Source organism: Haliotis rufescens, unplaced genomic scaffold, assembly GCF_023055435.1.
Source record: "Haliotis rufescens isolate VD_foot unplaced genomic scaffold, xgHalRufe1.0.p SCAF_11, whole genome shotgun sequence".
Taxonomy (NCBI): domain Eukaryota; kingdom Metazoa; phylum Mollusca; class Gastropoda; order Lepetellida; family Haliotidae; genus Haliotis; species Haliotis rufescens.
The window spans coordinates 23,696,730-23,757,423 of NW_025963791.1; the positions used below are offsets into that span (position 1 = coordinate 23,696,730).

Here is a 60,694-nt window from a genome sequence, read left to right on the forward strand (position 1 = left end):
TCCAACTGTAGGTGACAGCCAAAGAAAAGCAAAACCATGAGAAAATAGTAGAGATCTAATATTTGAAGCACCATTTTTATACCCTATATTATCCAAATAAAGTAATATATTGTACCCTTTTTTAGGAAGGCGGTGCTCATGCATTAACAATAATTTACACAAGTATCCAACACTAAGAGAAGTGAGTTGATATACATTGGCGATCGACCACATTCACCATAAACTTTAATGCAAAGGAGTAGTCAAACATCAGTGATGTCATTGATACTCTGCAGATATACATAGCAAGTTACGGACGATTGATTGTAATGAGTTAGCGTGTTGGGGTATTTGCAGCTTAAACATCTTTTAGTTATAGATCAAATTATACCAAGAACTGCGTGGAAAGAACCAACCAGACACATTTGCAAGTGTCTCCGCAGATTAATTGGACATTTATAAATATTTGGGCAATTGTTGTCCTTCGCCTGGCTGAGAGTGTTTCATCGTATTTGATGTTAATCATCAATCGTTTTATGACAATCACTTGTTGCACCTGTCCAGATTCATCTAGTAATACTCCTGATACGTTAAACTGCAAGTAGACTTTCAAATGCTAATATTACATATAATTATAATGGTTTAAGACTTCGTGAAGACTTCGGACGAATAGGTAAGATTTACATACTGCAGACATCTGTAACAAGACCATTCACAAAAAAGTTCAAAAGTCAATCAGGTCTTTGGTACCAAGGGCGAATAACTTCCTGTGAACATCGTCACTACAACAGAAATTTCCCCTTAGATGTATTTTCTTCCACACTACGAGGATTCCTTTGTTGCAGATGTCATCGTGTATTTCGATGTACACGTGTATCTGAAAACCAAGACAGATCATATAAGTATACGTAAATTGAAATTAAAAGAGATATATGGAAGGGTTTTAAATAGTGAGTGTGTATGGTTTAAGGTCGCTCTCAGCAACATTGGGGCAGGGGTCTCGGGTTTCACACGAGCGAACACTTCAGCAACTAGACTCCCAATCTCCCACATTGAGGACGTAAATTTCTTGTCATCTTGTCATTAAATGAATGAGAATATCATTTCAAGAATCTGTCTAGATACATTTACAAGATTTACTGATATTCAACAGTAGTATGTACAAAATTAGGATTATGCTAACATTGGTTACATGCACAATGTTGTTTATAAAAGATACAATACAATTCACTCCTTGGGGTGATACATGTACGGGATAGAATAGGTCTTCAGCGACCCATGCTTGCCGTAAAAGGTGACTATGCTTGTCGTAAAAGGCGACTAACGTTATCGGGTGGTCAGGCTCACTGACTTGGTTGATGCATGTCATCGATCCCAATTGCGTGGATCGATGCTCGTGATTTTAATCACTGGATTGGCTGGTCCAGACTCGATTATTTACAGACCGCCGTCATATAGCTGGAATATTGCTGAGTGCGGCGTTAAACAACAAACAAGCAAACAAGCAAGCAAAACGTCAGCTCCTCATCATAATCGGTTTCGAATAACTGCCTCTCCAGGCTAAAAGGCTAAAACAGTGATGGAAAGCCAATGATGGAACCGGGTGATCATGACATGAGCACAATAAGCAGCCTTACTCAAGAAAAGGATAACAATTGTTGACAATTTCAAAACCTAAAGCTTATGTTACACTTATTTCACACACTTAAAACAATGCATTCAGCAAAGAAGAAAACTTTCAACAACGATAGGATAATATCTTATTGACATTACGCAACATAGAATAATAACGTTTATGCCTTGAACATATTCACATCAAAAACACCTCTAATAAAAGACAGACCAAACTATAAGGAACAGGGACAAATCCGCATACCGGGTGCTTAGATATATCGTTTAAAGTTCACGAATTAGGGCGAAGGAAATTGGGATAAGTCCAAAAACGTCAGGTGTTGCCGCCACCCATCATAGCTGCAACAACCCTGTCAAGTATGAAGAATATTCTGTGAAACGTCAACGCTGAAGAATAATCAGTCTCGATTATCTGCCGAAAGAGATTCCATTGGTCGTAATAAACAATATGGCGGTGAAAGTTATGTGAAGAATGCATATAATTAATATCAAAGACGGTTTTTATATGAACTGCTTTTGGACAGAGACCACGTTTTTTAGACGAGGAAGTGTCTGGCGATAGGCTAGAGATAAGGCATAATGGTGCCAACTTATGAATGATATGTCAACGACATTCAGGTCTACGTTTGTCCATTTATTCAGATGAAGTGGGAACACAAGGGAAGAGGTCATGGGGAAATGACAAGAACATCTGTTCAAGATAATGTCTTATTTCGATTTCACTTATTAATTTCAGATCAAAGTCGACGGTACCTTTGTTGTAACCCACTTAAAGTATTTTCAACTACTCACTATTGCTTCAATGTCGAATGAAAACGGACATGGGTCTATTACTAACCTTTGAGTGTGTCAAGCCTGAAACATATTGATTTGATTGGTCTACTGCCAATGCTGCTGATATATATATATCTTTTATGGTAAAAATGTAAAATGTAAAATTTGTCTATCGTTTTGTATTCCCATTGTCGTCATAAGGTTGAGGCATTTTGTTGATTTGCATTATTTAACTTAATCAACACTACAATTACAATAATTTGTAATAGGACGTATGTTTACATCTGTAGTTTATGAAAGACTAGGCACTGTTTTTAAAAATGCATGAATATTAACCTTCTCATCCGTATTAGTCTGATACGATACATCTCCGCAAACAGATCCAACAAACCCTCAATACATAACTCTCCAAATGAATAATGCGTAGAATCTTGAGAGCCAATAAGATGTCAGCTTTTTACAAAGATTTAGTTTATGTGCCACCTATATTGAGGGAAACGAAATAGACCACACAGAACACAAAAATTACCCCGATAGAGCACCTTTTGGATGCAATGGCGCTTAAAAACAAAAGGGTGTATTCAACACACGTAACACATTTACCACGGGAGAATTTGTTGGTTGTATAAACTTAGTGTAATTTCCGGTTTCACCAAACCACAACCAAAGTTTATTTAAAACCAGTTCGAACAGCTGCCCTTATGTTATTAAGAGGTTTGTTTGCTGTAAGCTGAAACTGGTTTGGCCAAACCATCAAGCAACTTCCAAGAGTGGTTAGATGGTTTCGTTAACGTGCGCAAGAAAAGAATACCATGGCGTCGGCGTGGCTGTTACCTTCACTCCACACTGATGAATATACCCCTGTCATCATGTATCCCTATTTATGCGAAAATGCTGAGGAAATCGTTAGTAAAGAATATGGGAATGACATGTCCATGGTAGTCTTTTAATAGCTTTTAATAAGGTGAGCTTATGCCATACCGTGGCGTCCGTCGTCTGTACGTCAACATTTTTTTTCAAACGACTACCTCTTCTGAACGACTAATTGGAAATTTAACTGGAAGCATTCCCAGGTGGTGGGTATTCAAAACTGTACAAATGGTTGGGCTGACCCCACCCCTACCCCCCAAGGGACTGAGGAGCGGGGCAAAAAGGCCCAAAATAGGGGTAATCTGGCTATATTGCACCAAGCGACTTCTTCTCTGGAACTAAGAGGTAGATATCAACCATATTTGGTTGGAAGCATTCTCAAAAATTGTACAAACGGTGGGGCTTACCCCACCCCCCACCCCACCCCAAAGGAGCTGAGGGGCAGGGCCAAAAAGAGTTTATCATTTTTTTGACGCTGTTAATATCCCCACAGTAAAATCATATTTACAATTACAGAGTATTATGAGAGGAATACGCATACGGTACCAGGACTGGTTCTTCTGTTCATCTGTCCGGCGCTCCCCACCCTTTAATAAACAGATACATTGTATACACTTGTTTGTTATGAAGGGAATAATACATTTATGCCAATAGGATTTGCCCTTGGATTCAGCCTTGACTCTGGAAACTTAAATCCTGGATCATAACATGGAAACGGTTCAGATTTTTATGCTACATTTGTATTTAGAGAAGTACACGTTCATGTGTCATATTTGCCATCCACCCCTTTTAAATACTGACAGAGTCAAAATTACGAAATATATGCAGTATTATAAACATGTACAATGCAAATGTATATATTGGCATGATTGCGTAAATATCCAGGTTAGCGATACAGGCTCTATGGGCCTCTTGTTTAAACTTGCTGACATACATTGCTGGGGTTACAGGGAAAAGATCTTTCATTCGTAATTTGACCACCACTGGCTACTCCTTCGTCAAAGATGTGTCATCATCTTGCTTTCACGGATCTGACAATTACAATTAGTTTGTTGTGTATCACCACGGTAAGCAATATTACAGCAATATGGCGACTGCCTGTAAATAACCGAGTCAGGACCACACGATATCTAGTGACTGATATTATGTGTTGGTTGGTTAAAGCGGAGGTAGATGTCTTTTCCGAAGCAGAACTGAGAGAGCATTTCATCCAAACTTGGTACATGTATTAATCAAGGGCTGAAGAGGTGTCTTTCGCTATTTAGAATTTTTTTCTAAAAAATATTATTTTCTTGTTTCCATGGCAACAAGTTTGACTTTGAATCTTTTCAAAGTGGTTCGTTTGTCCGGACCATGTCTCCAAAACCAACAGGTTTACGTATATGTAAAACATACATGTATGAGTCCTAAACATTGTGTAATGGCTATTCAATGTTGATATATATATACTTGCTTTCAGATATTATCCCTAATATAATCTGATAAAAACATCGCTATTGTTCGATTACGACTACATCATAAGCATATGTTTATGGATCACTTTGAAATAGTGATGATACTAGGTGTTCGCGAAAAGGTTTTTGAATCCTGCCCCACCGGTGGCACCCGTCACAAAAACAGAAAGAGGTAAGGGAACATTACAATTAGGGATGTCCTTCATTAAGGATTTTTTCACTGATGCGTCAAATTAATGAAGACGGCTATGGTCGTAATTAATAATGTTACATATTATATTATTTGAACAAGTCATACATTACTAAGATTATGTGAAACGAACAAGTCGTTATTATAGAAAACAATATGCTTACATAGAATAATGATAACCAAGACAAACCATGCTTATTTCTATATTCTCTCTTAAACAAGAAAACAGCGTCTTCAATATCCCCCGCCATCGGCACATGAGAGTTTTGTCTATTCATACAGTAGTGAATAACATGAAAGTTACTGCTAACTATGAAAGAGTCACATATATCCTTAAGGGGAGACGGGCTCTGGGGTGGTTTTATGTCATGAGAAAAGCTAAATTTACTTTTCATCATATGCACTAAATAGAAAAAAAACCTACATGGATCAAGGGCCGTTACTGATAATGCAGAAAATCTAAATACAAGCAGCAAATCAGGAAAAATATAATTTACGGTAATATTTTTCGAAGTTAGTTTTGACAAGTATCTCTTGTGCAAACGTCCATTCATGTAACGTCAGTAGTTTCTGGGAAAACTTGACCCCATTTCACGCAGTGTGCACAAAGTTGAAAATCACTGAACAAGGACCATAACTCTGTAAAAAAAATTTACGACACCAACGCATTTAAGATCATGACCAGTAAGACTAGTTTGTAAAATTTCACTTCTCTTTCTTAAATAGTTTTTGATGAAGTTTGCCCCATATCGAGAAGGACGGACAGACGGATCGACGAACCGCGTTTCTATATACCCCGACACATTTCGTGGCGGGGTATAATACATATTTCATCTGAACGTTTCGGATTCGTTAAACTTTTAAATACTTGCACTCAGAAACGGTGAAAATATATTTTACCTGACACGTAGACAGGGAATATTACCAAATGACTTACACGTAAACATACTTTCGTATCATGTTATACTTAGTTTATAATGAAAATTATTGGATGATCATCAGCTAGTTATGAGTGGGAAGGATTGAAGTATAATTATTCATAAAGATAAAATATTGGTTATGTATAGTATGTTCCAATATAATAGCTAGTGGTGGAACATACGAACCTGCCAAAGAATGCATGATATAACCTCTAATATTTGAAGACATTAAGACCACCTGTCCTGCTGGTTTGGGAGCTACACGCAAAAGATTCACATATCCAGACCTTAATGTAGCTCTTGGCAATATCTATGACATGGACCCAGTTGTTATCTGTTCGTGAATGTGTTTGCTAATCACACACAGATTTTAATCCCGTAATACACTACACGGCATTCAATAGGCCTTATATATTTCCCTTTCAAGATTAGATACCCAATTGTGGTTCCAAAATATTTTTTTCAACTCGGTTTTATAAGTAACGATTTGAAATTTTAACATGTGACCGCAAACGTCAGGATATAATATGACAGCAGATATCTTGAATAAGTTGACAGCTTTATGTCGGGAACCAGCTACGGAATTAGTCGCAAAGGACTGAAAGATGAATAATGGCAAAAAATGTACAAACGACGCATTCATAACAACCAAAAGAACCTCTCAAATCATGGGAATGTCACTAATGCCACTATCATTTTTTCAACGTCATAGCGTGGTACTGTTCAAGCTGTACGTATCGTGACTACTCACAAAACAGTTCACCCCATAAAACATTTTGAGAGCAGTTCGCAAAATTCCTTGTCCAAGTGACCTGTGAAGATCCGGGGTCTTCAGCAACCCATGCTTGCCATAAAAGGCGACCATGCTTGTCGTAAAAGGCGACTAACGGGATCGGATGGTCAGGCTCGCTGGCTTGGTTGATGCATATCATCGTATCCAAATTGCGTGGGTTGATGCTCATGATATTAATCACTGGATTGTCTGGTCCAGACTCGATTATTTACAGACCGCCGTCATATAGCTGGATATTGCTGTGTGCGGCGTTAAGCAACAAACCAACCAATCAACCAAGTCACGTGGAGATGTAGATATTCCTCGTTCACAATATGACACACATGTTTATGGATTTCCTCGACGGAATGCGACAGGTCTTGGGTACCCACCTAGGCTATAAAGTGAAATGTGACATTGTGTTAGCATCACTAAATTTATATCCGGCAATCACCACTAGAACTATCTTTCAAATAAAGGTTCACTAAAGCATATAGGTTAGCAAATTATATATTAGCCTAATTCCATAAAACATCGAAAGATAGTTGTTCTCTAAACAACTTGTTATAAACTATCAACCATGGAGTCATTATGATTAAATAGCTCTTATTGGCACATGTCGTTTTGATATGAAAACCTTATCAAATCTAACACGTATAATGACCAGGAATCAAAAGTAACACCTTCAATTTTGATAGCAATCGTCAAGTCTTCAGCAACCTATTCCTGTCGTAAAAGGCGACTATGCTTGTCGTAAGAGCCGACTAACGGGATCGGGTGGTCAGGCTCGCTGACTTGGTGTATGCATGACATCGACCCAGATTGCGTGGATTGATGCTCATGATGTCAAACACTGGATTGCCTGGCCCAGACTCGATTATTTACAGACCGTCGTAATATAGCTGAATAGGCGTTAAACAATAAACAAACAAATAAATCCTTAATGATTTGAAGATGAACTTGTCAAATGTCTTTCAGAGTCGCGATGATGTCATTGGTAAAATGCGCAAACTGAATTGTTGTTTGTTGTTTAACGCCGTACTCAGCAATATTCCAGCGATATGACGGCGGTCTGTAAATAATCGAGTATGGACCAGACAATCCAGTGATTAATATCATGAGCATCGATCCACGCAATTGGGATCGATGACATGCATCAACCGAGTCAGCGAGCCTGACCATCCGATCCCGTTCGTCGCCTTTTACGGCAAGCATGGGTTGCTGAAGACCTATTCTACCCCGGATCTTCACGGGTCCGCGCAAACTGAAAAAGAGGAAACGGAATTGAAATTAAGTCTGGCTGCCCCTCATGAAACGTTTGTAGTAGTTCCCAATGGTACGTAAATACGTAACAGATGAAGCGATTTCGTGAGTGAGTATGATTTGACGCCACTTTTAGCAATATTCCAGCAATATCACGGGTCTTCGGCGTGACGAGCGAACGCTTTAACCATCAGGCTTCCCGACAGCCCCTGGAGCGATGTCACCGTCTCATTTTTGTCTAGTTCAGAGGATAAATCCGTGGAAGGGATTTGACATTTTGACCACCTATATACCCGAAGCTTACCGGAAGCATTAATGACATGTAAGTCGAGATGAAAAACTGTAAAAGTCATCAAAGTCAAATATAACAGCGTTTCAGGTATTACCTACTTTATTTTCATCATTTATATTATACTCGACGGGAAGAATATATTAAAAAACAATAAAAAATATACACAAGTTAAAATATTATTACAATATTAAAACTAAACGCCTGTCCACTTGCTTCCTCATATATACTCTTTTCACAGTCGTGTTTATACCGTGACCATATTCTTGACAAGAAGACACAATTATACTGTCGTATTTAGCAGTTAATATGTTGTTAATCTGACGAATGTTGACATTTTCTTCGTTTGAAATCGGAATACAAATCAGCGATATGTTCACCGAAGTCCATATAAGACACAGAACGTGGTTCCCTTTGTTCTATATAGGACGGGTTGCATCGAGTCAAAATGTAAGACTCTCATTTTTATTATTTATGCTTGAGAGGCAAGTGTACCAAGCATGTTTTTTGTGTAATTGAAAACTGAAAGGACTGTTTTTCAATTTGATAATGTATATTTAACCATTACTCATTCCTGCAACAGTTTGTAAAAAAAGTAATCAGTGGCTGGGTAATTTTGTAAAAAATAAATTGGTTCAGTAAAAACTGGGTGAGAAATGAATTTGCAGCCACATTACCCCTACCATGTTTGAAATGTAAATGGGTGACGAACTATTTTATTGTCTGTTTGTTCGTTTGTTGCTTAACGCCGCACTCAGCAATATTCCAGCTATATGACGGCGGAATGTAAATATTCGTGTCTGGGCCAGACAATCCAGTGATTGACATCATGAGCATCGATCTACGCAATTGGGATCGATGCCATGCATCAACCAAGTCAGCGAGCCTGACCACCCGATCCCGTTAGTTGTCTCTTACGACAAGCAAAGTCGCCTTTTACCATAGGCATGGGTTGCTGAAGACCTGTTCTACCCCGGATCTTCACGGGTCTTTTCTATTGATTTTCAAAGATAAGTTGCCAATGATAGTATTACACATAAGCGTGAGGTGAGGGGAAATGGGGTTTAACGTCGCGTTCAAGATTATTGCACTTATATAGCGACGTGCTTGCACGTGTGTGTGTGGCTGCTTGTACTAGTCAGGACTGATGCCGATTTATAGTGCTAGCCCACTGAGATACCATGCCACCGTTTAACATGAATATCCCACTCAGTATACTGACTCCGAGCCGACCAGTCCTTGTTTTAGCCCTAAATGCCGAAGGCCAGACAGGGTAACAACAAGTACCATCTTTTAACGTCTTTTGATATGACGCGTTTTAATTATATCAAATTATATTTAAGGCTCGCTGACTTGGTTGATGCATGTCATCGATCCCAATTGCGTGGATCGATGCTCATGATGTCAATCACTGGATTGTCTGGTCCAGACTCGATTATTTACAGACCGCCGTCATATCGCTGGAATATTGCTGAGTGCGGTGTTAAACAACAAACAAACAAAAATTAGATTTAAAAAATAAAACCATGTAGACTTTCATTGATATGTAAACTGCGTACAGCTTTTTGCTTCTTAGCAGAGTGAAAGAAATTTATTGTCCCGCTAAGAAATCCACGTGCATCCTGTTATCTTCGTCGAGGGGTATAAGGGATATGTTGAAAAATTTAGTTCCATCCCAGGCGGGATACGTAGTATTTTATCAAGATCACGTGAACCAATCAGATGTCAACATTCGGACATGAAAGTAAGATAAATGTAAATATCTCCGTCGTTAAGACGGTATTTCTGTACACTGCGAGGGAAAGAATCGTATAACTTTATGTTGAGTGAGTGAGTATGGTTTTACGCCGCTTTTAGCAATATTCCAGCAATATCACGGCGGGGGACACCAGAAATGGGCTTCACACATTGTAACTATGTCGGGAATCGAACCCGGGTCTTCGGCGTGATGAGCGAACTCTTTAACCACTAGGCTACCCGACCACCCCAACTTTATGTTGAAGACGATCGGGGTGATAAACCGATGGACAGATATGACTTGAAATATGAAACTGCGATCGATATAGAGAAGTAAACCGGTCTTGACTTTGTGGAGTTCAAATGAAAGAAAAACCGCAAAATGGAATGCCGTGCCCGCTACTCTTTTCATAACGTAACGGTTTCTGCAGTAATTCGGACAACCTCTCATTGATAAGATAGCGTACAGCCCGAATATTTGTCTCCCAGATGTTGATATTTATGATTTTGTATTGAGTTTGTGCTCAAGGAGTCGATAATTGATGCTTTGGTTGGGGAGCCATTCTTGCTAACTATTGCTAGTGTCTTTTTCTGTTTGTTTCTTGCTGTTTTTTAGTTTTTTTCTACTTATTTGAAATGTAATTCCGGGGGACCTTTCTCGCAACTCACCTCTTAGATACGCAATCAACCAGGTCACCGAGCCTGCCCTTCTGATCTATTTACGACAAGCAAATACCTTTCGGGACCTTTGTTGACCGGTAATCTCATGGGGCATACTGATCCATGACGTCATGAATATTATTATTAACTCTAAGGCATCACTTTTCTTCCCGGATCTAAAATAAATATTATCCAATCTCCAATGTTTACAAATTAATATTCATTGATCGCCCTTTGTGGCCCACGTGATCTGCTAAATTTAAGAAATGAACGAAACGTTAAGAAATTCTCATCATAGAGTTATCAAATGTGAACTAGACTTTGTTCCTTTTAACACTGGCATGTTTGGGACTAAGCACTAAATGTATACATACGATTGAAATGTTCCGAGATTGGTTTTCAGAAAGCATTTCTAAATATCTCAACATGGGCATGACTTTGACCAAAGCTGTTTCCTCAAATGTATATAAATACAGTAGAAACTCCAAATATTATGTTTAAAAAGTCACATTGCGCCCGTGAAGATCCAGAATAGAATAGGTCTTCAGCAACCCATGCTTGCCGTAAAAGGCGACTATGCTTGTCGTAAGAGATGACTAACGGGATCGGGTGGTCAGGCTGATCTGGCTTGCTGACTTGATTGATACATGTCATCGATCCCAACTGCGTGGATCGATGCTCTTGTTGTCAGTCACTGGATTGTCTGGTCCAGACTCGATTACTTACTTTGATTCCCGGTCGCGTCATACAAAAAGACGCTAAAAGATCGTACTTGCTGTTACCCTACCAAGCACTCGGCCTTAAGGGGGTAAAGCAAGGTATTGACGGTTTGGAGTCAAGTAAACACGCACGCACGCACGCACGCACGCACGCACGCGAGCGAAAGAGACGACGTTTAACCCCATTTTATCCCAGGATGGAGTAAATGTGTTTGTGGATGGGACGGGCGGTCTTCGATCGAAATGTACACAGACACCCGCCGACAAGCAAAGGTCTACTTCTTGACTCTACCTACTTTTTTGTCACGACACTGTCTACCTGATTCTGTCAGGGCGCAACAACAATATTTCAACTTGTCTTTTTGTATACTGTAAAAGTTAAAAACACAAACATTGAATTAAACACTTCATAAGTGCCGTCACAATTAATGAGAGAGATCGTATGGTATGAAATACTTACACATACTTTGAAAACTGGATTAACCTCAACTCTGCCGTTTGTAACCTACAATTGTTCATGTCATGATTTCAAACTCTGTTTTGACGATGATTGAAAAAGAAATAATTTTCATTAAATATCACCCACTGCGGTGCGGTATAACAGTGCGGTAAAATGTAATACTCTTGCAAATTGTAATAACTCAAATTGCGTTGAATTGTAATAAAATAAACTTACTGCCAAAAGAAACTTTACCACAATAAACAAAAAAACTATAAACACAAGTTCAAACTAAATCAATGCAAAACACACCAACCAAAGACAATGATGAACTATGCTGAAAGTGATACAACTCCACAGTACGTCTTTTGTAGAAAATGCGAAAAAGTGAAAAACACAGGTGCAATAAAGGTATATAAATGATACGGACGGAATGCCAGACACTCACATTCATAAAAACACACTACAGAAATGCCAAGACAATGCGAGTGGGCCCCTGGGAAGGATGCAGATGGGAGCCACCCATGCCCACATTGCTAGAACTTTCATTGTGTTTTGAACGTTCGGTTGATCCCGTGTTGCTGTAACTAACCTAATGCAACTTTACAGACAGGCGGGGCAGATAAAACAGGCCAAGAAGAGGCAAACCCAGGGTAACTGCACCCAATGAAGACCGGTACAAGCGTGCTTGGCTTCTCCGGTCAGGTCGTGACATAATTTGGAGGGGGTGTTTTTGTGTGTGGAGGAACTTGTAGGAAGGAGAGAACACCACTGGTCATTGTAAACGAAAACTTGACAGCTCAGTGTAACATGGATGACATTCTTCGCCCGATTGTCCTACCATTTATACAACAGCCACCACGTGGTGTCCTTTATCAGCATGACAACGTCAGACCATTACATCCCAAATCCTACAGAAATTCCCTGCAGCCAACAACGTCAACGTGTTGCCGTGGCCTGCCGCTCCCCAGACATGTCCCCAAGTGAACACCTCTGGGATGTCATGGTCGTCATCAGGCTACTGACTATTTCCGTGCGCCAGCGAGTTTTTGCTTGTAGTGGACGCAGATGATGGTCATACACGCTATTGATGTAACGTGCAATTGAACTTGAGCGACTTAGATGTGTGTGCCCTTTGTCCATTTTGTCTCGTTTTGGCTACCGCACCTCAATTCGGGTAACTGTCATAATATCGGATGCTATATGATTCTCAGTTTAAATGCTGATTTCGATGAGATTTTGATGTTTTCAATACATTTTACTCCATGCATCTATCATTTGTGGTTTTTAAACTAGAGTGATTTAAAACTATGATAACGTTTCTTTTGGCCGTCAGTTTATTATTCATTTGTTTTATATACCAGGAAGCATACATGAAGTTGAACATGTACGTCTAAGTTCGTCTCTATGAGACGTGGGGTCTCTAATCCTGTGATGTATTGATGTATTGGTGATTTTTAACGACCGTTTTACTCCTTAAATGACTGTAGAATGTAGACTGTGTATGCATGATTATCTGTTAGTGGATCGCTAGAACAGCTCACCGCCACAATGTGTTCAACCAAACTGTAACAAAGATGAAATCTTTGTTTGAAATAATATAATAATATATAATTGATATAACACTTTTGTGTTATGACCAGGTTATATTTATGCTAGTCTTATGACAAGCAAAACCGAGCGCATGATCGCCGGTGTAAACCCAGATAGCTCCCGCTTCCGGCGGTGTAATGTGAAATGGTTACCCGTGGTATATGTTCACACAAACTATAAGTGATGATGAAGGTGGAGACGCCAATGTTCCAACACAATTGACAAAATGGCAGAACTAGAAGTCAGCGCCATACGTCGAATGATCCACGTGTCCCAGACATACATCAGGATTTCTTACATGAGAAATTGGACCAGTGTGATCAGAAAAAAAATATATCCAGAGACCGGTTCCCTCACAAAGTAAATAATACTAAGTTTGTGAGGTGATTATTCAAAGAGAGCTATGATATATTTGTAATGTTCATGTACTACAGGCAGCATTGGCATAAAACACAGTAGTTGTATGTTACGTAGGTGAGTACACTAACAGAGAATCACAGGTGCTTAGGGGTAGAATAGGTCTTCAGCAACCCAAGCTTGCCGTAAAAGGCGACTAACAGGATTGGGTGGTCAGGCTCGCTGACTTGGTTGATGCATGTCATCGATCCCAATTGTGTGGATCGATGCTCATGATATCAATCACTGGATTGTCTGGTCCAGACTCGATTATTTACAGACCGCCGTAATATAGATGGAATATTGCTGAGTGCGGCGTTAAACAACAAACAAACCAACCACAGGTGATTAGAAAACGTAAAAGCAGAAAATTGGTAGAAAAAGTCGTGGATGATAGTGATGATGATGATGTATATGACGATGACGTTGACTCGGACGAGAGGTATGTTGAAAACGTATTTCTGTCAATTGAAATGGGGTACATAAATATTGGAACCTGATAGCAATCGTTGTTGTTATTGTGTGTCTGTTTTATGCGATATATTTAATAATTTCCTCCTGGTAATATTCGTTCATATTTCCCTAATTTTCCGGTTTCAGTGACTTTGCAGCGTACAGTCGTATATGAACAGAATGAGATACTATGTATTCCCTATGTTCGTAACGCAGGAGGGTACAAACATGTTTACGTATAACAGAAATTAATGTTGCGGATATTTCACCATCAATATTAAGCTTCTTAACCACATTGATGTGATCACCGTCCTGAATACACATTTTGCCTTTCAGAGATACTTTTTTTCCTGGGACATACTTAAAATAACTTGTAATCAGATGTGTTTCAAAACATTTGGTTCTGAGGCGCATGTGCGACTTGACTGGACTTCTATGCGTAGAAGCTGTCGTCCTCCGACGCCGAATCACAAGATAAAGTATGTCTCGAAGCTGAAGGTTTAACATAGTGCTAAGCAGCACCCGGTTCAGATAAGCCAAATTACGTATACGACTGTTCTAGTCCTCGCCAAGTGAAAAATCTGGTTTCTACCATACAATGATATACATGCAACTTCTTTTCATTTCAGCTGTGCTAAACAGTGTGTAGAGAGCACGTATGAACATGTGTTTACTTTACCCTTGTTGGTATCAAAACTACTCAAACACACCCAGGGCTGGAATAAAGTTGATTTCGTTGGGGAATTTCCTCACTTTGTATAGTTTCCATTTATAAATTGTCTCGTCATGGACCTTTGGGTTTACTTACGAAAAACACACGGTACAATTGCGGACCAAACTACGTTGGACCCACTAAAACAAATGGTTAATGGTTATTGAACTGCGTGGCCGAACATGGCTGTTTCTTGTCATGACTAATTCATGCCAAGGTTAATCATGTTAAACATACCTGTCTTTAAGAAACGGCTCTTCGTGCTTTTGTTTTGTCTTTGACCCGACCCTAACTAACTGAATTATGATATAAGCTGAATAGCACAAGAAGTCTATTTTTCATTGACTTTGATGATAGAACAATGTGAAGAAGAAACGGGTCCCCAGCGGGATTCGAGACAAAAGGTTCAGCCTGAAGACTAAAGCGTGTCGTCTTCTACTTGTGCAACACGTAAATTCAAAATGCCGGCGCCTAAAAGATAATCATTCTCGAATAAATGCCATAATTTCACTGGGAGTAATAGGCAATATGGCGGTGAAAATTCTGTGAATAATGCATGTTATTAAAATCACAGACGGCTATTTATTACATGACACAGACCATGCTTTTTGGATGAGGAAATGCCAGGCGATAGTTTAGAGATAAGTTATCATGGTGTCAACTCATGTATAATATGTCCATGAAATCTGAGGCCCACTTTTTAAAATTTTATTTATACGAATGACAAGGAAGAGAATGGAAAAACATTGAGACAGAAAAGTATATATGAATGCATCATGAGAAAGTCTGTGGAATTAACATGTTAACAATTAAATATTTACTAACATCGAGACTAATAGTTAATCCGTTTAGGAATGGAGATATTTGTGTTTGATTCGGAATGTATGGGATCCTGAATGTTGACCATGGTTTAAACAGGTAAGAGCAGAGGGACGGACCCCCGGTGTATGAATCGTCAAGCACAATTATCCAAAGCGTTAAATGTGTCTGATGGGGATATCCATGTTAAACTGCCGCATAGTATCGCAGTGAGCTAGCACTTTAAAACCGGCATTAGTCAGGACAAGCCCACGCACACACGCACGCACATCGCAATATAAGAGAAATAATAAATACAATAATCTTCAACAGTGACGTTAAACCCTATGTCACCACCTCGCATGTTAGTGGATGAGACGGGATATCTTCCACCCAAAAGTACCCAAACAACCCGCCGACAAATGGAAGCTTTCTTTTTTACCCCGGTTACTTAACCCTTTCCAAAATATTGTTATAACTGTTTTCACGGCGACCCTTTACTTAAATGTATTTTGTACATTGTAAAAGTTAAAAAAATTGAAAACACGTCATGAACGCCGTTACAGTGACTTGGGTAAACCAAAACATATCTAAGTTACAGCTACTCATTAAATCATTAACACAAAAAACATTAACACCACAATACGGAATCAGTGATCTTTCAGCGCCATATTGCAACCCAAGTTCCGCCCACACTGTTATCAGCCAATCGTGAAACAGTTGACTGCTAGTAGGCGTGGTATATTTTTTCCTCGGTTTATAAACGCCAAACAAAATGGTTAACCAATCAGATGCTATGGAATCACCTGCTATTAATTTACAGTGAAATCAAATGCAGCAAATCAGGTAGGGTATCTCTGTCATTGATGAACAAGCAGTCTTCGATTATCAAGGGAATTCTATTTTCATTTTATTACAATTGCTTTGATCCAGCTATATGACGGCGGTTTATAAATAATCGAGTCTGGACCAGACAATACAGGGATTGACATCATGAGCATCGATCCATGCACATGATATACGATGTCTCTTTTAATCAACCACATCACCCACCGAGCCTGACCACCCGATCAATTTAGTCGCCTCCCGCGACAAGCATATGATGCTGGGGGGGCAGTACGGAATCAGCATGGTTATCTAACAATTAAGAACGTTCTCTCTCTCTATATATCTCTTATAGAGAGGGGGCACGGGTGGCCCAGTCGTTTAAGGCGCCGCGATTCGCTGTGCAGAGTTGCGTCCCTTGGGCACGCCAGAAACCTATGATTGTGGGTTCGAATCCCAGTTCGCCCCGATTATGTTTCTAGGTTTGTCAGCACCATACCCGTGCTCGTGGGTTTCACCGAAGTGGTAAACGTCCTGTATCACTTCGGGCTTTCCTCCCACATTAAGCTGACACGCCGCGATATAACTGGAATAATGTTAAAAGCGGCGTTAAACCCAACTCACTCACTCACTCTTACGGAGAACTAAGAATCGAAGAAACCTCCAACACATATGATTCTATGAAAGCCATTTGGACACCAGACCATGGCGCATACTCCCCCTTTAACAATTATGACAATTATATATTTTACATAGCTCCGAGAATAGAAGAAATTTACAGATAAGATTGTATAAAATTAGGATTGTCACGTCCGATTTTCGATTCCACCTTTTCACGGATATGTCCTTGTTTCTGGTTATCATCATAACTCTCGGATATTGCCTTGTTTGTGTTCACAGTCCCATCCGTACCATTTAGTGTATATTTCGTGACACTGTCGTGTTCCTGAAATATATAATCCAACAGATATAGTTTTAAGAATAGATACATATGTGAACATATGAAAATAGAAGTATATTACAGTAAGTCTTTGGTGGTATACCATGAAACCTTTAAGTACTAAATTCTGAAATAATCTTACCCCTTCATAGTTGACCCCACATCTGAGAGGACCGAGTATCATCTCTGGCAAACAAGGGAAGAGCCGGTCAAACAGAGGGCAGATCAGACGAGGGTTCATGGTTTTAGGATCGGTTTTTCCTGAAGGGATTGAATTAAATAGCATCTTTAGCGTAACGATCAGGAGGGAAAATACTATTCTAAGTTCGTCCGAGAAGAATCCGTAATAATCACGAATAAACATAAATACATTATGGGGTAATATGGAAGGCTACTAACCGCTGCAGATGTTAAGGAAAGTACTTCAATGACATCACGTTTTTTGTTGAATAGAACGTCATATCTGTCTAAAAGAATCCACATTTGATGTTGCAACTTTGTACACCACTTAAGGAAAAACTTCATTCCTTTATCCATTAGGCTTTTACAAAACGTGGTGTCCATAGATACAGTTACATGTCTATTTCGACCCGTAAAGATCCGGGGTAGGATAGGTATTACAGTAAGTAATCATCAACCCAAGCTTGCCGTAACAGGCGACTATGCTTGTCGTAAGAGGCGACTGACGGGATTAGGTGGTCAGGCTCGCTGACTTGGTTGATACATGTCACCGATCCCAATTGCGTGGAACGATGCTCATGATGTCAATCACTGGATTGTCTGGTTCAGACTCGATTATTTACAGACCGCCGTCATATAGCTGGAATATTGCTGAGTGCGGCGTTAAACAACAAACCAACCAACCAACTTTATTGAAAGCATTGACTGTTGTAGTCTTGATCAAAGAACTTTTGAGGAAGAGTCGTATGACGCTCTTTGAAATCTCAATAGAAAGATCATGCTCGATGGTACCTCAACAGTTGTACAAGTGGACACCAAGAGATGGAGCTGCTGGAATATTGCTCGACATAAACGGAACGTTGACTATTAGAAAGTTGAAAGCATCCCTATTGTGAAGAGTTTTTTGTTACTCCGATTCTTTATGCGTAGGAATGGTTAAATGTTTGGAGGATGTTTTGTATCAAGTCCTTCTCCCATTCCCCAAATACCTTAACATACATAGTGATAAGTAAAATATAATTAATAATGTTTCTCATTTATAAAGGTTTCTGGTTGATCACGAGACTACACCCACCCATCCCCGCCCTAAACAAGGCCTCCACCCTCAAGTAATCTTGATATGTCGGTTTGTTAGCACATCTTACATGTAGATGCTGTACCAGTAAATTGAAAACAGTGAAAATCACCTGTGATGAAGCTGACGACAAGTCCAACGACTACAACCACCGCCACTGCTGTGGGAGAGTAATTTAAGTACGATAACTCATACAGCGGGTAGAAAGGATCACTGAAAAAAATATCATAAGTTTTCATCGTCACCTGATAATGTATTCTCTGTGCATAGATATGACAGAAAGGAATGTGCCCTTGTGCTGATTGTAGTGAAGAAACGGGGATTTAACGCCGCATCAAACAGTATTTCAGTGACCGGTGGGGCAGGATACGCTCACCTTTTCGCGAACACCTCATATCATCACTTTTTGATAGTGATTCATGAACACATTCTTATGATAGAGTCGGAATCGTACAATGGACAGTGCTGTTAGCAGTTTTTTTTAATGAATATGGCAACGGTTTTGTCGCTTTTATTTATATAATTATCTTGGTGTAGCACTGAATTTACGTCATCAGTTTTCCGTGAGTATTGTTAGATCCGATGAAATGATTAAAATAACTGATAAAAATACATACCTTGAGCCAAGTGGAGCATCGTCTCGGGTGATATTTAAAGGTGATGTAGTGGTTGCCAGTGTAGCCGACGGTGTAGTGACGTTCCAGTTGCAGCCGTCAGTTGAAAAAGATGAGAAAACGCCAGTGGACGCTTTGTTCAAGTACGCGCCGATACAGATCCAGACCATGAATGTCACCGACGTCAGGCCCCCAGCAAGAGCCCCCTGCAAGAATTCAAATTCAAAGATGGCAAATTACGTCTCACGCTTATAAGTACGTACATGTACAGCCGATTGATCCAGACGATAGTGACATTGTCTGTTATTTAGAACTATGCTTACCCAAGAATTTGCCCAGGGAAAGAACATTCCCAAGACGAAGAGGCCAAACATGGGACCGCTGAGCACGCTTGTCACGCTGTATGTAGCCTGAACATACATACAGCATTATGAATGATGTGTATGCAACATATTAACATCATATACTTACTTGTCATCAATGTCATGTTACAATGTCATCACTGAGTTTCAGAGATTCATTCATAAATTTGGCACATTAGCTATTTTCCCTTTTACACCCAAGGGGATCTGTTTCGGGGAGTGATTATGATGTTGACGTTTTAACACTTTATAAGTAAACCCCTGATATATTAGAGCATATTAGGCCTGACTGAGTGGGTTGTTATGCAGGCTTTGGAAAAAACGGCTTCTCTCATTGTACCCATGTTGAGAATCGAACCCCAACGCCATGATTAAATACATGACATTGTTATAAAGTTACTCTGAAAATACCGTTAAGTAAATTCTCTCTCACAATTCCAGACGCAAATTAAAATCAAAGACTTCAGAATGTTTATTTTCGGCTCCCACAATACGAATTCCAGGCCTATAATTTGGTGAATAATGCATTATAATACGACCGCCCTGCCACGAGGTTTGCGTGGAATACGAAAATGTGAGGACACTGTTTGTGTTCTGTGAATATTTTACGTCCGTGTCAAATACTTTAGTTATCTGAGGTACACCCCTCAATGGCCCCTCAACGAATCTGCAGGTGCATTGGCAAATACATCGCGAAAAGTGTAGGCACTTTACGTACCTCCATGACGCTCCCTAACTGTGACACAACAAACGCCAGGGCTACCGTCAGACCTCCAACTACAAACACTGCAGCACAGGAAATAACAACAAATACACTATTCATTTGCTTAAATTTGAGGATATGAAATCCCTGTTTTTGCTATAAAGTTACATTTTCGCATTTACATCTACATGTATCTCAAATTCATGAATAATGTTCAATTTTATGGCTGCATAAAATTTGGAAGAAATAACTCTTCATTAAGAGTGAGAAATTGTTGTTTATCGCAGCAGTCATCACTGTTTCAGATACATCACGGCTGAATATTATGGATTCTTGACCTGGCAAACATGTGACAATGAGCGTGAGACATGACCCACGCCTTCGACCGGGTTATGATGACAGGTCATAGCCAGGTCACAGAGCCAGACCACCCGTATCTCACATAAGCCGACTCTTAATGCAAACCGGAGGTAACCCGGAATCGCCAAATCTTATACACATAAAAAACTAAAATGAATATACAGAAAACTATTTACACCGCGGTGGAAATACTTTTCTGTATTTTCATTTTATTTTTTGACATTTTCGCTTTTGTTTTTGACATTTTCCTTTTAGTTTTTGACATTTTCGTTTTTGTTTTGGACATTTCCATTTTAGTTTTTGACATTTTCGCTTCACATTTCAGCGATTCAATAGCTACTTGAAAGTACATTTTCCATGTTTTCGGTTGTTTTTATACATGATTTATCACATATTTGTATGACAAATTGTGTTAATTTGCAAAAAGGTTACGATAAAAGTAAGTGAAATATCAAAATATTTAAAAACAGACTCCATGTCCCTTATGTGCCACCGTAATAACGAGACACTGCTTTGGTGGCTACCTACCAATGATCTTGCACAGAATAGTTACAGCTCTGTCTGACATTTTTCTACAGCAGAATGGTTGGATTAAATCTTTGGATATTACGGCACTGATTGCATTGAAGCCTGAGGACAGCGAGCTGAAACAGACATAACTGATTGAGTTATCAAACATAAAACGAATTGTTTCCTTTACGACTTAAGTTATTCTTCGATATGCAACGAGATGTCACGTAAAAACAAGTGCTTAGGAACACAACAAGTTTAACGTTTACCGTCAGACTGACACGTGACCACTTAAGGAAAGGGGAGATAACCGTGTACCTGAGACCTCCGCTGATGATACACGAGACGAACACTCCGGGTAGGCCGTGCAGATGTCCCAGGATGTCCATCACATACAGCGGCAACAGCTGAGATTTAAGAGTGAGTGAGTGAGTGAGTGACCACTCGGCTACCCCTCCATCCCTGAGATATCATATAATATGAACTGATTTATTTATAAATATCCTGATTATGTAACATACTTGCAAGTAATGTCTGTTCACATAAATTCAACAGCAGCTCCATAATTTTATGTCTGCCGTCAATGTAGTTTTTACTGTAGAATTAATAACGTCTTTAAGACAGTGGTCCATTTACGGTGTGGCCATGAAATATTAAGAGAAGCATATTCATCACAACTAAGGACACACCTTTTATTTTTGGTTTACGGATGTTTGGTCCAAAAGATTCAGGTCGATAGGTCGAAAAAGTACAAAAGTGAACAGATCCCATTTCAAATATTTTGATTGAGGTTTCCTCAAAATGGGAAAAATGGGAAATAGGGAAGCAAATAGGTAAATAAAAAAAAGCAACTGAAAACAATAAAGTGGGGGCGGATATTTTTAAGATTCATTTTTATCAGGTTTTACATGCAGTTCTGGTATTTTCAATAATTTATATCTTGACAGCGATGGTAAATAAATTTCTTCTACCATTTTACCTATTTCTAGTCGGCGGAATGAAATACCTGCTGCTTTTCCTTGTTGTTTCACATTTCAAGTTTTGGAGACGGCGTATTCGAAAACCAAGTTTAAAAAAGTATATTTGAACATTGTCGTGTTTGTTGTCATATTCAACATCAATTAGATGTGACTGGCATCCACATCCTCTATCATTGATGAACACATATCGACCATTAAAAAGGATCGGTGGAAAATAGTAAAAATAACGGACAAAACTATTTCTATAATCATTAGAAACTATTGTACGATTCCGACTAAAGTGCCTTTCAAAAAAAAGTGTCCACCCATGTTTGATAGTGGAAAAATGAAACAAACAAGAAATGCAGATAGAATATATACTGGTGACAATAACTTCTACCAGATCTGTACTAGTGATGAGGTTGTTGAACTGGAGATGATGGCAGTCGGCGTAGAAGGCAAACATGACGATTCCTATCATGCAGCACATGCTGACGATGAAGATCAGACCGATCAGGTTCACGAAAAGAGCACTACAATCCAACATAGGAATTGTTTCAATCACAATGTACTCATTTACCTTATTTGATTATAATTCGATCATTCTAATCATTCCCACTAACGGCTTGACGTATGTTCAAAACGTCAAATCCAGTCTAAGTCTCTAATATCTGCCCAAACATTCCATTGGTCATTAAAGTTAAAATAGAGAAATAAATGATGAAAAGTATGCGCATGGATCACTGAAAATCAGTTATGACACCAGGTCAAGTCATTTACTAAATACATTGTGCATTAATTTAAGGTACATATTAATATTATTCTTAGTCGGATTCAACGCCACTTTGAAATTCAAATGTGTAAACCAAGGATCACAATCGAGGATGCAAAGTTCGTAGATATAACATCTTGACATATAAATTACATTCATCTTCCTTTTTCACAGAACACTAGGCGTTGAAATTCAAACATCCATAACTAAACCAATATGATATGTTTGTGGTATAAAACCCAGATCACCCAAACATCTGCTCACATCTGGGCCTTTCTGATGGACGGACAGGAGAGTGCCCTCTGTACTTGTGCCTGATTGACGCCATAGTTGCTCAGCCACAAAGAGCCTCCGCCAATGAGGATGGTCCATACTGAATGCCGAGTAGTGGGATCAACGCTGAAACTGGAGACATGCAGCCAATATTTACCTTTTATTATTTTGTTTATGGTTATTTCTCAAAAACACACTCGGTGACAAAAAAGAAATAATTGCAATACAATATCGTTTTAAGGAATTGCTTTACACTGGTCACAAAACAGTACAGTCGGTAGGGTATAAAAAACTACAATCAATGACCAGTTTTCCAACTAATATAACATAAACCACCAGGCAAAAGGAAGTATACATTTAAAAATTGGATTTGACCAAAAAATTACTAACGTTACTGAAACGTTGCTACTCTGAAAACAGTCTGAAACGCTGCAGACTTAAGGATCAAAACACAGCAAGTACATCACCGTCGAATAACCATTTCTTATTCGTCTCATCCTTAACCACCAACCGACATTAGTGGGCGCTTTCTTTTGCCTGACACTTTACCAATCTCACAGAGTCTGTGACATGCCATTTCATCTTTGTAGTGCTATTTCAAGACAACGACGGGATAATGTAATTTGGAGAAAATATCCTGAACAAACGAACTAATCTGTCAACGTAGGGGATCATCCCGAATATATTCGGGTAGGGGTTCATTTGTAGCGAGATCACCAATTCATCTTTCGAGAAACATTCACATTCCATGATAACTTGAAATAAGTATGATCGATGCGTCATTTTTTTATTCACAAATCAGCAAATGTTTTAAACACAAAAAGCCTCAAAACAAAAGTAATGAAAGTACCGATACCCAAACAATAAGCGCAATCGAATAAATAGAATGTTTCGCACATTGTGTTCTCACCGATTACTGAACTCAATTTGTGATGTAGATGATGTAGGCCTTTGTCACATTTCCGTTGTTGAAAGAAAGAGGAGTATGTTTCAATCCCTTAATCCCACTCATAATCATGCTTACTAGACGGCGAACGGAGGGGCAAATATATAATATACATGTATGATAAAGCTTCAATGCTATCGCACTCAGCTTAATCACTGACGCCCTCAATGATTTCCCCATCACATTGACTTTCTTATTACCTTGTGATCCTATTTGTTTAAACATGAACAGTCTGTATAAAAACTGACATGCCCTTGAGCCCGTGAAGAATCCGGGTAAGAATAGGTCTTCTTCAACGCATGCTTGTCTAAGGGGCGACTAAACGGGATCGGGTGGTCAGGCTCGCTGATTTGGTTGTCATCGTATCCCAATTGCGTAGATCGATGCTCATGATGTCAATCATTGGAATATCTGGTCCAGATTATTTTTTTTACCCATCGATCATTTACCGAACGCCGTCATGAAGCTGGAATATTGCTTAGTTAGCCATTTCTTCAACCTGTGGTAATGAATGTTTGTTCGCATCCCATCATACAAGCCTAACATGACAATATTATACATACTATATATTGTTACGCAGAAATTGTCTTACTCGTGGAAGTAAATCCTAGATCTGTTGGCGGCGATGTCCCAGGCGTTCTGGAAGCCGCCCATGACGATGGAACCCTGAATTAGTACCGCAAACAACCCGGCAGCGATGACTACTGCCTGCAGTGTGTCTGTCCACAACACAGCCTTCATGCCACCCTGTATAGAACAGATCAGTGATATTTATGAATAAACTTACATGTACTCAAAAGTAAATAATAAGAGTGAGTGAGTGGTTAGGTGAGTGAATATGGTTTACGCCGCTTTTAGCGATATTCCAACAACATCACGGCGGAGAACACCAGAAATGGGCTTCACACATTGTACCCATGTCGGGAAAAGAACCCGGGTTTTCGGCGAGCGAACGCTTCAACCAATAGGCTACCCTACCGCCCCGGTAAAAGCGGCGTCAAACCATACTCACTCACTCACCTCTACCGCCCCGCAAATAATGAAAAGCATAGGAAATTCATTTTGCCAGTCTCCTATTTCTCATGATGGTAATGGTCTACGTAAAAAAAATAATAATGCTTATATTGGTGACATTTGGAATTTATCAACCGTTTAGAGAAAATATCACATTAATAAAGGTGAAGATAGCATCACATGGGTATCCATGGCTTTCTCTCGTATATCGTGTGATTGACCTAGACATGGTATCCTAAGCGTTATGAATATTCAAAGGAAATACATTGTTTGTTTGTTGTTTACGCCGCATTTTCAATATTCCAGCTATATGACGGCGGTCTGTAAATAATCGAGTCTGGACCAGACAATAAAGTGGTTGACATTATGAGCCTCGATCTACGAAACTTGGATAAGATGACAGATATCAACCAAGTCAGCGAGCCTGACTACCCGATCCCGTTAGTCGCCTCTTACGACAAGCATAGTCGCCTTTTAATAACCTATTCTCAGAAATATAGATGTCTTCGTTTGGACTAGAGGACCGGGTCTTTAGGGTCGCTGACTTGGTTGATGCATGTAATCTTATCCTAATTGCGTAGATCAACGTTCGTGATGTCAAACACTGGATTGTCTCGCCCAGACTCATTTATTTACAGACCGCCGTCACATTCTTGGAATATTGCTAAGTGCGGCTTTTAAGAAAAAACGAGAAAAACAACCCAAATAAATAAACAAACAAACAATCAAACAAACAAACGGGAAGGGTTTTGTTTAAAGCCGCTTTATACACGATTTCGAAATATCCCAGTGTGTCAACTTAATGTAAGACGAATGCCCAAAGTACAGGTGACTTTTGTCACTTTGTGGAACTCACAAACACCGGATATGCAGCTGAAACATCAAGATTTCTAAGCGAGACGAATATGGGAAGCACACGATCAAAACTTATATATAAGGGACACAACTCCACACAGCTTGGATCCGACTGGCCATGAGCGCATTTGAGTAGGACCTATGAGGGGATCTATTATAACCTCAGGTGCGGCATTCATTGTCGCTGGGTATATATTGTCGCATCATCGTCGGCGACGGTATATGCCGGGGTGGAGTGATTTGAGCAGTGATTTGGAAGGCCACAGCTATGATAGATGATTAGACGACTCAGGATATTGTTAATGCGGACACCATTATGGAGATATTTTGATTATCTTTAAGTGTCCTCAGTGTACGCTTATGAGATGTAATTGTTATTTCCAAACCAATATATATGATCTTAAACTGTTTTATATCGAAATACAAATTGAACTGAAGATATTAATGTACGACCAGAAACCAGAAATGTTTTATCTTTTGAAATTGGTAGTTTTGGAATATACCTCTGATACATGAGTTATAAATTAGTGATAATACAAGTGATATACTGGTTAGACATAAGATTGCTGCATTACTATTTATCTGTAAAACTTTGGAATGCCTGTGTTCATGTATATATTTGTCTTTATTACACTTGTTTGAATACCACTTCTATTTTGCTAAGTATGTTTAATAAACTATTCTGGGGCGGTCGGGTAGCCTGGTGGTTAAAGCGTTCGCTCGTCACGCCGAAGACCCGGGTTCGATTCCCGACTTGGGTACAATGTGTGAAGCCCATTTCTGGTGTCCCCCGCCGTGATGTTGCTGGAATATTGCTAAAAGCGGCGTAAAACCAAACTCACTCACTCACTAATAAACTATTCTGTACAATGCGGGATATATATTGATATAGGGGAGAGACCCTGGGCAACCCTGTTTATAAATACCAATCCACTACACATATGGTTGTAGAAATAAATACAGTTTAACGTATATCATTTCTAACTACAAATACATTTCCACTACGACGTTCTACTCTATAACATGTTTTGTACATACAACTTTGGAAAATCTCTAACTAGCAACATGCACCATTGCTCAATGTGATCAAAAAGTGTATGGAGTTTCGTGAAGCTAGACTGTATGGTGTTCGAGATATGCTCCGGAACATATATGATTACAGACGGACAGACTGACATACTGACGACTACATATGCCCCCGTCGTTATATGTCAAGTCTCACATGTTTTCTACAAGTGTAATGATGATCATCTTGATCAACATGACCATCATCATCTACTACATCGTCATCTCCAAGTTTATGTTTTTTGCTCTGACGAATGCCGACAATATGTGCATTGAACCTCGGCAAATATATGCTGTAACAACCCCGCAGGGTGGCTGGATTAACAGGTACAGGTCTAGTGCGAGTGATGTCAGCCGCGTGAAGGTTTGTTTGAATGACCTAATTCCAGTTTTGCTGGGACTACAGTTAAGTACTTGCCTAGGTCCTCGATGACACTTAAACCATCAATGACCATAACACACGCGAAGTAGGGGGTTATGTAAACATGCGCTATGTGAATAGAAGGATCTCTTTGAGGAAAGTGGGTTATACCTTCACAATACTGTTTACGTAAGTCTGATTTTAGCGGGGGATTTGTAGTGGCATATATCCATGGCCACTGCTTAGTGACAATTGTCAGTTCTTTGCGAGACATTGTATACGTAATTTGTGCCTCGCGTGAAACTAGGACATTTTCTGTTTGAAAATAGGGTAATCGTTTGCAGTTAGGGTGGTATACATACTTAAATTGATGTGAACAGAAAAAAGGTCTTTGAACAAGTTGAATTAGATTATACAAGGTTCTGTACAGAAGGCTACAGCGAGTGAGTTAGGTTAGCGCTGCTTTCACGTCTTCAATTCTCTCGCCACAAGCATAGTTTTGGTTGCCAACATGCCAGGGATCGGGAGAACCTGAGATTATAAACCGTGATCAGCGGATCCTGGCACGGCTAAGAGACAAATTGTGATATGATTCATGTTTTCTTGAATGACAGAGTTACGAGTTAGAATGTGATCATATTTATGATTACGAGATGAGCAAAACGTGTGATTTGACAAAAAGTGCCAATTAATCTGTTTATTACGTATGTGATCTAACGCTACAGTAAAACTCTGCGTAAAGCGTTATTTCACTCGATTTTATTTTTTTTCAAACGGATAGAGGATTACTAAATACGTAAAAATATGTGTATTCCACTAATGAACTATTTAATCCGACATAGTCCCTTTAACGTACTATTATTTTCATCAGGTAGTGACAGTATCGTATTCAAGAAAATAACTCACCACAGCTGTGTAAATTGTAGCGATGAGGGCCACGGAGACCAATAAACCCCAAAGGTTTATTCCTGTCACTGTAACAAGATAATGTTTAAGGTATTTACATGTAATTGCGTATTTAATACCTCCTAAATAGGACCGTCTCCGTGGCCTAGGGGTAGAGCGTCCGCCCGGAGAGCGGAAGGTCCTGGGTTCGATCCCCGGCCGGGTCATACCGAAAGACGTTAAAAGATGGTACTTGTTGTTACCCTGTTTGGCGCTCGTCAATAACGACAAGGACTGGTCGGCTCGGAGTCAGTATACTGTGTCTGAGTGGGGTATTCGTGTTTAACTGCGGCATGGTACCTCAGTGGGCTAGCACTATAAATCGGCATCAGTCCGGACTAGTACAAGCAGCCATACACACTCACACACGTGCATGCACGTCGCTATATAGGTGCAATAATTTTGAACGCGACGTTAAACCCCATTTCACTTCACCTACGAAATAATATTTTAATGACACAATGCCTGTTTCGATATGGCACATACATTATATTTCTATGATTATTAAATGTACACTATTTACTTCAAGATAAAGGTTATACGATACCTTCAAGATTAATGTCAGACGTTATAAGGATTATCGTGCCTTGAATAAACTGATCATCTGAAGATGTTTGTTGTTTGACGCCGCACTCAGCAATATCCCAGCTATATAAACATGACGTCGGTCTGTAAATAATTGAGTCTGGACCAGAAAATCCAGTGACTAACATCATGAGCATTGATGCATCAACCAAGTTAGCGAGCCTGACCACCTGATCCCGTTACTCGCCTATTACGACAAGGTTGGGATACTGGGGACAAATTGTGATATCTGAAGATGAGTTGCATATTTTTGACAATCAAGATATTCTTGGCATTCCATGATTATACCAAGACTGATGATTAATGATATAATATTTTTTGTATAGATAGAATACAATATAGCAGTCCTATCAAAGGTCTGCCTGGCATCGATCGATCCGTAACATACAATAATGTTAAACTTAATTGACACATGCACAATGTAAGATGTGATAGCATGAAAGGTATGACATAAATCTCATATGTAAATATGTGATGAACTTTTCTGGGTGTAGAAACTGTCCTAAATATTCTTCCCAAGGACAACGAGAACTGAGGAAGGTTTTTAGGTTAGACAAGAATCATTGCTATTTTATGCAAATTGTGCGAGGGGCGGGTTCTCCTGGTAGAGCGGACCATGCTTACCCTTTTCACGAAGACCCGATGTCACCACTGATTTTCAGTATTGTCAGTTTCATATACTTTTCACCACTAGTTTGTCTTTTACGCCCAGTGGAATCATGTTCGGCAGACATTCAAGACTGATTATTTTCTGGCGTGGGCGTTTTATATATCTGAGTTATGTCAAAATGTTTTGCCAAACATTTGTGTATACAATCTTATATTAAATCTTATACAAATTTTATTATATCCATTTATATGTTTAATTTCAAGACTAATGCTTAGGGATGCCTGAATAGATTCAATCCCATTGCGCCTACACCCCATTTTGCCAACAGAAATTACTGTATGCACATTGGGAAATATTTTTGTAAATGGACTGAACCACTTTTGTTTGGCGTATTATTTCATAAGAGATAAGCCTCTCTCTCGGAGAGATAAAAGAAAGTAAATTAATATGTCAATATCTGTTGCCCAATCAAGTGATGCTTGTACTGTTGCAGATAAAAACAACGTTAGTAATTAAGAAAAAACCGATAGAGGAAATAAGTTCTTATAACTGTATAAACATGAACAACAAAATAAATAATATGGAACCAATCACATCACTTAACTATTTTTGAAGATCAATACAATTTACGTTTAAATCCATTGTCGTACAAATACACTCTTCAAAAAAAGAAACGCACAGGTAGAGTTTTAGTAAATTTATTGTACCTAATAATGTCGATATATTTAATTTAATATCATAGATACAAATATGAAATTTTGGAGCTCGATAGTTACATGTTGTCGTTGTACAATGGATTGAAAACTGTTCATTGTCAGTTCACATAAGGCCACAAGGTTGGCTGAACTCAGTATCTCGTGTGACCGCCCCGGGTAGCAATCACGGCTCTGCATCTCCTCGGCACTGACTGGATAAGTGTTCGAATTCTGTCCTGCGGAATTCTGCGCCATTCTGCTTGTAACGCGTTTGCCAGTTGTGGGAGTGTCTGCGGCGTGTTCTGACGTTGACGTACACTTCTCGACGGCCAGGGCAGGACGTTGATGTTGGCATTATGAGGGTAGTCTACCGTAACACGAGCTGTGTGCAGTGGAGCGTTGTCCTGTTGAAACAGCTCCCTCTGGCGGTCAATGATTAAAGAACGTGAGTTGAAGAATTTGATTCATGTAGCGATTTGCTGTCAATTGTCCCTAAACCACAACCAAGTCAGATCTCGTGGTGTATGATATGGCCCCCCACACAATGACACTACTTCCCTAGAAATTGTCGAATTAACGTATATAATGTGGGGCAAAACGCTCATTTCGACGACGATAAACATCTCTTCCATCTGGTCTTCTGGGTCGGATTTAAGCCTCGCGAAGATGGTACCTGACAGTCTGGTCCAATATCCTTCTCAAACCAGGGATGCATCCTGCAGTCTCCGTAGCTGTTGCATTGCGATGACGGAGATGGAACAGTCGAATGTAGCAATCCTGTGCAGGGGTGGTAACTCACTCTTCGTAGGCCGGTTCTCGAACGGTCTGCAGTGGAAATGAACTGTGTGTATCGGTCACAAAGGCGGCAAATGTTGCTGTGGTGGACGTTGAAGTGGCGTGCAACAGAAGACTGCGATTCCCCTCTTTGGATACGTTCCGATCGGCATCGCTGAGTCTCGGCATTTTCGAACTTGAAAAATTTGACAATTGAATGACAAATTACTGGCTTATGCTTGCCTTTTTATAGCCACCATCACGAATGCCATAACTTTCACTAACATTTTGCTTTACTGTTTTCCCTCATGACATTTTTGAACAAGTGTGAAAACAATGCCGTTTAAGGCATTGCAAATCGTCAATGGTTGCGTTTTGACCCACCGTTTTTAGAATATCAGGCCACCAACATTTTCCAATCACAAGTATCCAATTTATATTCCGGATTTTCTGTGTAGCCAGGTTCAGTGAACTACATACTACATGTACCTGTGCGTTTCTTTTTTTGAAGAGTGTAAGCCAGTTCTTAAGCAATTAACAGTAGACTGAGTATACTGAGCATTACTGTATATACAGCAAGAAAATAATATGGAACAAGTCACATCAATTAACTAGTTTTTATGATTATATTTCACAAGTGTTTCCCATCGTGCCTACTTTGTTTCATTGTCTCAGTATGGACAGGTTAATGTCATATCACAGGTGAAACGTTAACAGGCCACAGTCAAGTTCATTCGTGCATAACTTTCTGAGCATCAGACCGTATCATTTTACTGTAGGCACAGTGTGACCGTGGACACATAAGGAAGACACCGTGAATGAGCGAATCATAGTCTGAGATATAATCTACTCTCTTTGTCGCTGTGATGATTTATGTGTCGAAGACATCATTCAATTTACCCACCTGCATTCAAAGCAAGCGACGGGGCGTATAACACAAGGGACATATATACCAACTGAAATGAAAAGGACAGAAAGACATGAGTTGGATTGTTTACATATGTATCACACACGAAAAGAAAGAATTATATTTTTAGCTATTATTACAGTAAAGAACAGACAATTCCATCATCTAGTGGGTTGCCTGGGATTTGTAAAAAAATAGAGAAAGCAAAATCCAGATGGAGGCTAGCATTCTTAAAATGCACAACAATAATTTCTCACTCAACAACTGCAAAACAATTTGAAACAAACAAACAAACAAACAGCAACAATACCCCACCAAAACAAAAACAATATAACAACTCAATTAAATAATATGTCCCAAAATAAAATAGTGTTTTTCGCGAAAACCTGATTTTCAGTGATCCATTCATATAATTTTCACGGCTATTTTGCCTTTAACGGCCAATGGAATCTGTTTCAGTGGATAATCAAGACTAGTCATGTTCTGGCTTTGACGTTTCATATTTAATTTTTCATTTTGACAGCATGTAATCACTTTTAACAGTGGGCCTGGGACTATGTTCACACTATCGATCACTGCGTTTATTTGGTCCAAACACGAGAGTGCAATAGACGGATTATTGCTGGCGGCGTTAAACGTAAGAAACTGTCATACTGTTAGTAATAATATATAGACACGGTTGATAATTCGATGTAAACATACCGTTAGAGTCAGAAACATGACGACGCCTAGTATGCGGACAGCTTTGTTGAATCTCATCTCAAGATACTGGAACAAAATAGGGGTTATTCTCTACCTATGTGAAATGGCACGACATTGATACAGCTGTTAGGTCAACTTCACATAAAGCTCCATCCGATATGTAACCATCAATATAAAAAGTGGAAACATAAAATAAACAATAGGCATGAACTAAACAACAGGAATGGATAAAACAGATATCATGAAGAGACAATTCCCATGAATTCCAACATTATTTTATCCTTTGTATTAGATATTTATATATCTTAATTCAGATGAGAAAGAATCTCACCTCAAACACGCTTGTGACTCCCAGTTTGAAGAAGAACGGAATGAACACCACTCCTGACATAAGTATCGCCAACACAAACGATGCACATAGCCACCAGTACATTGTCGTGTAATTGTAGATCTCGGCCGGCGTCCCGAGCAACGTCAGCGCCGACATGAACGTCACCAACAACGACAAAGCTACAGGGATGGCATACATCTTGCGACCACCTAAGAGGTACTCCTCAGATTCCATTTTTTTTCTGTCCTTGATGGCAAAGACGAGTCCGATCCCTAACGATGCAGCCAAGGTGAGAGAGAAAAGGACATAGTCGACGACTGAGAACGCCTTTGACTTGCCGGTGTAGAAGCTGTAATCCACATCCATGTCGTTCATGACACTGAAGCAACTCGACTGTTCAGACAGTGTGCAGTGTATTTCTGCTGACAAGAGACACACTTATGTACAAGCCAAAATCTCTCGACCTGTGAACTTGACATGACATGTGTTGTAAATATACATATATTATAGCACACCGTATACACCAGCCAGAATTGATAGTTCCTTTGTGCAGATCCGGCAAGAAGTTATATTGCCACTACTTGAATAATAAAATGACATTTACCAGCAGAAGAAAACACGTGTGCACCATAAAAATAATCTAAAATATTATTGTCATGGAGGTTTGTTTTGCAGAATCATGCATGATAATCCCATGTACCAACACTTTGTCATGTTATGTGTGAGGCGAAATGGGGTTTAACGTCGCGTCCAAGATTATTGAACTTATATAGCGACGTGCATGTACGTGTGTGTGTATGACTGCTTGTACTGTCCGGACTGATGCCGATTTATAGTGCCAGCTCACTGAGATACCATGCCGCAGTTTAACATGAATACCCCACTCAGACACAGTATACTGACTCCGTGACGACCAGTCCTTGTTTTAGCGCCAAACTACCGAGCGCCAGGCAGGGTATTTATTTTAACATCTTTTGGTATGACGTGGCCGGGGATCGAACCCCGGACCTTCCGCTCTCCGGGCGGACGCTCTACCTCTAGACCAGGGAGGCGGTCCCTTAGTCATGTTAAGTCATGACGACCCAGAAATTGCACTTGCACTCCCGGACATTGCATGCATTAAATCCCATGAGTAAGAAGTCGCATGATGAACGAGAGAGGGACACACGATGAACGGGGTTGGGGTTTGGAGGGGAGGGAGGGGAGAGTCGAATGATGAACGAGAGAGGGACACACGATGAACGGGGAGAGAGTTGCATGCTCTATATATGCACGTTATGACGAACTACGGTTATGACGAACTAAAATTAGTGGTCCCTTTGAGTTCACGAAAAACTGTTTGCGTTACGACCTCTCGTCTGTACGACCTAGTTTCGGACGTCATGTCATGCTTTACGACTCTTACAATAAAACTATCGTCTGCCCGTCGAAAACTCCTCTTCAGATAAGAGTGATTTTACGGTTTGCGACATTAAATGTATTTGTTTTGGGCGAGCTATTGAAATGAAACAGATAAATGTACCACGGGAACATCGTATTTATTTCCTCCCAATATCGATTTACATTCATTATTTCACAGTACAAAATAGAAACCAGTTGCAAATATCCCAAAAGGTATTATGAAGTATGGGTACATGTAACTAGATAATATGTAAACTTGAACATTGAATTTGACCAAAACAATACAAACGTTATCAAAACGTTACTAGGCTGAAAACAGTCGCCGAAACACTGCAAATGTATGGTGTAAAACACAACCATCATATCCCTCTCAAAGACATCACCAGACATTCCAGAAACAAAACAAAATTAATTCTTCGAAGATAAAAGCGACAAACCATTCCCATAATCAGAAGAAATCTCTTCCGATTCCAACTTTATCATAATCACGTGTTTGTGAGCCTGCAGCTGTTTCAAAGGACTCTGGGGCGGTCGGGTAGCCTAGTGGTTAAAGCGTTCGTTCGTCACGCCGTAAACCCGGGTTCGATTCCCGACATGGGTACAATGTGTGAAGCCCATTGCTGGTGTCCCCCGTCGTGATATTGCTGGAACATTGCTAAAAGGGGCGTAAAACCATACTCACTCACTCAAAGGACTCTGATATGCTAATGGTGCGGAGAAATGTGCAGTTCATCGTACAAATGTTGTTGATAGAAAACCTGATACGGCTTGGCTACTCAACCAAACCTGTCACTTGATTCAGTTTGACTGCAATTTCTCGGCCGCAATCAGGAATTATGTGCTCGGTACATTAATCATATTTTGTGACACATCTTTTGAGTTAAACACATGCTCACTACTGTTTAATCACTGGTACAGAACTCTTAATCTCCCAGCTTGCCTGGGCATTTTGCAATGGGTAGACATCGAGCCTGCAGTCACTACAGTGTGCTCGGTACATTAATCATATTTTGTGACACATCTTTTGAGTTAAACACATGGTCACTACTGTTTAATCACTGGTACAGAACTCTTAATCTCCCAGCTTGCCTGGGCATTTTGCCATGGGTAGACATCGAGCCTGCAGTCACTTCGACATAGTTGTTAATCCCTTCAACAAGCTGGTTAAGTGGGAATGAACCCACGAATCACGAATTACTTACTGTCAAACTGTCTTTTCAGCTGAAAATATATAACTACAAAAGAACATGATGGCTTCTTAAATCAGTATCGTGATCGTTTCAAAACACATCACAATACATTTGTCTCACAGTAACATCGTCTGTCCAATTCAAGCAATGAAGTAATGTTATTATCGAATTAGATAATGTTTGGGCGCACGCGTATCAGCTTTTCATCCTTTTGAAGACCTCTTTAGCAAAATGCGCAGATCACGACGGCCGCCTTAGAAAACCACAATTGTCGAAAGGCGTCAACAATTTTAGCTATGCGGTCATTTTCAGTGTGACGTAATTCCGACCTTACGTCAGACAAGATTCCAGTGACATCAACACTCCCGTCTGGAGGACGTACAATGTAAACAATACACTGGTGTGCGTCAAGTGATATTTGCACTGGAGCACACACGATTTTTATGAACTCGGTTGTTTCTCATCCTATGGGTAATAAATCAAACTTATTATTCACTGTTAGTTATGCTTTCTTGTGGCACATATACAAAAAGAAAGTAATTTCCTCAACACACATGATAAAGCTATTATAACACGAAGCATCAAGCTTTTGTGTGCAGTAAAGTCATCGGGAAATAAAGAAATATTACATCATGACAGTTGGTTAATCTCACCCAACATCTGATGCTATAAGTATCATCCTCGGCACACAGGGGAATAGGCGGTCAATAAGAGGACAAATCAGGGTTTTAGGATCCGTTTTCCCAGTAACGAATTAAACCATGACTAAGGGTCAGTATTATTATGACAGATCCAGCATAGATTAGCATAATGACATTTAGGGAGAATCCCCGAAAACCTAAGCAATCGCCTTGCCAGCGGATGGAAGAGACTTTGCCTCCTTCGTCTCCAATACTCACCCATGGTTTCAACTCGCTCAACCAAATCAGGTGGTTCTGCTTCAAAATGAGATACATTCTTTCAAGAGAGGATGGAACTGGAGCCTTTCTGATCTGGAGTCAGAAGCCTTGTAACCCAGCGTGCTGAAACCTTTGTCATGTCCAGTTCATTTCTCAGAACTCTCTCACCAGGAGTATCATCCATTGAAGTCGACATGATGGGCCGTTGGAATCAGTTCTTTCATTTGGAGATACTTGATGACAGCGCGGAAACGAGTTATGTCCATTTTCATCAACAAGGAATACTTTTGATGACTGCAGACGTATACTGCCTTGTGTATTTGGCTCAAATGCAGCTTACAAGCATGGAAAGTATTGTACTTAACACATGCAAATCGTGAAGTGGGCACTATACATCTTTCGTAGTTAGGGTCAGAACTGTTCAGCCAACCCTCGTTTGTTGTTATCTTAATAAAAAAATTCACAAGTATTTTATCTGACTACAGTCTGAAGAATAGTTGTGTATCGAGTACATATCTGAATGTAATTATTTCTATGCGGATTTTATAACTCCCCTTGACAAGGGCTTGTGGTGCCTCCCGACGCTTTCTCGTGTTTGCAAAGGGCAACTTAATACTGTTAAATGTACATTCATACAGACAGACAAACAAACAAAAGTATGTTATGCAACAAAATCCGATCTCATCTGGAATACACTTGTGATTCCCAATTGTAGAAGAATGAAATGAATATTACCATTGAGAGGATTATCGCAACTACAACAGGTAAACACAGAAACCAGTACATGGTCGTGAAGGTGTACAACTCGGCCGCCGTTCCCAACAACGTCAGTGCTGATATAAACGTCGACATTATTGACAAAACTACAGGTATAACACATCTGTCGCACAAATAACAGGTACTCATGGGAAGAGCGTTTCTTTCTGTCCAGGAGGGCGTACACTATTCCGACCCCTGCCGCTATGGGGATAGCGAGGCCGAAAAGAACATAGTCGACGACGGAAAACGTCTTTGTCTTTCCAGTGTAGAAGTTGTAGTCCTCAGCCATGACGCAAATTCATAGAGTAACTACTTAAAACGAAGTTAGATTTAACCCTTTCATATCTCCGAGAGACCAGCAACGTTATGTAAACACACTATGTTCATGTATTTACCTTTTGTTATATATTTATTTCTCGTGTGACTCAAAGGTAGGCTGTTCCAGAATACACATGTCAGGCTTTATTTATTTATGGAGTGCTCGTGTCCACATGCACTTGCTTAACACTTTAACTTTTGTAGATTCTAAATATTATATTTCTTGATAAATGATTCAGTACAACACGTGAAATGATCTTTTTTGTAGGTCATGATCAGATCTGCAGGAGCAGAGATTTGTGTTCTCAGTATGCCATATGGAGATATAAGTTCTTTCCCCAGCTATTTTTAGTTCATCTCAAAAGTGTAAATGGTCATGCCCACCCATTCTGAGAACACCCGGAGTCACATTTTCCAGTGGTTTGTTGATGCCGGAAATGTAGATACCAGTATATGGCCATCGTATGGAAGGTGTTATTATTGCTAGAAAGAATGTAAGAAGTCATTGTGCATTTACATGTCCAGGCGTGACAATCTGTTCCATACCAAACAGCTGGTGTTTCAGGAAAGGAAGCAATGTCAGTGTTGCTTTGTTGATGGTTCTGTACTGTTGGATGGGACAGAAATGAGTGTCAACCAAGCGAAGTGCCATATCAAATTGGCCCAGACTCAGGTTTTCAAGGATAGGCTATCTGAACGACCAGTGCATCGAGTTTATGTACAGTGTATTGAGAAGATCAGCAACCCTACAGAATCCTTCGCTGGATGAAGTCGGCTGGTCTGAAAGTGGAACAGAAGGCTTTCTGTTTGCTGCTCAGGACTAGTCACTTCCCACTCGAAACCGTCAATGTGTGATTTTGCATCAAAATGTAAATATGAAATGTAGATTATACAATGAATTTAACGACTGTCCAACACATTGTCACAAATCTTGGCACAAACACAGTTTCTTTGCTAAACTTATTTATTTTAATCTATAAATAATAATAATAATAATAATAATCTTTATAAGGTTAAGAACCGCATTGTCCTCTCATCCTATGGGGTACCGATTCACTGCTAGGTGAACAGAAGCACATTTCGAACAAAGCCACTTGTTATACGTGTGTTTCAGTGTGGGGCAGGACCGGAGCCCCGGGGACTCTCAGGAGTCAAACTGCCGGAACGCGGTCACCTGTCCAAGGATTCTCCGCATCTGTCGTTACTTAACGTCACCTGAATTGTGACCTGCGCGCTGTGCACATGACCACGTGCCATCATTATAATGATGTTAATTATGATGTTAACTCTAATTCTATTCTCGATTTGATATTAAATAGTAACAATATCATAAGGGTAACGCTCTTTTTTAAGGCATTATCATTTGCAGAAGCTCGAGGTTTTCCATTAACTGCCCGACGAAAGAGGGCAGATGAAAAGACCGAGGGCTTCTGCAAATGATAATGCCCTGAAAAAGAACGTTACCGTTATTATAGCTGAAATGGATGGAATTTGTTATGAAATAAAAAGAAACAACAATATCGGTTTTGAAACATTTACTGCAATCAACACGAATGTCACTGACCCACTTTTACAAATATGGAAACGTCATAGAACAAACCAGATGACGTCACTATTAAACCTGACGTCACTATCCCTACCCTATGACGTAACCTCACAACGGACGTGATAATGGCCCGTCGTCACGAAATATGAGGGCATTATCAAGTTACAGTGTTCCGCCGATTTCTGATAACATGTGGGCGTTTTAATGATAATTCTATCCATTTTAGCTATAATATGTCTCATATAACGCTAAATGGGGACATGACAAATCATTCTTTAGATAATCGCATCAATGTGCATTAAAATGCATGTTCAGCTCCAAATGAAGAGGATATTTGATAGAGAGACATAAACCAGAGATATATTCTTTATTTCTTCTAAACATTTCATAACTATAGCAAAATCACAAGCGTTCCGTTATTGATGAAGTGTAATATACATGAACGGTGTTGAACTATTTACGACATAGGTATGTGAGATATACTATTTGAATGAAGTAACTTAGCTGACCCTGGGGGCGAGGCATTACTGTCAAATTCTACATGTGGAACATCCGCAACAATTGTTTATGTTTATATTTATATATTCATGGTTTAATGGTCAGTCTTATTCTAAAAAGTGACCATCCGATTTTATTCTATTCTGTTAATTGTTTGAAAAAATCGGCTTTCTTTGCCAGGACACGAACACGTAAGTGATTATATATGGAATCAATATTTTTGAATTAGTTGAAATATGAGATAAGTAGTTGTGAGTAGATGCGAGTCACCCATACAGGGAAAACATACACTAGATAACTAACTAACACTAGATATATATAAAAATAGAGATAAAATAAACTAACGAGCCAAAGAAACGCTACCAAACAATTTTCTTGTCTAAAACAAAACAGACGCAAAATTTAGTAACAGTTGATGTTTTTTTATGACAATTATTCAAAAACGGTATTTGAAAATGACAAGATCACACCCGCAGAATCGACGTCGATCTCATTTTAAAGTCCCTAGCTACACACGTGGCTCAATATCGGATGTGACCCCCTAACATGACATCGAACTGAGTACACGAGTCTCCTAACATCCTGATTAGAGATCCTACGTCATTCTTCCTACAGGACAGTTGCAAAGGCATCCCTCGTCAATGGCGGCTGTTGACGTTTCCGAATCCTGCGTCCAAGCTGGTCCTAGAGGTGCTCTGTGGGCGACAGGTCCGGTGATCTGGCTGGCCACTGTAATACGGTCACGTTGTTGGCGTTCAGAAAGTCGCTCGTGACTCCGAGCTGTGTGAGGGGTGGCGTTGTCCTGCTGAAACAGCGCCCGTGGGTGTAATTGCAGGAAAGGCAGCACCACATGCCGCAAAACCTCATCAATGTAACGACGTGGTGTGAGACTTCCGTCGATGGTGACCAGATCTGTCTTCTGGTCCCAGCAGATGCCACCGCAGACCATGACACTACCACCTGCATAAGGATCCACTTCTTGGACGCAACAACGTGACGTCCATTCACCACGTCGTCGGTAGATTCGGAACCCGCCCATCAGACTTGAAGAGCTGACACCTACTCTCGTCGCTGAAGAGCACTCTTCGCTAATTTCTCTGCTGTCATGTACGTTGTTTTAAACGGTTTCATGTGATGAGAGAGTACAATCCTGCTCATGTTTTATGCCAGAATTTCATACGGGTAACGTACCGCCCCGTGGTCTAGTGGTAGAGCGTCCGCCCGGAGAGCGAAGGTCAGGGGTTCGATCCCCGGCCACGTCATACCAAAAGACGTTAAAAGATGGTACTTGTTGTTACCCTGTCTGGCGCTCGGCATTAAAGGGCTAAAACAAGGACTGGTCGGCTCGGAGTCAGTACACTGTGTCTGAGTGGGGTATGTTCAACTGCGGTATGGTATCTCAGTGTGCTAGCACTATAAATCGGCATCAGTCCGGACTAGTACAAGCAGCCACACACACACACACACACGTGCATGCACGTCGCTATATAAGTGCAATAATCTTGGACGCGACGTTAAACCCCATTTCACCTCACCTCATACGGGTAACTTTGTGGACATTTTGCATTTTTTAGTGATTAGATTCACTTTTCTCGCAAATCACGTGAAGCCCGTGCACATGTTCACAGGGAATAGGTAAGTTGCATTCCAGCTATGTGTTACCAACCGTTTTCGTGCTGTTTGGCAAATGTATTGAAAACTGACTACCATTATTTATTTGGTGGCGTTTCTTTTGCCCCTCAGTTTAGATGCTAGTATTTATGTACAATGCTATTTGATTTCAGTTATAGTGTTGACATTGTGACAAATATTCTTTTGTTTAACACTTCAATCGTTATATATATTCATTTAAATTCTAATCTAAAATACACTATGTTAGTCATATGTGCAGATGCAATGAGGTAGTATACATCCTGAAATTAGGTTGAAAATTAAGATAATATTCTCGATTGGAAGAGTATGTATCTCTAAAATAGGTATGGGTTGAACATGTTCGTACCTATATATCTATATGCATAAACTACCTATGATAATACAAAGGTGGAAACGGGCAGTAAATACGCCTCAACAATAAATGGGAAATTAAAAGTCAATTTAACTTGAAATGGTAAACACAATTAAACGTATGGACCGTAAACGCTGGCTAATAATATACCATACTTGGTGTAAAAGTTAAAGATGAACAAAGTAATTAATTGGATAAAGATAAGTACTAGATGCATCTGGGAGGAGACACGCTTGCCTCTATTACAGCCGAATAGAAATAATGTCATGATCTGTAAATGCAATGTTGTTGACGCCATGTTTGCTTGCAAAATTGCCATCTCCATTTTCCTGTTTACGATCAGCCACATAAGGTGTTGTAGTCATCTCTGGGAACTTTGATGCATGGCCATTTACCACCGGTGTGGTATCAAGGTCGTATTTCTGTAAAGATAACCATTTTGATTACATGTACATGTGATTTTAATTAATGGTTATCCCTGTAATACAGGTGAAGATCTGGTTTAAAGGACATGGTAAATGTAAACCTATGTTCATTAAGCAGACAACAAGCAAATCCGGATACATATATGAAACCACAGAGTCTGAAGCACGTCCTGGTGCCATGGTCTACGCCAATCTAACTTGGCTGTTCACGGTGAGACAGTCTGAAGCACGCCCTGGTGCCATGGTCTACGACAATCTAACTTGGCTGTTCACGGTGAGACAGTCTGAAGCACGCCCTGGTGCCATGGTCTACGACAATCTAACTTGGCTGTTCACGGTGAGACAGTCTGAAGCACGTCCTGGTGCCATGGTCTACGCCAATCTAACTTGGCTGTTCACGGTGAGACAGTCTGAAGCACGCCCTGGTGCCATGGTCTACGCCAATCTAACTTGGCTGTTCACGGTGAGACAGTCTGAAGCACGCCCTGGTGCCATGGTCTGGGACAATCTATCTTGGCTGTTCACGGTGAGACACCTGCTTCCCGTTTTGTGCCGTAGCTGTGAGGCGACGCTGGAGTTTCGTCTCCAGGGCACGGGACTTGATGTGGACGGCCTGTTGTTGTCCCCTGCGGCAGGTACTCCCTCTCCGTGATAGTTCCAAGGGGAAGGCGAAGCTACTTGGTATCAGTGGCGTCGCAGGAGCTGCCAGATGGGTGTTGAAGACGACGCCAGATTGCCTTAGGGACCCCGACTCCGGATTTGCTTGTTTGCTTTACTGATTAGCCGTGGAGTGGGCACAATCAGCTTTCCTTCTAATTCGCTATGACATAACGTCGCTCATTATGATGGCAGTGTAGGCTACAGAAAAGCACCAAATATCAAAACTTGAAATTTATTCTCTCAGTCGAGTGTATTGCCCAAAATGTACTGCCACACATACTTTGAAAATTGGAGTAACCTCGATTCTGCACCTTGTAACCTATCATTGTTAATATCATTATTTCGAAATGCCTTTTGACAATGACGCGGTCTTCAAATTATTTGTTTAAATCTCACTAAACAAAATCCATCATTTTCAAAATTCATCAAAGAATCCTATAAAAGCATACCCCTTCTTGATTGATTCCAAATCTGAGAGGTCGGAGTATCATCTCCGGCAAACAGGGGAAGAGGCGGTCAAAAAGAGGGCAGATCAGACGAGGGTCCAGGGTTTTAGGATCCGTTTTTCCTTAAAAGAATCAAATAATGCTTTTGTATTCTACTATACTCGAGTGAATGCAGTCATTGTATACAAAAATAATTTGCTAGTTTTACATAATAATAATAATAATAATAATAATAATAAGGATAATAGTAATAATAATGATTATAATTTTTGATCGGATATATCCGTATATAAGTATAAGGTCGCGGCCTTTGCAGTATTGACCTTGAAATAATCCTCATTCCGTATCAATCTCTTTGATCATCGTATCCCAACTGCGTAGATCAATGCCCATGATGTCAATCACCAGATAGTCCAGACTTGATTCTTTACAGACCACCGTCATAAAGCTGGACCATCGCGGAGGGCGGCGTTAAACAGCAAACAAACAAAGCAACAAACCTTGTTTGACAGGCGCTTCCTGTATTTTACACGCATGATCCAACACCTTCTAGGTATTTCCTGTAACTACCCATTTGTTACTAGTTTGTTCCTATACAGGCGGCATATGCGAAGTAAGGGCATCTACTTTCCCATTTAAAAAATCTGGTTAAATCCCGGCTTTGATTCAAAATTTTGATTCGTTGTTATGCTCTGTACTTTTCAGTCCCCTGTCTCATATATTTGTAATAGAATTCAGCGAATTGGTTCGAAAAGTGTAACTTTAGATGTTGAACTGTCTAGTTATACATTGCGTTGTTTGTATGTTTGTTTGTTTGTTGTTTAACGCCGCACTCAGCAATATTCCTGCTTTATGTGGTGTTGGAGGAAATGGAAGTAGATGTCAATCAAGGGGGTCATTGTAAGGTCAACACTCAAAATGCCACGCCCCTAAACTGATTATTTGAATGTCTTTATTCTAATTTTGATAAAACATTTAAATATTAAAATGCATTTATTATGGTAAGTGTATACGTAACTTCCGTTGGGTTTTGAAAGTATTATACTATCTCGGTACGATCAGATATACATGTACATCCTGCATTATAATAACATGTAGGCGAAAGTAATATTTGATTATTTGTGAAGGAGAGAAGCACTAAAACATACAGCTGACACATGTCAATATCATCCTTCAATGTTAACAACGTGAAACATGTTGCAAATTTAAATAATGTTGTTATGGATACAATGCTCAACGTTCGCATCCTTAATTTTCTCTATCAATTACATTTTTTATTAACTATTTCTACCAATAGGCATTCCAACATTGTGTTGCTTGATTGTGCCATTTGAAGTCAGCATCGATGGAACCCACCCCTCAAAAAGAATCAAGCTCCTCACAAACAAGATAACAAATATATACTTAGTTACCTGTGATGAAGCTGACGATGAGCCCAACAATCACTACAATTGCCACTGACGTCGGGGTGTAGTTCAAATACGACAACGTGTACAGCGGATAGAAGGGGTCACTGGTGAAACAATACGGCGTTGAAGCTTAAGGGAACTGCAATCGCTCATGCACAATAGTTTACATGTCGGACTAGTTATTCGTATGTATTAATATTACACTGGCTTATGAGCCGATATATTGTGTACTGACGTGTTGGTTTTAATCACATCATATATGTATGTAACCCAGTTTATTTTCACCTTTGACACGTTTCCCTAAAACCACAGGAGAATTTATGGCATGAAACTCTTCTTCATTATGGATATCAAAGAACGTTCTCGTACTGAATAAATGTTTTTTTAAAATGTATCGAAAATCGATATCTTATTTCTAACGTTCATATTTTAAACACTATACATGTATGTCAGTATAATACTGTCTGACCTTGACTTTGGTGTCGGAGGAAGACCAACAGCCTCAGTTGAGTTCATGGTGGACATGGTGGTAGCGAGTGTCGTCATCGTCGTTGTAGTGATGTTCCAGTTGCAGCCGATAACAGACGTGGCAGATGGAATGGCATTAAATGCTCTATTGACGAACGCCGCTATGCAGATCCATAGCATGATCGCGAGAGACGTAAGAGTGCCAGCAATGGCACCCTGCAATAGTAACGTCAGTAACTCAGTACAATAGATTGAGATCGACTTCTTTGTATAATACCTTATTGGTGCTGATATGATGTCATGGCAGGGCTTGCCTATGCACACTTTCATTATGAAATATTTGAATTACACTCTCGCGCGCAAGTAGTACAAAACAAACTCAGTTCATTAAAACATTTACTGCTTCTTGGTGGGGCAGTGCAGTTCTGCGGTATTTTAACATCTGTAGATGAGATCATTTTGAATCTTGTGTGAAATCACATTGCTATTTTTCATTTGGAATACGATTAACAAAGACATGTTCTCATGCATGAAAAACCGTCTTGATTACAATTGAGCACGTGGTGTTAAATGTGTGAAAATCTACACCCATAGGTTGTCTCTCTTGTAATAAAGTTGTTTATCAACAACAACTTGTCCTTGTTCATCACAGCAATTTCATCAACCACTAAAAGAAGTTAAGAAAGCATGAAGGCTTTCCTGCTATTAAGTGGATAACTGTGTTTCACATAAACAGGTGCAAATGTTGAGTTATAATTGAACATAACAACATAATATTTGGCCATTCGTCCGATCAATGCTTTATGATAACAAATTCATTGACCAATCCTACACCTGGTAACAGTAGACAGAACGACACGCCCTAAGCGAGGGGTGGTGTTACAACTGAATTAATATGTTAATATTGTGTGTGATCTTGGTACCGGTATGGTACCCAATATGGTTGTCTTGTTGACGTGACGGGACACGTGGACAACCGGCCCGTGGCAAGTCAAGAGCTCCCCTGCTCCAACGAGATGATATTGTGACTTAAATGTGTTTCGATGAACATTAATATATCTGGCAACTTCGTTTTGCGCCTATCATGTTTGCAGCAAACAAACAGACGTTGATCTTCAGCAAGCCGTGAAATATATATATATATATATATATATATATATATATATATATATATATATATATATAATATTCAATACATTCTTAAATTAAAGAATGCATCTTTCAATAAATATTCATGAACACACTTGTTTTGCTTTCATATGCTCATAAAAACACTTTTGTTTAGCCGTAATTAACGCCAACGCAATTTCACGGCTTGCTGAAATTATATATATATAATGTTCAATACATTCTTAAATTAAACAATGCATCTTTCAATTATATAAATAATTTAAATGTTTAATAAATATATTCTTAAATTATTGTATAATATCAGAACGTAGCTTACCCAGGAGTTCGACCACGGGAAGAACATTCCCAAAACAAACATTCCGAACATTGGCCCACCCACAACGCTTGTTACAGCATACGTTGCCTGAATTGCAAAAAAACTGATTGAAATCATACACTAACTGGTGTGTGACACTTTAAAGTGACACTTTTTTCAATATTAAGCAGTATCAATGAACGTTTACATTTAGAAGATATTATATACAACGTGACTACCATAGTTGGAAATTCGTGGTTATCAAGGACTTTTTCTGTGTTTACATGAGTACAAGATTTACCGAAAAGAAAAAGGTTACTGCTGTTCCTTAAAAGAGAACAAGATCCAACACATATTAAGATATCGTTTTACCTGAAGGACGCTCCCCAACTGGGCCACGCCAAATGCACAAGCTATTGTCACGCCACCCATTACGAACACTGTAAAGTACATAAAAAGCATGTGTCACACCGCTGTGCATTGAAGCACATATACTTTACTATAGACAAATTTAACCAATAGGATAGTGTTGTGAACAACAGCACAATACAAGTGACTCTGCGCTTTACATCCAAAGGGGGCATTGACTTTGAACACAGAATGGACACTTACCCGTGACTTTGGAGAGAATGGTCATATTCCTATCAGACATTTTCTTACAGCAAAATGGTTGAATCAGATCATGAGGTATGACAGCACCCAGAGCGTTCAAAGTGGATGACAGAGTGCTGTAACATATTTTAATATTTCAATTTCATGAATACTAGCAGACAATGTGGCATATGTGGTACTAAATTGACATAGACACACATCTTAAAGACAGAAGATCCACAGTGCAATGTCATGTTGTTGAACAGGTATGAAGTGTATTGCAAAGCTACATTATTGCTACATTAATATTATTAGACAAATTGCACCCTCTACACACAGCCCAGACAGTGAATGGGTCTTCTCCAAGGAAGCGCTGCCTAGTCAAACCCAGTCAGGACTTTTTGGAGAATGTGAAGACTCCCCAACACTGCAGCCTTCTACATTTACCAGATTGTTAGAAGGGCTGTATTCCTGACAGCAAACACGGGTACTCCCCTGGTGTCAGTCAACAGACTGGGAGGTGTTAAAATGTGAGGCACCAGAACAATGGGGAATCAGACGACTTAGAACTTGGGATGCAAGCGTGACTTTTCCAACGCGAGATCTGCATATTAGCGATGTTTTTCCTGAATGTTGTCAATCACATTAATTTTTAAGAGGGACAGAAAATTCAATTCAATTATATCAATGATTTCATTGGATTTATCCAAAATAGGGACAAGATCATTTCTGTACGGGCCAGCAGTACAGAACCCCTTAAACTGACTGATCCTCTGATCTACCTGTTGCATTTGTCAAGTCCAAAGGTCATGCTGATATCATTGGAAAGGACTCGATAAGGAGAATCTGTTTTTTGAGTAAGGGTCCTCCATTGGCAATAAGTCATCCATGTAAAGGAGATGAGTAAGGAGCGTTCGGGATATGTGTTGAGGAGGTCCCGGATGATAACCTTCTACTATGCTAAGCAAAAGGCTTAAAGGATTTAGTGACGAACAGAAAAGCAAAGGGCTAAAAGAATCGCCCTGAAACATTCCTCTTCTAATAGAAATGGGTTCCGAAGTCATTACCTGTCCCTTCGAAAACATCTCAAGTTGAGATGACCAGCAATTCATTAAAGACTTGAGTGAAACAAGAAGTCGCTCGGGGAGGTCAATACATTCCAGTGACATCAAAATCCATTCGCGAGGCACAGAATCATATTAAGCTTTTCTCTAGTGTGTCCAACACATTGAGAGGTTACTGTGGTAAGTTTTAGCCTCTTCAAGGATAATTTTCTGAACTAGCAATTGATCCTTACAACCCCAGCATCCCTTTCTGGCGTCTTTCTTCTCCATATAAATAATGTCATTGGAAGCGCAGTATGATGTCACAAGATCTGTGAGACACCCTGTAAATATTTTGTATTGTGTGTTCAGACAAGTAATAGGGCGGTAGGTTTTAGGATCAGCCAAATCACCTTTCTTTGGGAGAAGTATTGTTCGACTTTTGCACAACCAAGGCTTAACATCCCCTCTATCCACAAGATAATTTAAACAGTGAAGTAAATGCGTTTGAACACATGGGAACAGTTTCCAATACCGGGTTCGAATACTATCAGCCCCTGGCGCCGTATTAGATTTGGACTTTTTAATTACATTTTTCAGGAAATCGGGTGTAATGAAACACAGCAAAGTGACCTTATTTTTTTCATGTACACAACCATTATAATCCTCTCCCCACTGTTCTTCGTGGTTACAGTTGCCGGGTATAGACCACAATTGGTATACGATGATCAGAGATTGATACAGAAAGAAGATTGTTTCAATGTCAATACTGCAAAAGCCACGACCCTAAAATAACATTCGGAAAAGAATATTACCGGATTATTATTATTTCCAGATTATTACAATTATCATTAGTATTGCTTTTGTTATGTGAGCCTACGTTCCCCGAGTCGTTGGACACAGTGTACATCACACCATACAGCGAATTTACTCACCAACATGCTATCATACATACCCGGATAAATGTCCGAAGTATCAATGAGCGCAGACAACGCAACGAACCGGCGAGCTTCCCTTTAATGCATTCGGATAATCAGTTCATTTCAGGTCACGATATGGCTGAAATATTGCCGATGTGACTTAAAATTTTAACTCACTCATTCAGTTCATTTCAGCTCCACGATAAATTTGCAAGATAAACCAAGTTACTAAAGGTATGTTATGATTGATTTCTGAGCGGGGTTGATAAAACCAGATTACATGGAAAATAATTGGCCACTCCTTAACCAATCAAAAGCTTGCATTTTAATGTAATGTCACTTTGTATACATGTAAGGGTTCCCAGTAGTAATGGCCAAGGAGGTGGGTTTTCCGAATCAACGGGGCTCGGAGTAACGAAGTTTCGCCATAGTTGTGTAAGTTTTTGGCAATGGTAATTCCTCTACCTGAGACTTCCGCTGAAGACGCATGAGACAAACACTCCGGGCAAACCCTGGATGTGGCTCAGGATGTCCATGACAAACAGAGGCAGCAGCTGCAAAATGGAACGAAACATGACGGCGTGATGTGCTGCTCATAAAACCAACCACCGGTTTGTATCACACAGACTCGATTATTTATAGTCTATCGTCATAAATGGAACCATTGCTGACTGCGGCGTTAAACAGCATTCATTCACGCACTATCAAAGGCAGGTGCCGATATCATATAACAATTCTCTTCCATCCTTTACTGGAAGGTTCAGTCACGTTTACCTGATCTGGGCTGACGATGAGGTTGTTGAACTTCAGCGGATGACAGTCGGCGTAGAAGGCGTACATGACGATGCCGATCATGCAACACATGCTGACGATGATGATAAGTCCTGGTAGGTTAACCAGAAGAGCTCTGTAAATGGGAGGTGAAATGATAGCAAGTCCTATTGTGTTCCGATTCGATGTAAGTAGTTGTGTCCCTTTGACGTGTCCTGATCCAGTGCTCATGGATTCGTGGGATTATGATCCTTGGTCATTCAGCACTGATCTCGTGTTCGGTTTGCGTCACTTTGGGCTGTTCCCCACATTATTCTCACACAAGGGGATTCAACTGAAAAAACTGTTGAAAGGGTGTGTGAGTTGGGTTTAATTCCGGTTTGAACAGTATTTCAGTTATATCACGGCGTGTCAGCTTGATGCTACAGGTGATTTTAATCTGCTAATATGCCAATACAGCTCACTCGAGCACTCATTCAGCATATCAAAAAGGTGATTTCTTACAGCTGAGCCTTCCATGGGGACGGACAGGAGAGTGCTCTCTGGATTTGGGCCTGGTTCACGCCATAGAGACTCAGCCAGGTGAAACCACCACCAATCACTACGGTCCAGAAGGAGTGTCGAGTTGTTGGGTCGGGGTTGAAGCTGGAGAGATATAGGTCGTTGGACATATAAGAGATCATTTCTAATTTCATAACACATGTACATTTCACAATCACTTAGGCATCGTCGCCACCTCCCTCTCCTAGTCCCATCGCCTTGCGTTGCAGTAGTACGTTTTAAGAAATACATGTAGCACCACACTTAATTAGCGACCTTGGATCAATTACTAGAGTATCTGTCCCGAGTGAAAGATGTTTGTAGAGGCAAGGGACTAACAACGTTCATTCACGAGGGACCGATATTCATTTATTCCGAGTTCCGGGGAGGTAATTCTAAATATTAACTTTTAAGAGAGAAAATGAAGAAAAACGTAGGAAAAACTGAGAAATGTCACTGAAGTAAGCTTATTGTTAAGATAACGTCATGTTATCAATTTGTGACGTCATTAACAATGGATGACGAAATATCGTATTTTTCTTAACAATAAATCACTGTGACGTATTATGTCTTCAGCATTGGGAATCGCTAAATGCACTTAATGTGTAAATATCGGAATGTTATTACACACGGTCATTCTTCCTTCATGGGTAATATTCATATTCATGTTCTTCCAAACTCAAACAAGGCAAGAACGTGGATGCTCGTATTTGTATTTGATTAAATCAGATCATAAAGATATGAGGGATTCGAAAAGATATGAGGCGAATAACGTTTATTTGAATACAACGTAAACACATTTTTTGAAACCATGTGTTCGCTATATGAAATAATACCGGAGCCACGTTAGACGTTTTAACTGGAAACCCTGTGTAACCAATAAAGTCTTATCACATGCCTTCCTGTGGCGGTTCCGGGTCAGAATATGTCCCAATTACTTCCTGTTTGTTATAAAAGCAGACTAACATGATGTGTGTCTAGTGGGCAGGCTCTGTGACGAGCCTGATTGCGTGTCACCACATCCTGATGGCGTAGCACTATTCTCATACTACGACACAACTGGAATATTGCTGACAGTGGCGTCAAACATCATCCACTCACTCACTCACTCACTCATATCATATGCGCGATAAAGGATTCTGATAGTAAACTTGCTCCTGGAAGTTGATCCTTGACCCGTTAACAGCAATGTCCCAGGCGTTCTTGAAGCCACCCATGACGATGGAACCTTGGATAAGAACAGCCAACAACCCTGCAACGATCACTGCCGCTTGGAAAGTGTCAGTCCACAACACAGCCTTCATGCCACCCTGGAGAACAAGACCATTAATAACGAATAGGGGGTGGGGTGGACGGTGGGAATGTGAAGTGGATGGGTGGGGGGTTGACTATGACGTAACTATACACTTCAAGCATGAGTAACGACTTTCTGTATCAGAAAGTTCTGACTGCAAATTCTGCAAAGCCAATTAGTAAGTCTCTGTCTAAAGGTATTAAACAATCATGGAATCATAGAGCATGCATATGTTTGATAAGAGATGCCCATTTATCTAGGGCGGTTACAGTCGCATAGCTGTCTTAACATTTGATAAACTTGATTGGGGTAAAGGTATTGTTAATTTCAACCTGTATTCGATACAATTTATATGAGACATATAATGGATGTCTATCACATTCCACATAGACAATGATCTTCTGACATTATGAAAAAGCAAAATGACCTATGTACAATTTCTATCTTTTCCATTTCTCTAAATCCCCATACTTAGGTAAAGCATATATTCTAACAAGTGATTTTATTGTGAAATTGGCTTTAGTGGATTGTTCAGTTGGTTGGTTGGTTTGTTGTTTAACGCCGCTCTCAGCGAGTCTGGACCAGACAATCCAGTGATTGACATCATGAGCATAGATCCACGCAATTGGGATACGATGACATGCATCAACCAAGTCAGAGAGCCTGAACAACCGATCCCGTTAATCGCTTCTTACGACAAGCATAGTCACCTTTTACGGCAAGCATGGGTTGCTGGAGACCGATTCTAACCAGGATCTTCAAGGGTCGACACTGTAGACAAGCTTTGATCTATATATGTTTTGGTCCAATCCTCAATCCCAAGTATTTATATGAGCTAACTACTTGAACAACACTGTTGTCATAACTTTATTTTTTCAAATTTGGACGTTACAGCATTCAAGGTCTTAGTGAAGCTTTCCTAAAGTTTCATGGTATAAATGTGGAGGTTGGTTGGTTTGTTGTTTAACGCCGCACTCAGCAATATTCCAGGTATATGACGGCGGACATGTGGAGGACATCTCATAATACCCTTCATATATACCACCTGGAGAGCAAGACCAGTCATCAATAACGATTAAGCAGGGGTGTTTGAGTGAGTTAGTGAGTTGGGTTAAACGTCGCTTTTAACAGTATTCCAGTTATATCACGGCGTGACAGCTTAATGTGGGAGGAAAGCCCCAAGTGATGCAGGTCTCAGACGTTTACCACTTCGGTGAAACCCTCGAGCACGGGTATGGTACTGACAAACCTAGAAACATAATCGGGGCGAACCGGGATTCGAAACCACAATCATAGGTTTCTGGCGTGTCCAAGGGAAGGCAACTCTGCACAGCGAATCGCGGCGCCTCAGACGACTGGGCCACCCGTGCCCCCAGGGGTGTTTGAATAACTATGAAAGACAAACATCACGTGCATGCCAAAGCCATAAGGTCTGTGACTGTATAGAAAAGACTTCTAACTAAACACGAGAAAGACATTAATATAATTAACTTCAACTACTTACGAGTGCTGTATAAACGGTAACTATAGCTCCTATAACAACGACCGAGCCCCAAAGGTTAAGTCCTGTCACTGAAAAGAATACACAAGGAAATCACATGCATTTGTTTATGAATGACAATGGTTTTACATATTGGTGGGGACTGTTGATTTCAGAAAAGCTTTCGAAAGTCAATTGCAAAGCCATCTGGTACTGTGCGCTTTGTCAGGTGATATTAACACAATAACATGCCCAAGAAACACGAGTAGCATTACGTGTTGGTAATATCAATAGACATTTTCACACTCGTGTTTTTCGTATCATAAATATAATATATATGGAATAAATATATATAAGGAATATCGGGATACCATCGATAAGAATCTATATACAATCTGTCATATGATAGTAATGTTTATCCTATGCGAAAGAACATGGAAAAACTTGCTTGCTAGAAGATACACTCTGTCCACTTACCTGCATTAAATGCAAGGGTAGGGGCGTACAATACAAAGGCAATGTATACTATCTGAAATGGAAAGAAATGGTGACATTTGAGTACCTTCGTGTCTCAATGGTTCAATGCCTGCGAACATGTGACTGGCTATGATGTTCAATGCCTGCGAACATGTGACTGGCTATGATGTTCAATGCCTGCGAACATGTGACTGGCTATGATGTTCATTGCCTGCGAACATGTGACGGGCTATGATGTTCATTGCCTGCGAACATGTGACGGGCTATGATGTTCATTGCCTGCGAACATGTGACTGGCTATGATGTTCATTGCCTGCGAACATGTGACTGGCTATGATGTTCAATGCCTGCGAACATGTGACTGGCTATGATGTTCATTGCCTGCGAACATGTGACTGGCTATGATGTTCATTGCCTGCGAACATGTGACTGGCTATGATGTTCAATGCCTGCGAACATGTGACTGGCTATGATGTTCATTGCCTGCGAACATGTGACGGGCTATGATGTTCATTGCCTGCGAACATGTGACGGGCTATGATGTTCATTGCCTGCGAACATATGACGGGTTATGATGTTCAATGCCTGCAAACATGTGACGGGCTATGATGTTCATTGCCTGCGAACATGTGACGGGCTATGATGTTCAATGCCTGCGAACATGTGACTGGCTATGATGTTCATTGCCTGCGAACATGTGACTGGCTATGATGTTCATTGCCTGCGAACATGTGACTGGCTATGATGTTCATTGCCTGCGAACATGTGACTGGCTATGATGTTCAATGCCTGCGAACATGTGACTGGCTATGATGTTCATTGCCTGCAAACATGTGACTGGCTATGATGTTCAATGCCTGCGAACATGTGACGGGCTATGATGTTCATTGCCTGCGAACATGTGACTGGCTATGATGTTCATTGCCTGCGAACATGTGACTGGCTATGATGTTCAATGCCTGCGAACATGTGACTGGCTATGATGTTCATTGCCTGCGAACATGTGACTGGCTATGATGTTCATTGCCTGCGAACATGTGACGGGCTATGATGTTCATTGCCTGCGAACATGTGACTGGCTATGATGTTCATTGCCTGCGAACATGTGACTGGCTATGATGTTCAATGCCTGCGAACATGTGACTGGCTATGATGTTCATTGCCTGCGAACATGTGACTGGCTATGATGTTCATTGCCTGCGAACATGTGACTGGCTATGATGTTCATTGCCTGCGAACATGTGACTGGCTATGATGTTCAATGCCTGCGAACATGTGACGGGCTATGATGTTCATTGCCTGCGAACATGTGACGGGTTATGATGTTCAATGCCTGCAAACATGTGACGGGCTATGATGTTCATTGCCTGCGAACATGTGACGGGCTATGATGTTCAATGCCTGCGAACATGTGACTGGCTATGATGTTCATTGCATGCGAACATGTGACTGGCTATGATGTTCATTGCCTGCGAACATGTGACTGGCTATGATGTTCATTGCCTGCGAACATGTGACTGGCTATGATGTTCATTGAGCCTTCTTGTCAGATTAAGAACCAAGTTAATAACGTTGGACTATCAACATCTAAACATATGCATGCATACGTGCAGTACACAAACCTTCGAGTTGTTGTGCGGTCCTAGAGTGTGTGTGTGAGTGAGTTTAACACCGCTTTGATCATGAACAGTATTCCAGTTACCACGGCGTGTGTCTTTAGAAAAGCAGATATGTTTTGTTTTGTCACTGTTGTATGAAATAATATAATTTGTACTTTACTTCAACGTTCGTTTAACTGTATTTAATACCATTTATACATGTAGATATGAACTCTCGGGAATATAGCATATTACTCTTGAATACTAAAATCGCATTCCATTTCTGTGAAATGCGTTTTAAAAACTCACAGTTGGGATCAGGAAGAGTATCACTGCAAATGTCCTGACAGTTTTGTTGAACCTCATTTCTAGATACTGAAACAACCATCAATGAAGCAAATGAATATTAATATGCAATGTATTTACATCTCATTAATTTACGATGTGCGGGTCATCAGGAACACATCCTGTTACGAGATACACTGTGTCCATTTTGAGACAAAGTTATATGAAGTTGGTGGAGTTTGAGATCCTATTGAGGCTGATGGTGAAACTGATATCAAAGGGGTTTTCTTATTGTTTTGATCATTGTTATCAAACAACAACAGATTATCATCAACAATTAACCAACAAGACCCATTTAAGTAACCAGTTGACTTAATACATAATATAAACGTGTATATATGTGAATATTTTGCTTACACCTTGGTACCTTGTAACTATTGTAAATTGAAATGTGTCATGCCATGCTTCAAGCTGACGCCAATGATGAGACCATTACATATAGAAGATTTGAATACTGAAACGCGTCATTCCAACATGTCATATATTTTGTTTGAGCAGTTCGTCTAAGATAGTAGATAAATGCAATTACTTTAGAATGGTGAAACCTCACTTGGAAAATAATTGTTATTTCTCAATACCGGTATGTTGAAACCTGACTTTGAATACACTTGAGACGAACAGACAGTCAGACAGACAGACAGACAATTGATCAATAACGGTTTGTTGAAACCTGACTTTGAATACACTTGAGACAGACAGTCAGACAGACAGACAGACGGACAGACAATTGCTCAATAACGGTATGTTGAAACCTGACTTTGAACACACTTGAGACAGACAGTCAGTCAGACAGACAGACAATTGCTAAATTACGGTATGTTGAAACCTGACTTTGAATACACTTGCGACAGACAGTCAGTCAGACAGACAGACCGACAGACAATTGCTCAATAACGGTATGTTGAAACCTGACTTTGACTACACTTGAGACAGACAGTCAGTCACACAGACAGACCGACAGACAATTGCTCAATAACGGTATGTTGAAACCTGACTTTGAATACACTTGCGACAGACAGTCAGTCAGACAGACAGACCGACAGACAATTGCTCAATAACGGTATGTTGAAACCTGACTTTGACTACACTTGAGACAGACAGTCAGTCAGACCGACAGACAAACAATTGCTCAATAACGGTATGTTGAAACCTGACTTTGAATACACTTGAGACAGACAGTCAGTCACACAGACGGACAGACAGACAGACAAATGCTCAATAACGGTATGTTGAAACCTGACTTTGAACACACTTGAGACAGACAGACAGTCAGTCAGACAGACAGACAGACAGACAGACAATTGCTCAATAACAGTATGTTGAAACCTGACCTGGAATACCCTTGTGGGAGAGAGACAGACAGACAATCTCTTAAAAACAGTATGTTGAAATCTGACCTCGAATGCACTTGTGACAGACAGACAGATAGACCGACCGACAGACAGACAGGTAGACAGACAATTTCTCAATAACAGTATGTTGAAACCTGACTTTGAATACAATTGAGACAGACAGTCAGAAAAACAGACAGACAGACAGACAGACAGACAAATGCTCAATAAGAGTTTGTTGAAACCTGACTTTAAATACACTTAAGACAGACAGTCAGACAGACAGACAATTGCTCAATAACAGTATGTTGAAACCTGACTTTAAATACACTTAAGACAGACAGTCAGACAGACAGACAATTGCTCAATAACAGTATGTTGAAACCTGACCTGGAATACACTTGAGACAGACAGACAGACAGACAGACAGACAGATAGACAGACAGGCAGACAGACAGATAGAAAATTTATTAATAACAGTGCGTGGAAATCTTACCTGGAATACACTCGTGACGCGCAGGTTGTAGAAGAATGGGACGAATAGTACGGCTGAGAGGACAATCGCAAATACAAACGATAAACACAGATACCAAAACATTGTCGTGTAAATGTACATCTCGGCCGCCGTCCCTAGCAAGGTCACTGCCGACAAAAACGTCACCAGCAGCGACAACGCCACGGGTATAACGTACATCTGGCGACCCCCAAACAGGTACTCCTTGGAACTTAGTTTCTTTCGGTCAATGATGGCGTACCCCAGTCCAATACCCGTAGATATAAGTAATGTGAGGCCAAAAAGGACATAGTCGACGACGGAAAACGTCTTCGTTTTTCCTGTGTAGATGCTGTAGTCCTCCATGGTGATAAAGACGCCGAATCACAAGATAAAATGTGTCCTGAAAGATTTAACCTAGTTTTGAGGGTCCTCTTTATGCAGCCACCACTGTAAGCAACACAAGCGGTGTATATATACCCATATTATGTATACGACTGTGCTAGTTTACACATTCACTGCGGGCCTCGCCAAGCGGAATATCTGGTTGCAGTTATGCAGTGATAGACACACGGCTTCTTCTCATTGCAGCTATACCTAACAGCGAGAAGAGCGCAAATATTGAAGTGGCCCTTATCTGTAGTTTCTACCCGGTTGTCTAACACTGCCCGCTTACAAAAGCCTAATGGTGCCACTTTGGTTGCATATATATTTCTTCACATCGAAATTTCTCCTCATTTCGATTATTTGATTATATTTTCGTATTTTCAATTATTTTCTCGTTTCTTCGAGTGTTTACTCGTTATTTCAATTATTTCCTCGTTTCTTCAATTTTACTTCAAAAACTCGAAAAGATTTTTTTCTCTTTACTTCAATTATTTACTCGTTATATCATTATTTTCTCGCTGCTTCGAGGTTTTTCTCGTTACTTCGGTTATTTTCTCGTTAATTCTTTTTTGTTTAAAAAACACGAAATTTTGAGTTTTTACTCGTTACTTCAATTATTTTCTCGTTATTTCAAATTTATTTAAAAAAATTAACGAGAAAATAATTGAAAAACGAGAAATTCCGATTAAAATTAGAGTAAATTAATGCTACCAAAGTGGCCCAATTAGGCTTTCGTACCCGCTAGGTCTCGTACCCGTACCCGTCAGTCGATTTGCTGGCTAACGCTGAGCGTGACAAGGGACTAGGCTAAAGTCTGTAAGGACAGCGTAAATAAACTTTGAGGTAATATCTATACGCATTTCTGAACACTGATTGGTTACCTGTGATTTATGAAGATTTCGATTTTACAAAGGACTCATGTTAATTAATTTCTTCAACCTAAACAAACAAACAAAACGAAAAGTCGAAGCTCATCGGATGTCGTTATTTGGAAATACCCCTGATGGTTTAGCTTAATGAAAAAAGTATCCCTGCATTGAAAGTATTTTCGGATTTCGGATTGAATGGATAAAACGTTGACTGAGATTGATTTACATCCCATATCTGGAGATGGCGTGCCTATGTAAAAACAAAATACTTTGTTCAAAGGATTAACCGTTAATACCTCATCACGTTTACTAATGACATGCATGATCTGTAAAGGTTGCACTAAGATAGAAGCTCGTGTGTACCATGTGACGAAATTTTGAGACTGCACTGTGTGAACATTTATGAGAAGGTTACTATAGCGTAGCGCACCCACTGCTTAAAGCAAACCTTTACCGCGCGATTAATGGCTGCATTTCTGAACAGGTCATGCTCACCCTTTTCGTCCTAACTGATTTTCATATATCGGTCATCACTAGTTTTCCTTCAACGCCCTATGGAATCTGTTTCGGCAGATAATCGAGGCTGATTGTTCTCTGACGCAGACGTTTTATACATATATTTAGTGATCAAAGTGCACGATTGCTATTGTGGCAACTGACTCAAACAAAATCATCACAAGGCAAAACCCGACGCCCATGCTTTAAGCTAGACGATAAATCACACCATGAAGAATGGGCCTGAGGACTTTAAAACAATACTCACTCTTTCACACACGATTCGGAATGAGCTGGTTGTATAAGAAGAGATTGGACCCTTGGCCTTTTAACGCCGTGATAGTGTTCGTGGCTTTAAAGTTGTAAAGTTCTACAATAGTCAAGTTTCCCTTAATGTCCCTCTGACTAAAAGCTCTCGAGATCGAAATTAAGCATTGTAACGCCACGAGTCTTGTGAGTCTAAAAGATACTTAATTATGTTTGGCTTTTATTGAAATATCTATCACCCCGAGCAGTTTTAAATAACGTGAATGTATCAAAACGATTTGTAAAAGTTTAGGTAGAAAGTGTGTATGTTCAGCAAACCTGGTAACGCAGGAGTGAGGACGTTTCAGTGGAGCTTGGGAAAGTTAATTTAATCATTAACCATGTCTTCGTGTGTTACATGATATACACGTGTACCCGAACACTCGGGGTTATGCATCTCATTTAACATGTCATGACTATTCACCAGCACAACGGCGAAATGCTCATGCATTTTAATGATAATTTTATTTGGATGCTTTAAGCATCCCCGAGCCTCGTTCATGTTCGAATGTGTGACACTTCAAGTTTCGCCATCGATATGACTGAGTACAAAATCACTGTGTAGATACAAAATTATGATATTATTGTGTTACTATTGTGTAATTATGACTTAAGTACCAATTATTGAATTAATCGTCGGGATTTATCTAATAAATGAATAGTATAATTCGTATGAAATGTGTCAACATGGATATATTGTCGACATTAGTGTGTTGGCGATGTTGAGCTACATGGTTGATCAACGTGTGTTTTCTAAATTCAATAGTTTACATTTTACTTCATAAATTAAAATGTTTATTTTCAATGAACCGTACGGTTTTTGAGCAATATATTGGGTGTGTCAGTTTCCCCACGGATGTGCCCCAACTGACTTTGGGCATTTATAAAGGCAAGGCAAGGCAAATGATATGAGGTGAGGTGACATTGGGTTTAACGTCGCGTCCAAGATTATTGCACTTATATAGCGACGTGCATGGACGTGTGTGTGTGGCTGCTTGTACCAGTCCGGACTGATGCCGATTTATAGTGCTAGCTCACTGAGATACCATGCCGCAGTTTAAAATGAATACCCCACTCAGATACAGTATACTGACTCCGAGCTGACCAGTCCCTTTAGCCCCTTAATGCCAAGTGCCAGAGAGGGTAACAACAAGTACCATCTTTTAACGTATTTTTGTATGACGCGGCCGGGGATCGAACTCCTGACCTTTCGCTCTCCGGGCGGACGCTCTACTACAAGACCACGGAGGCGGTTGCAAATGATATGAACTGTACTTAGGTAACACTGCGT

General features: G+C 40.0%; 2 protein-coding genes across 2 annotated transcripts; both read right to left on the reverse strand.

The window, feature by feature from the left end:
- Positions 1-16,988: 16,988 nt before the first annotated feature.
- LOC124132840 (sodium-coupled monocarboxylate transporter 1-like) lies at positions 16,989-33,770 on the reverse strand. Its single transcript, XM_046496980.2, has 15 exons — positions 33,014-33,770; positions 32,683-32,748; positions 31,978-32,029; positions 28,371-28,438; positions 24,762-24,916; positions 23,215-23,355; positions 22,579-22,711; positions 21,538-21,626; positions 21,238-21,353; positions 20,365-20,432; positions 19,608-19,694; positions 19,288-19,490; positions 18,783-18,883; positions 17,558-17,676; positions 16,989-17,421 (listed from the first exon to the last, which is right to left on the reverse strand). Exons 1-15 carry the CDS (start codon positions 33,386-33,388, stop codon positions 17,251-17,253), a joined length of 1,944 nt encoding a protein of 647 aa, XP_046352936.2. The 5' UTR covers positions 33,389-33,770; the 3' UTR covers positions 16,989-17,250.
- Positions 33,771-41,411: 7,641 nt separating this feature from the next.
- LOC124132788 (sodium-coupled monocarboxylate transporter 1-like) lies at positions 41,412-57,868 on the reverse strand. The gene is made up of 15 exons (XM_046496913.2): positions 57,350-57,868; positions 55,487-55,552; positions 53,580-53,631; positions 53,127-53,194; positions 51,484-51,638; positions 50,293-50,433; positions 49,792-49,924; positions 49,483-49,571; positions 47,076-47,191; positions 46,836-46,903; positions 46,485-46,571; positions 45,039-45,253; positions 44,573-44,673; positions 43,164-43,282; positions 41,412-42,051 (listed from the first exon to the last, which is right to left on the reverse strand). The coding sequence occupies exons 1-15, from the start codon at positions 57,710-57,712 to the stop codon at positions 41,872-41,874; spliced, it is 1,953 nt and encodes a 650-aa protein (XP_046352869.2). The 5' UTR covers positions 57,713-57,868; the 3' UTR covers positions 41,412-41,871.
- Positions 57,869-60,694: the final 2,826 nt, after the last annotated feature.

What these genes read in the sequence shown, in the direction of transcription:
- LOC124132840 (XM_046496980.2), bottom strand. Translation starts at nt 33,388, where the DNA reads ATGAACGACATGGATGTGGATTACAGCTTCTACACCGGCAAGTCAAAG. An exon ending in GAGTCACAAGCGTGTTTGAG is followed by an intron (nt 32,749 to 33,013) that starts GTGAGATTCTTT and finishes ATTTTGTTCCAG; the next exon opens with TATCTTGAGATGAGATTCAA. An exon ending in TCTAGGATTTACTTCCACGA is followed by an intron (nt 23,356 to 24,761) that starts GTAAGACAATTT and finishes GCATGTCTCCAG; the next exon opens with TTTCAGCGTTGATCCCACTA.
- LOC124132788 (XM_046496913.2), bottom strand. Translation starts at nt 57,712, where the DNA reads ATGGAGGACTACAGCATCTACACAGGAAAAACGAAGACGTTTTCCGTC. An exon ending in TACTCTTCCTGATCCCAACT is followed by an intron (nt 53,632 to 55,486) that starts GTGAGTTTTTAA and finishes TTTCCATTTCAG; the next exon opens with ATAGTATACATTGCCTTTGT. An exon ending in CCTCCGACACCAAAGTCAAG is followed by an intron (nt 44,674 to 45,038) that starts GTCAGACAGTAT and finishes TTGTTTCACCAG; the next exon opens with TGACCCCTTCTATCCGCTGT.